Source organism: Euphorbia lathyris, chromosome 5, assembly GCF_963576675.1.
Source record: "Euphorbia lathyris chromosome 5, ddEupLath1.1, whole genome shotgun sequence".
In the NCBI taxonomy this organism is placed as follows: domain Eukaryota; kingdom Viridiplantae; phylum Streptophyta; class Magnoliopsida; order Malpighiales; family Euphorbiaceae; genus Euphorbia; species Euphorbia lathyris.
The window spans coordinates 83,545,971-83,618,059 of NC_088914.1; the positions used below are offsets into that span (position 1 = coordinate 83,545,971).

Consider the following 72,089-nt stretch of genomic DNA (forward strand, 5'->3'; position numbering starts at 1 on the left):
TGACTAAGCCAGTATTTTGCTATTTACTCAGCGCCGCTGTTAAAACCTTTTTCCTTAGAAAAAGAAGTCTACCCTAATTGCGAAAAAGTTTAAATAGTTTCTAACCCCCCCTTGGAACTATACTTGCAACCTTACAAGGGACCAACAAGTGGTATCAGAGCTTAAAAGCTCACTGTAAAAGGTCTAACAACCTTGAGCTGATCCCTACCATGGGCGAAAACAGCACTCGGTTTCTCCCTAGAAACCAAACAACTCAGATACTGTCTGAGGGGCTGTCCATTACTAGGCCTCCCCTATTCTTCGGGTCAAACTATACCTTCTGGAAGAATAGGATGAAAAATTTCATTCAGGCTATAAACATGAGTGTCTGGCTATCTATAGTCCAAGGCCCATTTGTACCTGTCGAAGTTGTGGATGGCCAAACAGTTGTAAAAGCTGAGGCCAAATGGACAGAGGATGATCTTAAGAAGCTTCAAAATCATGCTTCGGCTATCAATATGCTTCACTGTGCGCTCGATGCTGCAGAATATAATAAAATCTCAGGTTGTGAGTCGGCACAAGAGATCTGGAAAAAGTTGGAAGTCACCTACGAGGGAACAAATAAAGTAAAGGAGTCCAAGGTGAATCAGCAGATGAGACTGTACGAGCTGTTCGAGATGAACAATGATTAGGGCATTTCAGACATGAATGCAAGGTTTACCAACATCATTAATGAGCTCAAGAGACTTGGAAAAATCTTCACTGAGGAAGAACAAGTTAAAAAGATACTCATGAGTCTTCCTAAAGATTGGCAAGCAAAGAAGACAGCAGTTAAGGAAGCTCAGGCTTTAACCACCTACAAATATGACGAACTCATCGGTTCATTGCTGACCCATGAGATATCTATGAAGAACTTCGAGGTAAAGGAAAAATCTGAAGACAAGAAGCAGAAATCCCTTGTCATAAAAGCTGACTCCACTGACGGGAGCTCAACTGATGATGAGGAGATGGCTATGTTCACAAGGAAGATGAAAAGGCTATTCAGGAAAAATGACAAATACTCTAAGAAGCCTTACAGAAAGTTTGATAAGTATAAAGCTGACTCAAACGACAGCAAATACAAAAAGGACAGCTTAAAGCCCATTACATGCTTTGAGTGCCATTAAACCGGCCATATTAAGTCAAGCTGCCCCCACACTGAGGAAAGACAAGAAGAGTGGCAAAAATGCAATGGTGGCTACATGGAGTGACAGTGATGAGTCTTCATCCACAGAAACTGAGGCCACCGAGTCAGCGAAGATATGCTTCATGGCTGATGAACTTGCTGAGCCATGTATCTCTGAGCATGCTGACCTATCCATCACATCAGATGACGAGGAGCAATCAAATGAGGTATTTTCTCTTCCCCAGCTCAGAAACGATATGGTTAATGCCCTGAGTGATCTCTACACACTTGTCAAGAAGTGTAATAAGAAAGTTAGAGCACTGAGCAGGCGTTGTGACGAAGTGGAAGAGGTCAAACTGAGTGACCTCAGATTCCTTCTTCAGGACAATTCAACTCTGCATGATAACATGAAGATCATACATGAGTCTGTCTCTGAAGTCCAATCAGTTTCATTGGAACTGAGAAAGGACGTCACAACTATCCAGAACCAACTAAAGGTTCCAAATAAAAGAAATATCCCTCTGAGAACTCAGTACCAAGGTACTCAGCAGAGATGGAATCCCCAGCGAAAAGTCTAGTGTGACTTTTGTGGGAAGAAAGGACACACCACTAAGGTGTGCTGGCACGCTCAGCACTGGGGTGCTGACAAGTCAGTGAAATATCCTAAACAGAAGGTCAGCTGTGACTTCTGTGGAAAGAATGGCCATACTGTCCAAGTATGTCGCCATAAAATAAAATATGATGCTTTACCTGTTGCACCTAACAAGCAAGGACCCAAAAAGAATTGGGTACCTAAAAGTAACTAGTTACAATGCAGGTAAGCCTGAGATGTGCCGAGAAGTCAAAGATGTGGTATATTGACAGCGCATGCTCAAGGCATATGACTGGTGATGAAACTCAGTTCATCACGTTTGAGCGTAAACGAGGAGGAAGTGTAACTTTTGGAGACAACAAGAAGGGTAAGATAGTAGGGTCAAGAACCATCGGAGGTAATCCTACTATTGAATCTGTCTCCCTAGTCAGCGGACTCAAATATAACTTACTCAGCGTAGCTCAGCTATGTGACAATGGGAGAAAAGTTATATTTGATGCTACTGGATGTAAAATATACGAGGGTAAAACGAATGAGTTAATTTTAACTGCCCCTCGCATAGAAAATGTCTTTATGCTAGACTTAGAGAAAAAGTTTTCAAAAACTGTGTGCTTAGTATCAAAGGAAGAGAATTCCTGGCTATGGCACAGGAGACTTGGTCATGTAAGCATGGACCTCCTGGCCAAACTAGCAAGAAAGCAATTGGTTGAGGGACTGCCTGAACTTAAATTTGAAAAAGATCAATTATGCCACGCTTGCCAAGCTGGAAAACAAACCAAACAATCTTTTCACAGCAAAAATATTGTCTCAACTAAGCGTCCGTTAGAGTTACTACACTTGGATCTCTTTGGTCCAGTCCAGCCGCTGAGTCTGGGTGGAAGAAGATTTTCCTTGGTCATTGTAGATGACTTCTCTTGGTACACGTGGGTTATCTTGCTGACCAGCAAGGATGAGACCTTTGAGACATTTTCAAATTTGGTTAGAAAAATTGAAAATGATAAAGACCTAAAATTAGCTCACATCCGTAGCGATAATGGTGGAGAATTCAAAAACCAAAAGTTTGTTGAATTCTGTGAAGCCAGCGGCATTGACCACAATCTTTCTGCTCCTCGAACACCTCAGCAAAATGGGGTTGTAGAAAGGAAGAACAGAACTCTGGTTGAAATAGCCAGGACAATGCTGGATGAGCATAGGCTTCCAAAGTATTTTTGGGGAGAGGCTGTTAACACAGCGTGCTATATTCTTAATAGGGCTCTAGTTAGACCTATACTCAAGAAAACCCCCTATGAACTTTGGAAAGGACGAAAGCCCAATATTGGATACTTTCGTGCCTTTGGCTGTAAATGTTTTATTTTAAATACCAAAAATAGCTTAGCAAAGTTTGATTCAAAAGCTGATGAGGCTATCTTTTTGGGCTACTCAACAAACAACAAAGCATACAGGGTTTTTAATAAGCGAACTCAAGTTTTAGAAGAGTCAGTACATGTAGAGTTCGACGAAACTAACCCTGCAGGTAGATACCAGCCGCTGACCGAAGATGATCCACACTCAGTAACCACCGCTGACCAAGAACCAGCTACTAAGTCATTCACGAAAAGGCTGACCAAGAGTAAGAGTGAAACTAAGATTACTTTTTCTGACCCATCTACTTCTGCAGAGATTGTTGAAACACAGACAGCACAAGACATAAATCTACCTAAAGAGATAAGGATTCCAAGAGGGCACTCAGAAAGTGCAATCCTTGATTCTGCTGGGAATACCCTGATGACGAGGAATCAACTCAGGAAGTACCTCAGCAATGTTGCTTTCGTCTAAGTTCAAGAACCGAAGAATCTCGCTGAAGCTGAGTACGATGAATTCTGGATGAACGTAATGCAAGAGGAGCTCAATCAATTCAGAAGAAACGATGTATGGGAGCTAGTGCCTCATCCAAAAAGTCAAAAGGCCATTGGAACAAGATGGGTCTTCAGGAACAAGATGGATGAACAAGGGAATGTAGTCAGGAACAAAGCAAGGCTTATAGCTCAGGGCTACAGTCAGCAAGAAGGTATTGACTATGGTGAGACCTTTGCCCCAGTGGCAAGGCTAGAGGCAATTAGAATTCTATGTGCATATGCATCTTACATGAACTTTAAATTATTCCAAATGGATGTCAAAAGTGCATTTCTTAATGGAGTTATAAACGAGGAGGTTTATGTTAATCAACCTCCAGGTTTTGAGGACCATAAGTTCCCTAACCACGTTTATAAACTCAAAAAGGCTCTGTACGGCCTCAAGCAAGCACCACGTGCTTGGTATGAGAGGCTGACCAGTTTCCTGCTGACTAGAAATTACGTCAGGGGCAAAGTTGATACAACCTTATTCATTAAGAGAAAGGGTAAAGATACCCTGCTGGCCCAAATTTATGTTGATGATATAATATTTGGTGCAACTAACGAATCAATGTGCAAGGAGTTTAGCAAACAAATGCAGACTGAGTTTGAAATGTCCATGATGGGAGAACTCAACTTCTTCCTCGGTCTTCAAATTAAACAAGGAAAGAATGGCATCTTCATCAGTCAAGCCAAATATGCCAAGGAGATATTAAAGAAATATGACTTGGAGAATTGCAAGCCAATGTCCACTCCTATGGGCACTGACACTGTCCTCTGCGCTGACGAGAATGGGAAGTCAGTAGACAGCAAATTGTATCGAGGTATGATAGGCTCTCTACTTTACTTAACAGCCAGTAGACCGGACATTCAGTTTTCAGTATGCTACTGTGCTAGATATCAATCTAACCCTAAGGAATCTCATTACATTGCTGTAAAAAGAATCCTTAGATATTTGCAAAGCTCAGTGAACGCAGGTTTGTGGTATCCAAATACTCATGATTTTACACTCATTGGATACACTGACGCTGACTATGGACGGGATAAGCTAGAACGTAAAAGCACCTCTAGAGGATGTCACTTCTTAGGAAGCTGTCTTGTATCCTAGTTCAGCAAGAAGCAGGCGTCAGTAGCCTTGTCCACCACTGAGGCTGAGTACATTGCTGCTGGTCATTGTGTTGCCCAAGTCCTATGGATTAAGCAACAACTCAAAGACTATGGTGTTCAAACAAAGACAATTGAAGTCAAATGTGACAACAAGAGTGCAATTGATCTTTCAAATAACCCAATTCAACACAGCAGAATGAAGCATGTCAGCATCAGACATCACTTCATTAGAGACCATGTACTCAAAGGTGAGATCAAGCTGACCTTTGTCCCAACGGACGAACAGCTTGCGGATATCTTCACGAAGCCACTGGCTCGTGAGCAGTTCAGCATACTGAGAGAAGTTATTGGTATGTTTAATCCTCTTCAGTAAATTTCTGAACTAAATGAATATGCATGCTGAGTGAATTACTATGCTGAATGATTGTTTTTGCTATGTACTCATTGAAATTAATTAAACAGCAAATACTGAGTAAACTTGCATACTGAGTAAGTTAGTTTTAAACTTAGAAATCATCCGTTTAATGCAATACTGACCACTCAGAATATCAAACGCTTAGTATTCTAAACGCTGAGTGTTAGATCCGTTAGAATAAATGCAATAGCACGCGTATAGCCCTAGGATGACGTATACGCCGTATGTGTCATAAATGCCAGGATCTTTGTCGGTTCACAATCCCAAGGCAAAACTGACACATGGATTCGATTAAGATCTATACCACACCTTACCTCTATAAATAATGGGTAATTCCCCATTTTTATTCTTTACGCTTATCGAATACTCTGGCTATGAAATTCTTTCTCTCTAAAAATCCCTCTAAGCCTTCCCATCCTCAACAATGACTAAGGTTTCCTACAACATCTCCGGTGCTGGCCACTCTAAGCCCAGCTCCGATGACACTTCCAGGAAAACCTATGTGCCGGAACCCACCAAAGTCACCTTGCCGAGCAAAGGAAAAGCTGGCCAAACCTTTGGTCAGGGAAAGCCTGTAAAAGTCAGGACCTACTCTAAGGTCTTTGAAAACGTACGCGAATGGAAAGTTGAGCCCTTGAGATGGGTATCAGAAAACTTCGTACAAAACGAACAACCCTTCTGCAAGTGGATTTCACAAAATGGCTGGACGGAGCTGTTTTTGGTTAGGGATGACACCTATCCTGACCTGGTAAGGGAATTTTACCACAACCTCCGAGTTGCAAATGACAACACTGACTACCTGTGCATAGTGGTGAAAAAGAAAACTATCTTCATCAACCCTCTCTACTTAGGAAATCTGCTCAAATTGAAAACTGAGGGAGCATGGCTGAGAAGATCTGGAGATCAGGATGGCACTGGGTATGCACACAACTTCTGCAAACCTGAGGGCCACTCAGGAGAAGTCTCAGCTTCATCGATGGGTCAGCACCAGAAGATGGCTCATTACTTGCTGACCTACTTCATCTATCCGAAGATCAACTGCACTACATCAGCAACTAACTTCGAGCAATGCTTTATATGGCATATGCTGATGTACACTCCAATCAACATGCCAGTTTTTCTCGTAGCTGGCTTCCTACGCAGCTCTGGTACGTTGAGGCTAGGATCGCTCATCACCAGAATCCTACTTGACCACAAGGTTGATCTCGAAGGTGAGGAGAAGACTCGAGGATCTGAGATCACAGCGGCCTCGCTGAGAGCTCTAAAATTCGGACAACCTTTGAAGAAAGGTAAAGCTGCTGCTGCTGCTGAACAAGCTAAGGGAACTGCTGAGCCAAAGAAAGGGAGAAGGACTAAGGCCCCAGCTTCATGCAAAAGAAAAACTGTTGAGACTCCTTCCAAAAATGTTGAGTCTCCAACAAAAAGACAGAAGTCAGCTGAGAAACGAAGCAGGCAAGGTGAGCCTGGAACTGAGGAAACTGCTGAGCAACCTTAGAAGAAGAAGAAACCTTCTACATTGACTCCCCTCAATGCCATACATACTGATTTTGTTGTACCGGGTGACTCTCACTTCACCCAGTGTCAAGGTACAATAGCTGAGTCCGAAGAACATGAGGTACAACTGGATGATCATTTCATCTCACAAGTTGAGGAAGAACTTGATGGTGATAGTACAGAAGAAGAAGAAGAAGAGGCCAGCGGTCAGGATGACGCTGAGGACTCTGAGGAGACAGCCAGTGAACATGAGACTGAGCAAGCCAATACTGGGTTTGCTACTGGAGATAAGCAAGTACTTGATCAACACAATGTTGATCCAGTCCAAGAACAAGCTGACCAGCCTCATGATGAGCAACACGAATCTTCTCCTTCTCACTGAGGAGATCCTAGTCAAACTGACACTCCACCTCGTAGAAGAAGAAAGTTGGTAAAGGCCAGTGAGAAGCCTGTCAGTGAAGATCTTGTACCACCACCAACTCTTCCTGACTTTGTCATATCAAAGACAACCAAGGACCCCTCCTCAGTAAAGCTTAAATTTTTCAAACGCCAACCAACCTCCACTACATCGGCGCCATTAGAAAAGCAAGCCTCTGTTTCTTCTCAATAGGAACATGCCGACCAAAATGCTTCCGCCACCTCAACCAGTCAGGTTGAGCCGATTACTGTGCATGCTATCTCTTCAAGCATGGTGCTGACTCCACACACTTCTGCCGTCAGCACAGACAGTATTCGGATTACCACTTCTCCAACTCAACTCTCTGCCGATCAATCAACTATCCCTAAAACTCAAGTGCAGAGTGAAAATGCTATTCCAGTCACTGACCAGGTGACTCCTTTCACTCCTCTTCCTTCCGGTCACACTGATGTCCCTGAAGGCTCACAAAGCTATCTGAATGCCACTGAGTCCGGCAAAAAGATCATTGACTCAGTGCAAGCATTAATCAGAGACCTTTAAAAATCTACTCCTCCTGCTGCTGGGTCTTCAATTCTTGAAAATACTCAGCTTTCCCAGGTCACTCAACTTCTCAACGAAGTTAAGGGACTCAAGGACTTGCTGAATATAATCATTACCTTCCAAGCACAGCAAGCTAAGCAGGATTCAATCGCCAAACTGGCTGAGATCCAGGTGACAACCGTGCAACACTTGAACTCTTTACACCAACAAGTTCAGAACTTGTCAGCTGTGCATCCCGACTATGCCACTTCATCTGAAATCAAGATGCTCTTTGCTCAGCTTCACACCGAGCAACTCAAGACCAACGAGCAAATGGTTTCGTACAATCAGTGCTCAGTAGAGCAAATTGGTGAGGCTATTCGCTTGCTTAATCTGAATAAGCAAGAGATGGATACTGACGCAATGAAGCAGAATGAGATGCAGTCTCTCATACAACAAACCTTCAACCACATTCATCATAACAATATTCAACGTCAGTATTACGACACAGCCCTCTTAAAAACCTTTCACCAAATCTTTGCTGGTCTTACTGAAGCTCTTATCTGGCAAGGCAAAGCTCAAGCGTTTAGCGTCAATATGCTCAGTGCTGCTGAACTCAACGTACCCGAAGAGGTATCAGCTGATGGAGTTGCGATCTTTGATGGCGTAAATGAAAGCGCTGAGAAACTTAAGGAGCTGTCTCAAGAACTGACTCGAGCTGCCTTAACTGATGCATTCAGACTTCCTCCTCATGATGCTGACAAAACGGGGGAGAAAGAACAAGCGTCTAGAGCTCAGCATGAGCGAAGTCAGTCACAACACAAGAAAAAGAAATAGATAGGCTAGCTCAGTATAGACTAAGTCAGATGTAATCTATATGCCTTATCTATAAGTTTTGTTGTGTAAACACTGACTACTATCAATATATCATATCTGCATCTTTTATTCCTATTCCTGAGTTATGATATATGTTAATATATGTTACTGTGTACTGAGTCATTACGTATCTTCAATTAAATCAGCTATGTTTTACACTTATAAATCTTATTGACTGAATCAAATGCTGATAACATGTTTGACATTGACCTATGTGTTTATAAAAACATTGTCTGTTAAGAACTCATTGAACAACAAATTACTCAGTGCACTCTATATGATTAAACCTTCCACTTAATACTGAGTAAATAGAATACGTTGAATTAGCTGACCTATATCTGAAAACTGACCTTAGACTTACTCGATCAAATCCTTAAATGTTTTTGAGTAAAACTAAGTCAGTAGCTCAACCCTTACGGGGGAGTTTGCCAAGTTATACTAGGTCAACTATCATGGGGGAGCTCATACTGAGTTCCTCGCTGAATAGTTTTGCCAACATCAAAATGGGGGAGTTTGTTGAAACACCTTTCCACATAAATTTTGATTTGACAAAATTGTTTAAGTATAATTAAAATACATATTCTAAACACACTAAGTTTAAATGCTTTGATTTATTCTACTAATGTGTTTGTTCAATGTTGAGTTAAATTGTTTATGAGACACAAGAATTAAAAGGCCCAAGCCCAATACAAGTGTCAAAGCCCAAGTCAAACAACTCAGTACAACTCGGCCCGCGTTTGATGAAACGTTGCCGTTTTGGACAAAACGCAACTCAGCAAAAGAAGGATCTAGAAGACCTTCGGGAACAACTTCAAGATGAAGCTGCTGAGTAGATTCGACAAACGTACAAAGACAGCAGCTGGCTTAAGAAAACTTCCAGACAAAGTATTTCTACTTTGGGTAAAGTTTAGACGACACAGTATGCTGTCCAGTTGACTTTACCATAAAAGGAGAGACAGTCTGCTGAGCTGACCGAGGACAGAAGATACACAAATCTGATTGGCCGAGAGCTTTGAGCAAGTCAGGATGACAATGACAGGAAGCCGTTTCCCTCCAACGGTTATTTCGAAATTCGAAATGACCGATGCCCAGACGTCTCTATAAATAGTGCCATCAGAAGCTTCATTCATAATAGAACTTGATCAAGCCATTACGCTGACCAAATTTCTACACAAGTTCTGCAAGCAAAGAAGCAAAGCAAATCTTACACTACAATTCATACATTTGTGTAAAAGTCTAGAGTGATTATTTCAATCGTCTAAAGTGTCTTAGCAAATCTTTGTATAGGACAAACACTTATCATTTCTAGAGATTAGAAAGGAGAGGCTGAGTACTCGGTTATAGTACTCAGCGAGAGATTAGGATTGAGGAGAGGTATAGAGGAAGATACTCTTGTTATACTCAGTTGCTAAGATTGTAAAAGGTTTGAGGCTCTACCTTTAAAGAGCTCAGTAGAGGATTCGAAATCTCACAACGTGTTCCGGGGACAGGACGTAGGCTTAGAAGAAGCCGAACCTGGATAAATCTGCTGAGTAAAGTATTTCTTACCTTTAACTCCTTATATATATTGCTTGCTTAAAATAACCAAAAACTGACCAAGTAAAGAGGTCAAGTTGAGTTGTGCGCGTTAAACATCTGAGCTCAGGAATAGACTCTAAGTGCTATCTCTTGACTCAAGCTAAGAAACTGACCTAGTCACCAGTTGACTAAGCCAGTATCTTGCTGTTTACTCAGCGCCGCTGTTAAAACCTTTTTCCTTAGAAAAAGAAGTCTGCCCTAATTGCGAAAAAGTTTAAATAGTTCCTAACCCCCCCTGGGAACTATACTTGCAACCTTACAAGGGACCAACACCATATTCTTCTCGCAGTTGAATCCTTCAGCAGTGCATTGAACAGTAAAAATTCATAATGAATCAGAAGGAGTTGAAGAAGAAATTCTCGAGATCGAGAACGCTAATGAAGTAGAGGCACCTAAAGCTCCTTGAAGCAGCATGAGAATTGAGGATTGCATTTTTAGTCTTTTGCTTTTATCTTTCTTTTTTTATTCAACAATACATTATGGATTGCTTGTTCTTTAAATTTAATAAAATTTTGTTTTTATGCGATATTGATAACTTTGTACATTCTCATCCACACCACATATCAGCATTTGACATTCACTCTTTTGAAACACTTATATCTAATTTTGGCACGGATGAAAGTCCCAAAAATATACTTGTTGCTTAGAACTTAACCACTGAAGAGAGAAAATCAATGGAGTGAATAAACTAAATCATGAGAAGGGTTTCCTTAGCCCTACGCCGATAAGCCAGACCTAAATTCATCAAGCGAAGAGTTCTAACCTAGTTACACACAAAGAAGGTCAAGCAACATTTGGTCGAGTTTAATAAAGAAAAGGAGAAAAAGTGGGTAGCAAGTCCAAAATTATGCTAGTGTCAAACACCAAGAGTCCAACAAGAGGGTCACCTCCAAAAGGGACACAGTACCTGGGTACACCATTCAAATTGAAGCATAAAGAGGCAACCAATCCATAGATGACAAATGACCCAATTCCATGAGCAACAACAAGATCCAAATCCATGATGTGATAATCCAAAATATAAAGAATTCCAGAAAAGGGCAGGAGCAAAGTCTAGCAATAAGAAATGAAGATGAAGTCATCCAAAGCCATCTTAGAAGAAAATTCTTTAGATTCAAATGAGATTAAAAGCTAACGCAATCAACTAAGTGGCTTCAAGGTGAAAAAAAGTGATAAATAGTGCTCCACAGGTGACTAATCAAGCCTTCAAGGGAAGCTCACTTTAGTCAAAGAAGAAAATCTGGATCAATCATGCTCTCAGAAGTTCATATCCAACATGGAAATTCCAAATCAAGATCAAGAGTGCAGTTAAAAGAAGACAAGGATGACAACAAGTCTATGAAGACATCACCACCAATGAAGCCAAGAAATCCTTCTCAATAAAAAAATACAAAAAAAATGAAAAATGAAAAAAAATCCTGATAGATTGAAAATCCGCAAAGGACGACCTATGCAACAATAAGGGACTTCCCAATGAGTGAAGACCCGCAAAGGGCATTCACTTGAAAATTCTGGGAACAAAAAGTGAGAAAATCAAATAGCTGGAATGTGAAAACCTGAAAAGGCACGCTTCAGTAACAGTGGATATGAATCTAAGCAATAAATAATTCAATGTGTAGTTGCCAAGGGTTTTGTTTGAGTCGAACAGTTAGAAGCTGCATATACGATGAAACGTTTGAATCAATAAATACCACACCTTAAGTGAAAAAAAGAGGAAAAAACTGAAATAAATAAGATCGAAGTAAAAAAGGACTACTCCTCTCTCTATATGCTCCCTAAAGCTTGGTCTCTCTGCTCCTCTGTTCTCCTCTCAAGAGTCAGCTTTGACTGAAGCACCTTACCTTCATAATCATCAAGAGTAGAAAACTTGAGTCTAAATTGGGGAATGTATTGAGTTCTTCTCTCCTCATCAATATACACAAACTAGCCAGCATAATGTGTAACAAGGGTTCGCCTCCAACGGTGGTGTCCCACAATATAAATGCAAATGAGGCCTCACCTCAAGTTTTTCAGGGGTATCCACCCAAATGAACCGCTGGTTAGCAGTCAAATCGTAATCTCCATCAGGGGCACATCCATATAATATAATCATCTGCCATCCCATTCAGAAGGCTTCTCCACTGGCCAAAAGACTGAGAACCACTCACCTTTGATGCTGAGTATGGGAATCAACAAAGATGGATATTAGAACTATGCACTTCAAAATATCCAATTTCTCTTGCATCCATGAAAATAAAGAAAAAAAATGTTGGATTAAAAACCTCAAAAGAGGCGATCCAAAAAAAGGAGAGATAGAGAAAAAGTTGTGAGATGTTAAAAAAGCTGAATTGAAAACCCCTAGGGGAAGTTCAGGCAAAATGAGAGATATAGAATACTAGAGAGATCCCGCTGAGTTGAAAACCCGAAAAAGGCAGTTCAGGCAAAAATTAGGGAAAAATGAACATGTCAACACTTTGTGAAAAAAAGATATGAGCCTCATCAAGCTGAAACCGTGCCCCTAGAGCTTCTCATCCTCATCATTTGCAGACAGTATGAGCTCTCACAAACTGGGCATGTCGCTTAAAACATCATTCCTTAATCCTAAAGGCATCACATCTCTCGAGTCTAAGAAGAGAATCTATGAAATCATTTCATCCATTCATGCATAATCTTCACACATTTAACAATGTATCGACACAAAGTAAAATGCACGTGTAGCACACACATTCATTCACACACATATACTTCCATGCATACATGCATACATTAGGCTACATATGCATCACTACACATTTGTCATTTGATTTGATGACGATTCTACGAGAAAATAGGCATCTTGCTTTTTACAGGGAATACCTTAAACTCTAGGAATCGTCACCAAAACAACATCTTCTGAAGCAAGAGAATCCAAGGGCATTGAATGAGAAAATTTAGTCCTAAGCAAAACAACAAAATTGTCAACAGACAGAAAAAATTTCTTAATAGAGGCATGAAGAAAATCTAGCCCACAAGAAGAAGTCCAATCAACTCAACAAAGCCAGATGGCTCCTGAAGGAGAGTGGGGTTTTGTCTTTTGCAGATCAGATGGCTTCCGAAGGAAGAGTTGGGTCACAAAAAAAATTATCATCAATTATTCAACAAAACTAGATGGCTCCCGAAGGGAGAGTGGGGATTTGTAGCCCACAAGTGGATTATTTGACAATAGTGATCAACTTTTGGAACAGGCCTCTGAAGAGACCTACAATCTAGGATCGTTGAAGAGATCCACCATAACAGTTTGTTGAAGAAATCTACAATCCATGATCGTTTAAGAGATCCACAACTACAGGTCGTTGAAGAGACTTATAATCTAAGATCACTGAAGAGATCAGCCATAAAAGGTCGCTGAAAAGACCTACAATCTAGGATTGTAAAGAGATCCACAACTACAGGTCATTGAAGAGACCTATAATCTGAGATCGCTGAAGAGATCAACCACAACAGGTCGTTGAAGCGACCTACAATCTGAGATCGATGAAGAGATCAACCACAACATGTCGTTGAAGAGACCTACAATCTGATATTGCTTAAGAGAACAATCACAACAGGTCACTGAAGAGACCTACAATCTGGGATCATTGAAGAGATTCACAACTATATGTCATCGAAGAGACCTACAATCTAAGATTGCTGAAGAGATCAATCACAACAGGTCGCTGAAGAGACCTACAATCTATGATCATTGAAGAGATCCACAACTACAAGTCGATGAAGAGACCATAATCAGAGATCGTTCAAGAGATCCACAACCATGGGTCGCTGAAGAGGCCTACAGATCAGAGATCGTTTAAGAGATCCACAACAACAAGTCGTTGAAGAGATCAATAATCAAATGTCTATCTGTTCCTAGACATTTAAGAGATTGGATTTGAGAATCAATCACAACATCCTCCAACTAGATATGAGTATTTACTTTATCATACTTTGTTACATTACGCACATTTTATTTCTACCTCTTCCAAGTAGGGGCAAAAACTGTTTTTTTTAAACATCTACTTTGAATTCAGTTTTCTGAAAAAAAAATGCAGACAACTCACAACGTATGATAAAGTAGGGGAAACTGTAGACACTAGAGTCAGAACCCTATGCTGATATCCAACAAAGAGGGGATCAATGGAAGTGTTTTGGAATACATTTGAATGAAAGTCAGAAAAGTCATAGAAAAGGTCAAACTGTCCAAGGTAAAAAGTCAACATTTTTATTGGAGTCAAGTTAGGTCCCAAATATCAAAGAATATCATTGTGCTTTTTATGAGCTTTCCAACGCCGTGTGGCACGTCTAAATCAGAGGTCTAATGGGAAAGTTATGACCTACATAAGTTTTTGTCAAACTCAAGGTTTGATCCAAAGGTTGAATTTTTATACGGTTAGAATCAGCTCTAGAGGTCTCATAAAGTAATGTTCGCCTGGTCTTAAGGGTTTCAACGCAATTAACCGTGTATGATTCCGATGTCAATCGAGAAAGTTATAACCTAGCAAAGATCTCTAGTGGCTCGGGTCCTATCGGGACTGCATCCTGCCGTGGCAGGGTATGTTCTGGTGGGAACCTTGCCGTGGCAGGGTAGGCGCAATTTTGATAAAATTCGAAATCTAAATTCCTCACTTATCTTAAGCTTATCTAATTAGCTTTCTGATAAGAAAATCAAGGAAAATCAATCTATATTTGGTTATGGATTGATTTTAGGAGTTTTAATATGATTTAACTTCATTCAATTGGATTTAAATGACTTTTATTCTCCTAGAAATAGATGAGAACGAATTAGGGTTGAGGGTAACTACAATTAAACACCTCCTAGCCTTCTTCTTTCTAGGTCAAAATTTCTTTAAGTGAGAAACACAAAAGTTAAGAGGGAATTACGGTTCTAAAGTGAGAAATCTTAGGTTGAGTGACCAAAATCTAGTCTTCAGGTTGGTTTAATATTTCGATTGTGTCCACACACTTCCATTGAGAATCCTCGGTTCTAAAAAAGGTAAATTCTGAGGGTAATTTACGATTGTATAATCAATTCTTTACGTTTTCAGCATCTCAGAGACACACTTTGCCACGGTAGGGTGCCCCTGTGGGCACACCTTGCCACGCTAGAGTGCACCCTGCCACGGTAGAGTGCACCCTGCCACGGCAGGGTCCATATCCAGGGGCACCCTTCCACGGCAGGGTGCTGCATAGATTGGGCTGAATCCTCTATTTTTTGCCCGTTCTGTAATTTTTCACCGTGCGTTTTTCATTCTACTGACTTTTTAATGTTCCTTGAGTGTTTTAAAACATTTATAATATATTAAATATCATGTTTGTGAACTTTAGCGGATAAAACCACTCTTAAATACTGTTTCTTCGTGTTTCAATGGTCTTTGAGTATTAATCTAAATATGTTTAGCCGTTTGATTCATTATCATTGCTTTTATGCTGGAAGTTTACTAACATATTTATTTTGGATAAGTTAAGGACGGATCAGAGATTGGGGTACGTAGCCTTGCTCATAGACCAGACCCTACCACGACAGGGTGTGCCCCGAGAGGCACCTGATACGTCCCAAATATATAGTGTTTTCAACGTAGTTTAACCCTATTTTATATGCATGTTTAACCTCTATTGCTCAGTTTATGGTACGTTTTGGTACGTTTCATCTAATTGTCGTCTAACAAGTGTTTTGAGTTATTTCAGGGGTAAATGCACAAGAAACGGAGCAAAACAGAGGCAGTCGTGATATTCTACCACCTGCTCGGTGAGCACCATAGGCAATCAGGATATTCCACCACCTGCTCGGTGAGCAGGCAATGGGGTGCTCGGCGAGCACCATGGGCAGTCATGATATCACCTCGATAGGCACTCCTGCTCGGCGAGCAAAGGCATTCCTACTCGGCAAGCAGCGACTCGAGATGCACTTGGGCCAGAATTTATGGGCCGGAATCCCGACCCGAATCAACTTTTAACACTCCAACTCGGCGTGAATACCTAAACTGACCAGGAGGCGACCTTGAGCACTATAAATAGAGGCGAAAAAATATTTTGATAAAATCAATCCTTCAGGATGTAGTCTTTTGAGTAGCTCAGTTTTAGATTAGGTTTTAATATTGTTTTTCCAGTTTCTTAGATCTTCATCTTTTAATTTATAATCGGAATCGGCATAATGGGTTTTGGATTTCTATCTCTTCGCCTCATTATCTTTTGCTTTTATAAATTGTCGTAGATATTTTCCATTAATCTAACATGCCTATTGCTTGGATTGGTTTGTCTATGAACCGATCCCCATCCAGTTCAGGATGGGGATGAAATTGATTATATGAATGTGTATGATTAGAGAACTAGAGCCTTTGATTGAACAGATTATGCATGCTTAATGCCTAGATGATGTTAGGAACATGATTTATGCTAGAATGAACATTGATAATGATCAACTAGCTTGTTTATGTATATAATTTTCTTAATGCCTATAACCCTGACGTTAAATAGGATTATAGATAGACGAGAACCTGACCACAGAATTGTCTATACTGAACCTGTGTAAATCTGACCTCACTATAGACCACTAGGAGTGCGGCTTTGTGGCTGGGCTACGGCTTTAGCCTTAGTTGCCAAAGAACCTAATTCTTTGCATGACCTAGGGTATATGCCTAATCAAGCCGTCACCTGAATGCATGTGAATAGGTTAGACAAATCCCGTACAAATTTATCTATCTCATTAGGGCAATTACCGTCAAATCACTGGTAACACATAAATCCTAATTCCCTAAACCATACATAGGATTTAATCAAGGAATTCCTCGACCTAGATTGTGCCATCCGTTAACTCACCTTCTCCATGTTAATTGTTCGCTTTATTTTATTAGATTACTGCTTTCAATTCGTCTAGTTAGTTACCCAAAAACCCAAATTATTATTCAACCCTCTAAATAGTTAGACCAACCTATGTAGATTCACTAGTTATAACAAATAGTCTTTGTGGTTCGATCTCGTGCTTAGCACAATATTACTTGTTGCGATAGGATACACTTGTCTTATTAAATGCTATATACTTTACGAGCATCAAGTTTTTGGCGCCGTTGCCGGTGACTATTTTGATTATAATTAGATTAAATTTGCTTGGAACTATTTTATTTATAATTAGATTATATTTCGAAATACCCGACAACAACACCATCAAGTTTTTGGCGCCGTTTTCGGGGACTATTTCGATTATAATTAATGTAAATTGAATAGGTTGAAATAATTATTTAGATTTGTCTATATTTTTCGTTTCTTTTTATTTTTCGTATTTCAATAAGCTGATTCTGTTGCTTCTCCCATCATTTTTCAGGATATAAAAGCTCCCGACACGCAAAAATCATCCAAGCGCAAAAATACACGTGCTCACCGAGCATATTTTACGTTGCTCGACGAGCTGATCTCCTAGTTCGGTACCCGATAGCGAAACGACAGCGTAATGAAAGCCCCCAGCCGAAATCAACATTGTGCTCGACGAGCAACCCTATCTCTGCTCGCCGAGCACCTTCAGATAAAAAGGGAAAATTTTGCAATTTAGCGCGCTGCTCGGCGAGCAACCCATTTTTTGTTCACCGAGCAGTAGCAGTTAAAAAGCAATTTCGAGATTTCCAGCAGATAAATCGTTCCAACCCTCTAACTCCTAAACCTCCCAAAAACCATTCCCCTTCAAATTCCACTCGAAAATTCGTCACTCTTCCATAAATAGACTTCAATTCATCCTCACTCTACCATTCCCACATCAATTTGAAGCTCTAGGGTTAGGTTTTCCCCAAATTCCAAAAATCCCCAAATCCCCTAACTTAAGAAAACCTAAATCACAATGTCCGAGGGAGATGATTATGAACAGGCAGCGGGAAGGGGAGGAAGGAGGAAGCATGCCCCGGCCGTGAATCCCATGAGGCGCGCACAACGGGTAGCTCCACCCGTGTTCCTCACGACACATCCGTGTGCTCTGTCAGTTAAGTATCACTGCCCATTCCTCTTGCAATCCAAGGCAGAAGTTAAGCAGTTCGAAATACTATCCGGTAAGATTGTCTCTACTACCCGATACTTTGAATTTTATTTGTTGGAGAAACTAGGCTTACTTGATAGTATTTAAGAGATAGCTGTAACTGTTGGGTGGTTTGATTTGCTGAATTTAGAACTAGATACATACCCGTTGCTAGTCCTAGAATTCTTTACTTCTTTTACTTACATTGTTGATGAGGGAGTCAGTTCTATTAAATTCTGTTTGTTTGACAATACACACACTGTCACGGAAGATTTATTTTGTGAATTGTTCGGACTTTACGGTGAGGAAATTAGTGGTTGGTTGGAAAATGTGTCTGAAAAGTCCTTCTGCTTTGAGATGTCCTGTAGCGTTGAGGCAGGGTCTAAAAGTTATAAAAATATATTCATTAAAGACCCTGTCCTCCGTTTGATGCATAAATTCATTTGCTATTCTATTACTGGCAAAGATGACAGTGACAAAATAGCAAATATCGAGTTGTTACTTCTTTATTGCTTCCGGGAAGGGATTTATGTAAACCTGCCTAGGGTCGTTTTTTCCACCATGAATGAGGTGGTGGCTAAACAACGATCCACTATGGGATTCGGTCACTTAGTGACTCGTTTTGCCCAACATTTTGGCTATACGTCTAGGCTAACCGGTCTCATTTCTAATGTTTTTTTTAACTATGGATTATAACTTTATGGTTAAATCTAACATTATTAGCAAAGACTGGATACTCTATACAGAAAGTGCAGATCCTCCAGAAGTAAATAGGCAAAGGGTAGCAGCAAGAAGAGGAGAGTCAGACGTCGGTCCTTCTTCCTCAACCGCACCTCAAGGAATAAGCACGGCTTAGTTCGAGGCACTCATGGCTTCCAATGCCCGAATTGAGGCGTCAAATGCTAGGATTGAGGAGCAGAACGCAATGATTGAAACAGGACTCACTCATGCCACCTCCCTTCATCAGCGAAACAGTGAACAGATAGCGAGTCTTTCTCATGACTTGCAAGGTATGCATGTAGAGGCTTTAGAGCAAAGACAAAGGATGGATCACTTCATTGACTATTTCGCCCGTACACACGGGTGGGATTGGCGCGAGTGAGGGAGTAATTCTATCCTTATCTCTTGTCATTTATTTACACTTTGCTTTCATGTATTTTTGGAAGTAAATACATGTTTAAAGTGTGGGAGGGATACAGATAGAAACAAGCTTTTTATATCCTGCAGTTTTAATTTTCTAGTTAAGTTTTCTTTTCCAATTTACTATTTTATTGCCTAGTTTTTCTTGCTTTTGTGTGTTTGTTAGTCTTGAGCTACTTGCCTCCACTTTTGAACCTATAGCTTCGTCTCTGAAATTGTTGAAAGATTGAAGTGATTTTGAATTGATGCTTTGAGTTATTGGTGATAGTTGATAGGGTGAAATTTCATTAATTGACAGTCTGCTATTCGAATAAGTGCTTAGCAAACAAAAGGTCGAACATTTAGGAACTTTGAACAGGGACTTATTGGCTTTAAGAAGTATAATTTGTATGCATTGTCAGTATTGATCAATTTGATTGTTGGGAATCACTAGTGAACAAAATGCCATATATTGTGAGAATTGTTTGAGCCTTACATTAGAGCACCAAAAACAGAAAATATTTGCTCAATTCGTTCTTTCTGAGAGTCATACTTGCATTGTGATATTAATTGTCTTGTTCCACACTTGAATCAAAGCCACAAGCGTCTAATTAGGAGATAAAATGATAAAAGGCATCTAGGTCTAGCCACTTGTGTTACATGCCGTTTCTTTGTTTTGGCCAAAAACCCTCTTTACATTGCGTTTAGTGTAGCCCCTTTGAAGCCACTCATTCATCCGTTTCTTTCATTTAGCCACATTACAAGCCTTTAGCCTTCATAAATACCCTTGACACCCATGGAATTATTCTACCATTTGTGCACAAAACAATATCCTAGTGTGTGAATTACCCAGTGTATCTGCCCAGAAAAGAAAAAAATTATTGTTGATACAGCAGCTGCTCGGCGAGCAACCCCATTTTTGCTCGCCGAGCACTGCTTGTTAAAAGGGAGAAATTCGCAGTTTTACATCCTACTCGGCGAGCAAACACATTTCTGCTCGCCGAGCACTATCAGCAGGATAAAACATAAGCAGGAAAAACAGCGAAAAGAGCTAGTAAAGCAAACAAAAGAAATAAAGTTAGAAAGCCAAAAAGAAACAGAAAGAAATTGCTAACTCTTCACCCGAATCAAAGCTCACATGAGCCATCTACCGAAAAGAAAGAAAAGCAAAAGAGAAAATATCAACTCTTTTCACTATCGCTCAAAACAAACTAGTTGTCCCAAAAATTGTGCATAGGATTAGAATAAATTCCATTTTAGCCCATTACTCCCCATCCATACCTTTCCTCAACCTACATTACAACCCTTGTAAAGACCTTTTTGATTAAATCCTCAATTAGATTAGCAAGTGGTGGCGATTTACGGAACTAAATGACATCTCTCAATTTTATTGCAATATTTGTATGCGTGTGTAAACACTTTAACCTTGAGTGAAAAGATAAAGGTTATACAAAAACAGAAAATCGAAAGCCTTGAGAGATCACCTTGTGAGGTTCTGAAGTGGTTCCGACTTTCATTATTAGGATTTATTGTACAGTGCAATACTCTTTGAGAAAATTGGAGCCTAAAGACCAAGTTCGACCACGTCCTAAATAGTCGATCATTTTTTGCTTTGCACGAATAAGGATGGAAGAATGTCAAGTGAAATTAATCCTGTCATTTAATCACAGTAGCTTAATTGTCGGATATTTGATTTTGTCTTGATCCGGACACTTGCTTGAGGACAAGCAAGGTTTTAAGTGGGGGGGAGTTGATACGTCCCAAATATATAGTGTTTTCAACGTAGTTTAACCCCATTTTATATGCGTGTTTAACCTCTATTGCTCAGTTTATGGTACGTTTTGGTACGTTTCATCTAATTTTCGTCTAACAAGTGTTTTGAGTTGTTTCAGGGGTAAATGCACAAGAAACGAAGCAAAACAGAGGCAGCCGTGATATTCTACCACCTGCTCGACGAGCAGGCAATGGGGTGCTCGGCGAGCACCATAGGCAATCAAGATATTCCACCACCTGCTCGGTGAGCAGGCAATGGGGTGCTCGGTGAGCACCATGGGCAGTCGTGATATCACCTCGACAGGCACTCCTGCTCGGCGAGCAGCGACTCGAGATGCACTTGGGCCAGAATTCATGGACCGGAATCCCGACCCGAATCAACTTTTAACACTCCAACTTGATGCTCGTAAAGTATATAGCATTTAATAGGACAAGTGTATCCTATCGCAACAAGTAATATTGTGCTAAGCACGAGAGCGAACCACAAAGACTATTTGTTATAACTAGTGATTCGGATCGAACCACATCAAGGACCTCCTGGTCAGTTTAGGTATTCACGTCGAGTTGGAGTGTTAAAATTTGATTCGGGTCGGGATTCCGGCCCATGAATTCTGGCCCAAGTGCATCTCGAGTCGCTGCTCGCCGAGCAGAAGTGCCTATCGAGGTGATATCACGACTGCCCATGGTGCTCACCGAGCACCCCATTGCCTGCTCACCGAACAAGTGGTGGAATATCCTGATTGTTAATGGTGCTCGCCGAGGTGGTAGAATATCACGACTACCTCTGTTTTGCTCCGTTTCTTGTGCATTTACCCCTGAAACAACTCAAAACACTTGTTAGATGAGAATTAGATGAAACGTACCAAAACGTACCATAAACAGAGCAATAGAGGTTAAACACGCATATAAAATGGGGTTAAACTACGTTGAAAACACTATATATTTGGGACGTATCAGCACCCTGCCACGATAGAGTATGACCAGAATGTGGAATTTTGCTTTATTTTTCCGAGTTTAGTATTGTTAATGGTTTTCATGTGCAGCCAAGTCTACTTCAACAATGTCAAAAGGGAAAGAAGGCTCGGGAATGCTCGAGTTTGTTTGTAAATGTTAATTTAATTTCGTTTTGGTAGTTGTTTGTATTAATTTCCCTTTTTTACTTGTTTCATCTGCTTTCGTTGGTAATCTCTAATTAAAATGGATTTGCAAAGTTTGTAAAAACTTACACATATCACACATCTCACGAATTTAAAAAAAGCTTAAAAGAGTTATTAATAGCCCGATTGTATTTATAAATACTAAATAGGAGGCCGGTGGGTTCACCGGGCGTTTTTGGAGGTGCTTAATATTGCCTTTCGAGGGGATATTAATCTTCCCCAGACGTACCTAACTTCCCGAACCCACTTGCTTCCCGCAAGGAATCTCAGTAACATTCTCGGACCTAAAATCCGAGTGGCGACTCTTTCTCCAACATCGGCCCTGCCAAGCTAGTCGTTTTCTCTAGTAGACCTCGAGTCCAAACAGCACCGTAGTAGTCATGACGGACCTCCCGCGGGTGAAAGCTTGTCGAGGTAGGCTTCGTCTACAGCACCAGCAGCCGATGCTCGTAAATCCATCCATTTGCACATATAATCATCTCAAAACGGGTTTTCATAACCTTAACCCTAAATTTGCAGTCAAATCATATAACTATACAACAATGTACCGTATGAAGAGCAATGAGGAAAATTATTTACCTTTCTTTTGCTGCGATCTTCGTTTTTCCTCCTACCGTCTTCGTTTTTCTTCCTACCCATGAGAATGACACTGTAAATTACTTATTTTTCGTAGAGAAAAGTGGTTGGAGGTTGAAAGCGCATGCTGCTGCTTCGTTATTTTCACTGTTTCATTTTCCCACTGCTGCTCTCTATCGCGTGTTTGAAGAGTAAAGTGAGAATGAGAAAGGTGATTGTATTTTTGTCCAAATGAAGTTAAAATGTCTAGATATGTAAGAAATGAGAGAACTAGGTTAAATATATAAATAAACTTTTAAATTGGTACATATTTATAATTTTTCTTGTCATTGTACTATTTGCTCTTTAAAACAAAGTATGAATAACTATAAGGGACACCTATAAAATTAAAAATTGAATATTAATTCTATTTATTTATCTAATAACTAGATTAAATTAAATGCAAGACACGTAGATATATTTTTTTAAAGAGACACGTAGATATTGTTCACTATGCTCCCAGTTTTCTGTTATTTTGCTGTTTCTCCAAGGCGGGAAATATCAAATACTCCCAGTTTTCTTCAAAGCTTTCCCAGTAATCTCTCATGGCTCCCCAAACTAACAACAATGCTAGCGGCAGTGGCACCTCAAAAGAGGAGCCGACGGTGAAGGTGCCGTCTAAGGACCCAAAGAAGAAGGACGACAATAAGAACGCGGATTTGGTGAGTTAATTTTCACAATACGAGGATTCTTTCGGGTTAGGGAGAACGGTTAGGAAATTGAATTCTCGTGAAGTATATTGGGGTTTTGTGTTTTGTACATTATACCTATGTGCTCTTTCATCTGCAGTCAGATGAGGACATCGCATTGAAGCAGCAGTTGGAGTTGTACGTGGAAAGGATTCAGGATCCTGATCCTGGATTGCAGAAGGTTGCTCTAGAGAGTATGAGGTAATTCAAACATGTAAAGTTTAAGCATCTCATTGTTCTAAAATCTTCCATTTAATCTGTTTTGTGCTTTGTGAATCATTGATCCCTGTGGAAGTTTGTAGTCACCTATGGTTGTCTATTTTTTATTCCTTCTTGAATCCAATTAGTAATAATTTTCATAACCAAAGAGGAATAAAAACGCAAAGATTTGAATTATCCTTCTCCTTGTTGTTTCCAAAGTAATTAAATGAATTAAGAGATTAACATATATGGGTGTCCTTTTTTTTTTGTATGGTTAGAAACCGGCCTGACATGAAAATGACCATTTTGAAAACAATGATCTGTCAATTGTGAAGCTATACTTCTGACACTACTCCTGATATTTATGTATGACTATAATAGCGACTTGCACATATTTTTCATCTCTCATTGCTCCTAAATGGTGGGAGAAAATGCAAAATTCCAACTGTTAGGGTATATTGAACGACTGCGGATTTATGATATTACAGCAAGGTTTCATGGTGATTCTTTTTGTAGGCAGGAAATCCGAAGTGCTACAAGCTCAATGACAGTTCCAAAGCCGTTGAAATTTCTTCGGCCACATTATGGAACTCTAAAGGCATATTATGATACAATGGTCGAATCAGAACAGAAGGTATATATCGTGCAGGTAAGTGTTGCCATTTATCATGTCATTTTATTGTGGCTAACCAAGTTTTTCTTTTTAAATTGCAGAAATACTTGGCGGATATACTGTCTGTTTTGGCATTAATCATGTCTGCTGAGGGAAAAAGGGTATGCTCCATTATTTAGGAATTTTAAGTTGATACTATTTTCCCTTTTGAGTGATTGGGCTTAGCAAGCATGCCTATACATGGTGTTGTCAAACTTTGTGTCCCATAACCATTTTCCTTTTTCATTGGCATGTTTTCTCATGAATATTGTATTGGGTAGAAAGGATTTCTAAATATTCTATTTTCTCTGTGTATATGTGAATCTCAAGCTCTTTTATGTATATAACAATATCTAACGGTAATCACTTCCTTGTTTGACGAGTCTTTCAGGAGAGTTTGAAGTACCGACTACTAGGCTCTGAAACTGAAGGTGGCATTGGATCCTGGGGCCACGAATATGTCAGGTTGGCTTTAACATATGCAGAGCATTTTATTTAATGGTCCGAGTAATTATATTGAACAATGATTTACAGGCTGGTTAGGCAGTTCCATTATTTCTACATCTGGGCTTGTTTTTTAGTCCTCTTTTATGCTCTCTTGTATCACCTTGGAACTTTATTGCTTGAGTTGTATCACTCATGTAGTTTACGTGATTTTTTTTGTTCTCATGATGCTTTCCACAATTTGCCTGTGTATAGTAGCATCTATATAATATGTCCACTTTTAGGATTCTTATATTCAGTTTTTAAAGTTGATGATACATCACACCCAATTCCGGTTTTAGTTTTTAGTAATATGACCTAATTGATGTCAGGAACTTGGCTGGAGAATGTGCCCAGGAGTATGCAGAACGACAGGTTAGAAAACTATCTTTTATAGATGATCTCAAATTACATTGTAAATGTTGTTGGTAATTCTTACAGTGATTATGACATGTTTAATTGTGGAATGATGGAAGCAGTTTCCTCCTAATTTTCCATTCGCAACTTGTTACAATAATAATTAGATGTAGTTAGTAGCTGGCATTTAAGGAAGTAGTTGGGAATTAAATGCTTGATTTGTATATAAATACTTGTAATACCTTTGAGTTAATATAAGATAATACACTTTCAAATAACCCTTGTGTGGTTACATGGTATCAGAGCCAAGAATTTTGGCTTAGTAAATTAATTCTGTGAGTTTGAACTGGTTAACGGTGGTCCGGGTTGGAAGTCGATTTTTTCAACATCTCTTTTTATCTCACCGCCCCCTCCATCGGATTCCTCTGTCGCCAATCTGTCAATTCGCACAACTCCGGCAACCAGAAGAGCCGCGCGTTGGGCTCACGCGCCGCCTCTTCTTCCGATGCGCCGCCCACTCGCCGGGGCGTGAGGGCGCGTGGCTGCTCCGTTCGCCGCCGTTCTTCTTCTCCCAGCCTCGCCTCTGTATCTCTGGCCCATCTGTGTGATCAGTTTCTCGTTGTAGTAATTCCGGTCAGTCTCCTTCTTTGTGGTAACTCCGGCTTGTGTTCGGTTAGACCCATATTTCTAATCTGATTTCTCTTTTCAATTGAGGTTGTCAATATTTGCTCTACTTTATCTTCATCTTGGTTGTTTTGTTAAAAATAACAGTAGTGCATTTCCTGTTCATTGAATTTTTGTGGTAATTGTCATTTGCTTGGATTGACAATGACTGAGGAAAGGGATAAGAAAGTCATGACTGAAATTACTGTTGGTACCACTCGAATTACGGACAGAAAATTGACTGGAGTTAAGGATTACACTCAGTGAAAACGTACTATTACTCGGTACATTAATAGTGTTGAATTGGGGGATCATTTGAGTAATAATCCTCCACCTAGAGATGAGCAGGGAAGTAGGAAGAAATGGATGATGGTAGACTATAAACTTTTTAATCTGATTCAGAATACTTTGGACTCTACTATTGATGACATTGTGAGTCATTGTGATACTGTCAAAGAAATGTGGGAATACTTAGAGTCTATGTATGCTAGTAAACAAGACTTGACTCATATTCATAACTTGTTGTCTTCATATTATCGCCCTCAGAGAAAAGGTCGCACCTTCTTTCAGTATTATAATGAATGTAAGCAGATTTGTGAGGAGAAGCGAACTCGATTTCCTATGACAGCCGATGTTAAGAAGATGCAAGAGGATGATGATCGTATATTTGTTCTTGGATTTCTGGAGGGTCTTGGTCCTGAATTTGAGATAGCACGCAGCCAGATATTGACCAGTGGGACACTTCCCTCCTTCGCTGACCTCTATGGTCGACTTCTTCCCGTGTGTAAGGATATTGAAAAGACGTCTGATATGGTGTCTCAAGAGACAATGGCTCTGGTGAGCAATGCGACACATGGAGTTCGAAGTGGTCCTCAACTATGCCATCATTGCGGTAAAGAAGGACACATTAAGAAGAACTGTTGGAAGCTACATGGTCGACCTCAGAAAAGTAACCATCGGATGTTTGCTTACATTGCTGCTGGTGATGGTATCCTACCATCCCCTCAATATTCGTCTTCTACTCCTACGGTCACTATTTTTGTTGATGAATATGCTCGACTTCAGCAGCTGTCTCTTGATCATGGTGCCTCCGAGTCTGCTACTACTGCTTTGGCTGATACAGGTAATCGGGCTGCTTGTCTCTCCACCTCATCCCGTAGTTGGGTTATTGATTCTGGTGCTACCGATCACATGACTGGTAACACAGGTATTCTTTCTTCTTTTGATACTAATGTCAATCTACCATCTGTTACTTTAGCTAATGGAGCCATCGCTCATGTAAATGGTCATGGAACTGCTCATCCTACCTCCAAAATCTCTTTATCCTCTGTTTTATGTTTTTCTCAATTCCCTTTTAATCTGTTATCTGTTAGTCAACTCAGCAAAACCCTTAATTGTTGTGTTGTTTTCTTTCCAAATTATTGCCTTTTTCGGGATCTTGGGACGAAACAGAATATTGGTAGAGGGAAACTGGTGAATGGGTTGTATGTTCTTGACTCCACTGAAGTGGTGCCAAGACCAATTGCCTGTATAAGCTCCTCTCTGTTGCAGCTTCATTGTGAGTTTGGTCATCCATCTCTTCTTGTCTTGCTGAAAATGTGTCCGAGTCTTCCAAGAAACTCTAATTTGGAGTGTGAAGCATGTCAGTTTGCTAAACACCATCGAGTCCCATATTCTCCTCGAATAAATAAACGTGTTGAGTCTGTCTTTGATATAGTTCACACTGATGTGTGGGGTCCTTGTCCTATTGTTTCTAAACTTGGTTATCGTTATTTTGTGACTTTTGTGGATGATTTTTCTCGAGTTACATGGCTTTATCATTTGAAGCACCGTTCAGATTTATTTACTGATTTTTGTGCTTTTCATGCTGAGATTAAAACTCAATTTAATAAAAATATATGTATTTTGCGAAGTGACAATACCAAAGAATACTTATCCAGTACTTTTCAGTCGTACCTTTTACAACATGGTATTATTCATCAAACGTCATGTGTTGTTACACCACAACAGAATGGTGTAGCTGAAAGGAAGAATCGCCATTTACTTGAAGTCACTCGGGCTATCATGTTCCAAATGCAAGTCCCGAAAGTTTTTTGGGCAGATGCTGTTTCCACTACCTGTTACCTCATCAATCGTATGCCTTCCGATGTTCTTCAGGGTCAGATTCCATACTCTATCTTGTTTCCTTCTCAATCTTTATTTTCTCTTGCCCCTCGTATTTTTGGGTGTACTTGTTTTGTACACGATATTCGTCCTCAAGTCTCCAACCTTGACCCCAAATCTCTCAAGTGTGTCTTTTTGGGATATTCTCGAAGTCAGAAAGGGTACCGTTGTTACTCTCCATCCTTGGGACGCTATCTTGTGTCGGCCGATGTCACGTTCTTTGAGAATACGTCTTTCTTCCGTCCATCTTCCCCTTCACCCTCTTTTCCTGCTGATACATCTGATGATGATTTTTTGATCTATACTGTAAGTGAACAGGTTGTCCCTCGTACTCCTATTCGTCACGTTTATTCTAGGCATGTGCAGCCTACGGTTACGGCACCTGCTACAGGACCAGACACCAACGATACCTCATTTGTTTAAGCTCCAAATCCTCCACCTTCATCTGCACCCAGTCTTGATCTCCCTATTGTCCTTCGGAAAGGTACAAGGTCTTGCACTTACCCTATCTCCTCCTTTGTTTCTTATAATGCCTTATCACCCCCTTCCAAGTGTTTTGTAACTACCTTAGATTCCATTGTGGTTCCAAAATCCATTTCAGAGGCTATGGATCATCCTGATTGGCTAGAGGCAATGAAAGAAGAACTGAAGGCACTCGAACAAAATCACACTTGGGACCTTGTGGACTTACCAAAAGATAGGAAGAAAATTGGTGTTCGGTGGATCTCGACTGTTAAGATGAATCTCGATGGTACTGTTGCTCGGGTGAAGGCTCGCTTGGTTGCTAAAGGCTATGCTCAGACTTATGGTCTTGATTATTTCGATACTTTCTCTCCTGTTGCCAAACTCACTTCTGTCCGTCTGTTCATTTCTTTAGTTGCCACTTACAATTGGGAGCTTAATCAACTGGATGTTAAAAATGATTTCTTGCACGGTGACCTGAATAAAGAGGTTTATATGGAACAACCTCCTGGTTTTGTTGCTCAAGGGGAGTCTAGAAAGGTGTGCAGATTAAGAAAGTCTTTGTATGGTTTGAAGCAATCTCCTCGTGCATGGTTTGGTAAATTCAGTGCCGCAGTAATGGAATTCGGCTTACATAGAAGTGCATATGATCCCTCTGTTTTCTACTTCAGTTCTAGCTCTGGATGCATTCTACTGGTTGTGTATGTTGATGATATCATAATTACAGGAAGTGTTGTTGCTCGGATTAAGGAGTTGAAGGAGTTCCTTGGTACTTGCTTCCAGACAAAGGATCTTGGTCCTTTGAAATACTTCTTGGGAATAGAGGTATCTCGCAGTAGGAAAGGAATTTGTTTAAATCAGAGAAAATATTGTTTAGATATGTTGAAAGATGCAGGTCTAATTGAGGGAAAGACTTGTGATGCTCCAATGGTGCCTAATGTGAAGTTGAAGTCTGATGATGGTGACTTACTCAAAGAATCTGAGAAATACAGGAGAATTGTTGGCAAATTGAATTATCTCACAATTACTCATCCTGACATTTCATTTCCTGTGAGTGTGGTAAGTCAATTCATGTCCTCACCTAGGACAATGCATTGGGATGCAGTTACTCACATCCTGAGGTATCTAAAAGGAGCTCCTGGACGAGGCTTGTTATATCAAAATCATGGACATCACATCGCAGAAGGCTTCAGATCTGTCAGACAGACGCTCTACTACTGGGTACTGTGTATTTGTTGGGGGAAATATTGTTTCATGGAAGAGTAAGAAGCAAAGTGTAGTTTCTAGATCCAGTGCAGAATCTGAATACCGAGCTATGACACAGGCTACGTGTGAACTTGTGTGGTTACGTCGTCTACTTGGCGAAATTGGGTTTAACCAGATAAACCCAATGAAGTTATATTGTGATAATAAAGCAACTATCTATATTGCAAATAACTACATGTTTAATGAAAGAACAAAGCATACAGAAGTTGACTGTCATTTTACTCGAGAGAAGTTGGAGGATGGTACAATCACAACTCCACATGTCAGAACCAGAAGTCAATTAGCAGATGTGTTCACCAAGGCTTTACCAGGAACTCGAGTCAATTATATTTGTAGCAAGCTGGGCATGATAAATATCTACGCTCCAGCTTGAGGGGGAGTATTACAGTAATAATTAGATGTAGTTGGTAGTTGGCATTTAAGGAATTAGTTGGGAATAAAGTAGTTGAGAATTAAATGCTTGGTTTGTATATTGTAATAGACCATGAAGATACAAAGAAATCCATGGGATACCATGTAGAGTAAGATGCTACATTGATATATTAAACTTAAGATGAAGACATATATTTATACAAGGTTTTCCCTACAATAAAGAAAACATAGTGGCCCTACTAGCAGCCTATAGCTGTCACAGCAGCCTAAGCATGCTATACATTTATTACATTGACTTTCTGTAACACTCCCCCTCAAGCTGAAGCATGGATTTTAATCATGCTCAGCTTGCTACAAATACAGATAACATAGTCCTAAAAACAATACACTCAAGATACTTTAGAATATAAAATATAATCCGGGGCACGCGGCCTAGAAGAACAAATCAGCGGAAGAACATCAAGCTTTGTTCCGAAACAGAGAAGAAAAACTCAGTTGTAGCCACATGCAAGAGGCTGCCAGCAACATCAGTGCACAAAAGAAGATTCACCGGAAAACTAACGAGACAGACAAATCGGAAACAAAGAGTCGACGATGGCGGAAGAAGAACCGAGAAATTCTGCTCACAAGGTAGACAACAATGCTGAAAGAAACAACCCAGAAATGTAAACCCAGAAATTCTGCTCATAAAGCCGAAGACAAATTCTGGAATCTCAATCCAGAAACCCAAAACAGAGACCAAACAAGGCTCTAATCCCATGTAAGGAGGACTTTTCTTACAGCGACGACGATACAGGGTGGCCGGAATGTGAGGAAATGCCGATCAGAGGCGGAGAGGATGAACGAGAGGGGTGGTGAGATAAAATGACGTCCCAATAGTGAGTATTCAAGAGACCCAAGCTCTTGACAGAAATGGAAACCTGGAAAATACTACCCAGAAAATATTGAACCCTAGGAAATACTATCCAGAAAATATTGAACCTTGCAGAAACACAATTCACAACTCTGGAAATACTACCAGAAAAAAGAATTAAAAAACCTTAGACCTTAGGCTCTGATACCATGTAACAGACCATGCAATACACTAGAATATATGGGATACCATGTAGAGTAAGATGCTACATTTATATATTAAACTTAAGATGAAGACATATATTTATACAAGGTTTTCCCTACAATAAAGAAAACATAGTGGCCCTACTAGCAGCCTATATCTGTCACAGCAGCCTAAGCATGCTATACATTTAATACATTGACTTTCTGCAACATATATAAATACATGTAATACCTTTGAGTTAATATAAGATAATACACTTTCAAATAACCCTTGTGTGGTTACACAGATTAAATGATGTGCTGTTTTCTTTTTTTTAATCTGGGCAAGTTACCCAAACTTTTTGATGCCTTCCTTGGCTCTAAACAGTCTCATATGCACATCTTTTATTATTGTACAAAAGAAGGCTACTTTTTACTTGATGATTCCATATATACTTGTATTTTAGTCCATGATGCTCAATCTTCTCCTGTACTTGTTTGGAAAGTAAATGTATAATACTATACAAATTTTGATGGTGTTTGCTGCCTATGATGTTGCAGAATGAGGAAACTGAAATTGATGATCTACTGGACCTTGTCAAGGACATTGTTGCATTTCATATGCAGGTAAATTAAATTTAGGCATCAGCATGTCTCTACTTGTAATGAGAATCGGCACTTTGATTCTGATGTAAAGCAGAAATTCTTGTTTTTTCTGTGATAAAATCTCCAAATGCTATGCAGAATATACAACCATTTCAAGTCACTGTCAAAAAACATATTGGTTTGTGTATAATGGTTTGTGTTTTTGCAGCATAACGCTGAACCTGAAGCTGTTGACCTTTCATTGGAGGTAATATGCAGTAGTATTTACTTTATATTTTCATCTATTGAAGTTTTATTTGCTTTTATCTTTTTCTTCGCTCTTATTAAGCTTAGAGGTCTTTGACTCCAGGTGGATGAGCTTGAGCGTTTGACTGATTATGTTGACAAGACAAATTTTAGGAGGACCTGCCTATACCTCATGAGTGCTGCAAGGTAGCTGAAATTGGCTTACTGTTGGCGAACAGACTAAAAAACATTCATCTTTGTGCACTTAGAATGCTATAACTGGCATTTCTAAAGTGTTTTTCCCATTTTACCTGTTTATACTAATTAAAATGAAGTTGGCATGTATTTATTTCAATATTCGAAATATGCAGAAAGCTCAACTTTAAAGTGTATGGCTGTGGAATCAAGTAATATTCTTATAATCTAATTCACTTAATGGGCCTTTTGGTGCTTGATAAAAGGCACGTTTGATTGACTGCTTGAAAAAAGTAATGATGGATTATCTTTTTTTTTTTTTAAATTATGTTATTCTATCAAGGATTCAAGATCAATGTGCATTTGTTATCTGTATTACTGATATTGACATTTTATGTTGTGATTGAATGCAGATATCTTCCTGGCACAGCAGATGATACGCTAATGCTTGATATTGCGTACACGATATATCTGAAATATGAAGAATATTCAAATGCCCTTCAGATTGCACTGTTCCTTGAAAACATGCAGGTTGGATCATTGTTGGAAACTCTTAATTTTAGCATGTCAACTTCAAAGAGAGCCAGATACATCATTACTTGTTAAATTTGATCTGAATTTCGTTGGTTTTTAATGATATAGACTTCTGGCATTGTTCGACTTCTGAATGATTGATTCAAATAACACTAACCTTAAAAATGTAATTGTTTTTTTGCTTACTGTTTCTAACAATTCAAATTTATTTGTTGCCAGCATGTGAGGCAAGTTTTTACAGTTTGTGATGACTTGCTGCGAAAGAAGCAGTTCTGTTACATGGTTGCTCGACATGTAAGTTATGAATTTTTTAAAATGCATGTGTGAGTTTTATGGCAGCACATGTTATTAAGTTATCTTTTTCGCTGAAGACTTCCACTCATGCAGGGTATTAGGTTATCTTTTAAGCTTGAAGAGGATGAGGATGAGGATATCATCAACAACTCAAAGTTAAGTGAAGGTTATCTAACCCTTGCTCGGGATATTGAAGTCATGGAGCCCAAATCTCCTGAAGATATCTATAAGGTTTGAATATTAATGACGCAATTTATACTGGAAGCATATTTAATTGCGATCTCTTCAAGGTTCTTTATGCAACATCCGCTGATGTAGTTCAATGACACTTCTGTTAGCTTTGCCATTTTCATGAATTTCCTGCTTAATTTTGTGCAGGCACATCTTCTTGAAGGTCGGGCTAGTGCTGGTGCTAGTGTTGATTCTGCTAGACAAAATTTGGCTGCTACATTTGTCAATGCATTTGTAAATGCTGGATTTGGTCAGGTAGAATATTATCAACGTCGCAAGTGCCTTCACTAGTTTGTAGTTTATGTTGATATTGATTGTTGCATACATCACAGGATAAGTTGATGACCGTTCCATCAGACTCTTCTAGTGCTGGTTCTTCAGGAAATTGGGTTTCTAAGAACGAAGAACATGGAAAGGCCAGCGCTGCTGCAAGTCTGGTTTGTATTCATTTAACTTTTAAATCACTCATCTAAGGTGGTTCGCAGATTTCTCACATCTGTTATTCATGACAGGGTATGATCTTACTGTGGGATGTGGACTCTGGACTTGCTCAAATTGATAAATATTTAAATAGCAATGACAACCATGTTAAAGCTGGTGCCCTACTAGGAGTTGGAATTGTCAACTGTAGTATAAAAACTGATTATGATCGGGTGAGTTATTCTGCTTTCTGTGGAATGAGAATATAACATATAGCTACTTTAATGTATCTTTATAACATACATTTCTTTTTTCCAGGCACTTGCTCTTCTGGGTGATTACGTATATAATGAAGACTCATCCATCCGAATTGGGGCAATAATGGGTCTTGGAATTGCATATGCGGATTCTCAGGATGAGGAGGTATTTTTGCTTCTCCTTTTGTTAGACAGCTGAGCTGGTATCTAAAATTGGAAGTAAGTGTATTTTTTCCTGTGCTTTCGTCTGATGCCTGATTACCAAAATTCGTTAGTGTATAGCTGAAATGCCTTTCTTGTATATAGAAGAAAGGTGGGTGGTTTGTATTTTCTTAAATATGTTTTTTTCCCACGTGAAGTGAATTTGTTGACATGATGTACAGATATACAGCATGTTGTCTCCTATACTCGATGATGAAAAAGCCCCCCTTGATGTAATTGCATTCACAGCAATCTCTTTGGGCCTGATTTATGTGGGATCCTGCAACGAAGAAGTAACAGAGGATATTATATCTGCAATAATGAACCGAAGCCAGTCAGAATTGCAGGAGCCTCTTACTCGATTCTTGCCTCTTGGCTTGGGTCTTCTATACCTTGGGAAACAGGTATATTTGATCTGCTTGAATCTTAATGAATGTTTTGTTCACTCATTTATTTATTTATTTATTTTGCTTCACTTTTCTCTGTATCAAGAGATACCATGCTAATATGGAATCTGTTTTTTGTTTAACAGGAAACACCAGGAGTTTCAAAAGGATTCAATGAGAAAATAAGAAAGTATTGTGATATGACACTGCTGTCATGTGCCTATGCAGGGACTGGAATTGTTCTCGAGGTCTGCAATCAATGTCTATCAGTTTTAAACAAATGGTCACAAACTTTTTTTTTTTTGGTTGTCATTGTTCAAAGTTACTGATTCTAGTGTAATATAGGTTCAAAATCTTCTTGGTCATTGCGCTCAACATCTTCAGAAAGGTGAAACACATCAAGGACCAGCTGTGCTTGGAATTGCAATGGTGGCAATGGCTGAGGACTTGGGGGTTGAAATGGCAATTCGTTCATTGGGACATCTTTTACAGTATGGGGAACAGAATATCCGTCGTGCGGTTCCTTTAGCTCTTGGTCTCCTCTGCATATCGAATCCAAAGGTACAAATCTTATTGTAGCTATCCAACGTCTGCCCGTTCTACCTAATAAACAATTCAATGGGCAGTTGCAATTTAGTTATGTGCTGGATGAGCAAAGAAATTATATTATTTTAAAGCTTTGGCAATGAAATTAAGAACTCTGGTCTCTTATCTTCTTACTTCCTACTTTTGCTTTTAATCTCTAGTCCTATTTCCAAATTTAACCAGGTTTACTAAAGTGCATTCCAAATTGTGTCAGAGGATTGCAATATCATCCCATGACATTGCTTTAAGGATAAGTGATAGGGAATTTGTTGTTTGGTGATACATCATTAAATTGTTTGCTTACTGAACTCTCTCCATCTACCAGGTGAATGTTATGGACACGTTGAACAGACTTAGCCACGATAGAGATGCCGAAGTTGTAATGGTAAATGAGATTTGCTAGACTAATAACTTTATCATCCTAAAAAGTTGTAACTGTTGCTCTCTAAAGGTTGCCAAATTTGTGTGAATACTACAGGCTGCAATTATGTCCTTAGGTTTGATAGGTGCAGGAACCAATAATGCTCGAATCGCTCGAATGCTTCGGAACCTTTCAAGCTATTACTACAAATATCCCCGCCTTCTTTTCTGTGTAATGCTTCTCATATGTTTATTTCTTGTGTATTTGCAATCATGCTTTGAGGTTTTACTTGAGCTTGATTTGATATGTCCTTCTCAGGTGCGAATTGCTCAAGGTCTTCTATATTTGGGGAAAGGCTTGTTAACTCTTAATCCATATCATTCTGATCGTTTCTTGCTATCACCGTAAGTACTTTCTTCCAGTCTCTGCAATCGTAATTGTCAATCGAGTCGTGAATCGAACTCACCTTTTGGTAAGTCGTGACTCATGAATTGAATCGAATCTAATTGTAAGATTCGGTTCATATTCATATGCTATAAAAAAAAAATGTGTATCACAGTCTACCAATTTCATATTACATATGTAATTTTTTATGGAATATGTATCACCATCTGCGCCGAAACTCTCCAGATTCCATCATTGATATTTAATACGATAACACAATATTTCTATTCCTCCGGTATTTTCATCTGTGTCGAGATTCCAGATTTCGCCATCAATTGTGTCATAATGTCTTGAATTAGTATAATACACTACTACAGGAAGCAACCGGTCTAGCTGGGTTTCATATTCGGATTAGTATTGGCTTTGGGTTTTCTACTTGGAAGCGATATCGTGGAGAAATAGTGGGTTCCAAGTCGGTTTAGGTTAGATTGAATACTATAAATACTCTATTATATAAATCTAATTTGTAATCTGATTTCTGCCTCCATTAATAAAAGATATTCTCCTTCTACTCGTGGACTAGCCAACACAAGGTTGGTGAACCTCCTAAAATCTGTGTTTTGATTCTCGTTTTTTTATCTTTTGCTAAATCCGCATAACAAATTGTCTTGTGTTATCGTAGTAAATGTAATGGCGGAATTTTCACCTTTTCCAAGACTCGGTAGACTCGCCCGATACTCCTAGTAGAGATGGCTCGACACCCAGATGAGTCGACTTGTACGAGTTTGATAACAGCGTCTGAAATATTAACGTTCTTGTGGTCTATATCTTTTCTTCCCTTGTAGGACGGCTCTTGCTGGTCTGGTAATTATGCTTCATGCATGTCTTGATATGAAAGGTATCATCTTGGGGAAATATCATTTTGTTCTCTACTTCCTAGTCTTAGCAATGCAGGTATGTTCCAGACTGGAAACTCGGTTCTGTTTTATGTGCAACCTTGTTTTGTTTATAGATGCACTAATTTTCTCCTGTCTGTCGTTCTATTTTTTGGGGTTACAGCCAAGGATGTTGTTGACTGTGGATGAGAATCTTAAACCTTTACCGATACCAGTTCGTGTCGGAAAAGCTGTTGATGTAGTCGGTCAGGCAGGTCGACCCAAGACTATCACTGGTTTTCAGACCCACTTAACACCAGTAATTTTGGGTGCTGGTGAACGAGCCGAGCTGGCTACAGAGAAGTGCGAACTTCCCCCTTGAAGTGCTGTTAGGACCTTAGTTTTCTTTTTGTCTGTACACATTTAGACAGTCGTGTTTCTGGTGCAGGTACATTCCTCTTTCGCCCATTCTTGAAGGCTTTGTCATCTTGAGAGACAATCCAGATTACAGAGAAGATAATTAGTGTTTGAATGCGGCTCAAAAGTGGGACTTATCCGGTTTCTGATAGGTCATCAATGCCTAATATCACAGGAAATCAAAATTTTGTACAGGATTTTCAGCAAGGTTATACGCGGAAACAGGCTGTAAATAAAATGCAAGAGGTTGAAGACATGAAAGCTGATAAATTGTAGTTTTTGTAAATAAGATGTAAGAGGTTGAAGACATTAAATTTGATAAATCCTAGTTCTATAAATGAAATGTAAGAGGTCGAAGAAGATGATAAATTGTAGTTCTGTAATGAAATGTAAATATCAGATATGATGACTGTTACTTTTAGTTAACCATTGAGAAAACATGGGTGAAAACCGTTACGCTAAAAATTTAATTTCCATCTTTGCAGGCAGTACCAGAGGCTTGGGTACTCTTTTGGTTTGCTCAGGTTTGTATACAACCGACTGGGCGTGAAAAGAAAATGACATTAGGTTCTTATCAAAAAAAAAAAAAAAAAAGACATTAGGTTGACGGGTGACAGAAATACATTTCTCAATCCATTTCCATTTTTGGCAGGGATGGTTTTGGGGAATCCCGATTTAATGTTTCGGGGATTTTTTCGTACCCATCTCCTCCCCATATGGTTTCAATAAGGTTTCAGAGAATCCCTATGCCCAAAATAATATTTACATTAAATAAAAAAAATATCAATTTGATTACAAATTAATCCTATAAGTGCTTTTCAATTATATTAATGGTTTTTTTTTATAAACCAATTATATTAAATATTGAATCCGTTGAACATATAAAAAAAAAATGGCCTAATATACAAATAACCCCTGAACTTGTCCAAATGTTGCAACTGTCCCCTCAAACTTTCAATTGTAACAACTTACCCCTCAAACTTGTCCAATTATAACAACTTACCCCTTAAACTTGTCCAATTGTAAAACACAACCCCAAATTGCTGACATGGACTGCAATTGAAGAAACACGTGAAATACAAAATCTGCAACGCTTTTGGAGTATGATAATCAGATCTTTGGCGTGATATGAATACGAGAAATTTTTTTTACGGTTGCTTCAAATACGGGGTAAAAAAATTCTCAATTTGGGGTTATGTTGTACAATTGGACAAGTTTAAGGGGTAAGTTGTTACAATTGAAAGTTGAAGGGGTAGTTGCAACATTTGGACAAGTTCAGGGGGTTATTTGTATATTAACAAACCAAATGATGCAACTGAACTTTCTAAAGTACAACCAACAATAGAATATTAACAATAGAATATTGATCAATGGTACAGGTGGATGAATGCTGGTTCAATCCTGAACACTTTTATAGTTTTTTTAGAAACTGGAACCTAATTAGTATTTTTTTTTTTATGGGAATGAGAAAGTAAAAGAAAACAAAGAGCCAGAAAGCCTAGCCAGAGATTAGCATAGGGAAGCTAACCCCCACCACATATTCTCTAAGAAAAGAATTAAGATAAACAGGAGGATAAGAAAGGGTAGTGACGTCCATCATGCAATTATGCCCAGCAGTCGCCAAACGATCTGCAACCCTGTTCTGCTCTCTGAAGATATGACTGAAGATAATAAAATCAAAGGAAGAGCAAAGCCTACTCATTCCTTTGATAAGGTTATGGCTATTTAGACAAATAGCATTTTTTCTAGAAATCATTTCAATAGCCTCAAGGTTATCAAATTCAACAATCAGATTTTTCAAACCCAGACTCAAGGCGAGTTTAAGGCCAGAAAAGATCCCCCAAAGTTCCGCCAAAAAGGATGAATCTAAACCAATATTCTGAGTAAACCCAGATATCCAGGCACCCCCATCATCCCTCAAAACACCTCCTGCAGCAATCTTACCATCCTTCAGACAAGATCCATCTGTATTCAATTTCATCACTCCTTCCCTAGGCCTGCACCAACCAAGGAGATGAACAACCTTTTTCTGGGTAGACCTTGCAAGAGAATCTCCTTTGAAGCTATCAGTAATATTGACCATTTTTTCCGAGAAGAACTCAATTAAGTTAGGAATAGAAATAATTTTCTTCTCAAAGATCTCTTCATTCCTCCATTTCCAAATCTGGTAACAAACAATAGCAAAGAAAATATCACCATGCTCAAGGATACCCAACAACTTCCCACTAACTCCATCAATAAACCAATCCTAATCGGAGCGAGCTAAGAAAGTGGGAAGCAGGTTGTGAGGGAGAACTTTCCTCCACACCTCTTTACTCCTAGCACAGTCCCTAAGAGCATGGCAAATAGTTTCCTCATGCCCTCTGCATCTGCTGCAAGCACCTGAGTCCACCAGATGCCGTCTATTTCTATCTGAGTTAGTGAGCAGCCTGTTTTTAACAGCAAGCCACAGGAAGCTCCTCATACGGTAAGGAATTTTTAAAGCCCAAATGATTTTCCATACTTCAGAATGAGGACCCGACCCATTAAGGTTGAAAGCCTCAAAGGCAGACTTGCAGGAATACGCCCCATTGTTAGACAAAGCCCAGCAATGACTATCCCTATCTTCCTCCTTATTACTTATCTTAACCCCTCTAATTCTTAGGAGAGTATCCAGGTTCAAAAATGATTCAAATTTGGCCCAAATCCAATCCCCTTCAGAATCGACCACATCAGAGATCTTCTAATTTCGAGTATTACTAGGCGGAGGGGATCTACACACCTCTAATAAGGATTTGCCTCAAATCCAGATATCATTCCAGAAGCTGATGGACTTCCCATTCCCTACCTCCCAACCTATCCCAGAGCAAAACTCTGAAAACACATAACTGAGGCTTTTCCAAAGAAAAGAACAATTGACCACTCTCTCATTGGGACCCCCAAAAATCTTGTCTTTTCTATATTTGCCACAAAGGAGACAAACCCAAAGAGAATAGGGGGATTGCCACATTCTCCACAGAAGCTTCATTAATAAAACTTTGTTATTGTCCTTGGCTTGTCTAATCCCAAGGCCTCCCATGATTTTAGGCTGGCAAACCTCCTTCCAAGGAACAAGGTGGATCTTTTTTCCCTTTGCCGAGTTCCCCCAAAGGAAACGCCGATTGATCTTATTAAGATCATTGAGGACCGGCTCCGGCAATCTATAAGCTTGCATAATATGATTGGGAGCCGCACTATTGACAGATTGAATCAAAGTAAGACGGCCAGCAAGATACAGAGTATTAGCTTTCCAAATGGCACAATTCCCACTAGATTTGTCAATAATATCTTTAAAGGAAGCTTTAGAAACTCTGTCACTATGAAGAGGGACCCCCAGATACTTACCCAAAGAGTTAGTCAAAGGGATACCAGAAATATCACTCAGCCTTTTGCAGACACTCTTACTCATGTTATTAGAACACAACATCCTGGATTTTTGAATATTGATCTTTTGACCAGAAGCATCGCAGAAACAGTTAAGGATGTCCATAACCACACCAATCTGCTCCTCGTTCCCTTCCACGAAGATCATCGAAAAACAAATGGGTAATTGAAGGGCAGAATCTATTGATGGAAACATGGTGGAAATTACCATTACCCACAGCCTCTTGGATCAGATGGGACAATCTTTCCATAGCTATAACAAATAAGAAAGGGCTCATAGGGTCCCCTTGACGGATACCCCGAGAGGGACTAAACTCCTCAGACATATCACCGTTGATCAGAACCTAAAAGACAGGAGAGGAAATGCAGATCTCGATCAAATTCCTACAGTTATCCGGAATACCAGCTTTCTTCAGACTATCCAGAAGAAAAATCCAGTTTAAACGGTCATAAGCTTTCTCCAGATCCAGCTTAAGAGCCACAATACCTTTCCTACCTTTCTTGATTTTCATGGAGTGAACCATCTCATGGGCAATAACTACATTATCCATCATTTGTCTACCAGGAACAAAACTCCCTTGATTTTGGCTGATAATATCAGGAAGAATACCCCGGATCCTATTAGCCACAATTTTTGTAATAGCTTTGTACAACACATTGCATAGACTAATAGGCCTCATCTGTAAGAAGGAAGAAGGTTTTTCAACTTTCGGAATCAAGACTAGAAGATTTTTATTCACAAGCTTAATATCTTCAGTACCACTGAAAACTCCTTTAATAAAACTATAAATATCTTCCTTCACGGTATCCCAATGTTTGTGGTAAAAACAGGCAGGAATACCATCAATCCCATGAGCTTTGTGATGGAGCGCGTGATCTAGGTAGAGTTTTCTAATGACTAAATGTGTATTGCGGTGAATGTCTATGAATATGGATGTGATCTTTTAAATGTTCTAACTCCACTAGACACTACGACTACTTAGGGGCAAGTGTACCCCATCGTATCAAGTAATAATCCGGTTAAGATCGGGTATCGAATCCATGGGATTTATAATTACAAGTATTAGACGACTCGGTTTCGTATGTTATTTAAGCGGTGATTACTTTGGGGTGAAGTAAGACGCAACTACACACTATTCCTAACTATTGGCGACACAGATTTATGTAGCTAAAACCTTATGAAGTATGATGAATAACGATAAGTTATAACCACGATAAATAACGACTCTAAATGTATACGGATAATAATTTACTCTTGTAAAGATGACTAAGTGTAGTAGGACCGACCCGTGAAGCACTTAGACTACGTGATTCCTAGTCAAGGCGTGTCTAATGCGGGGGAATTAGAAAATAGGGCCCGTAAATTCTGTGGCTTGTCAATTCCTACGGCTTCCGGTTTGTCACTTCCAGTAAGGCAACACCTATATAACTCCCTAAGGATAACCCGAATGGCGGCGGAAATCGCGTTCTCCTACACAATAATCAATTACGAATATCAAAACAAGTAATAAACATTAACACGTAAAGGGAAATAGAGATTATGAATCATAAATTATAAATATGGAAAGTGAATAGATGAAATACAACCAAGCCTAGTACATAGGAAGAGTACAAGCTAATTAGCAGGTAAAAAGGGAGAATCCGCCCTTGGAACTAGCTAACCGGACTCAAAGCCGTCTCCTAGGTCGTGGAAGTGGAACTCTCGAGCTTGGTGACGAGTGGTGGAACGGAACTTCGATGGAACACCGGAACAACCGAACAAGCTCTCGAAGGGGAGAGTTTAACTACAAAATCTGAATCTAAATAATCAAAAGAGTATAGTTTTGCTCTCTAGTGTGTAATTGGTTTCAAATGAAGTTCAAGAGCTTCCTATTTATAAACATCAAGTAAGGGTAATGTTGTAACTTCACAAAGCACAAGTATGGAGCAACATTATTTGGTGCAGAAATCCCATGATACGCCCCGCGTAAGGTGGTCTACTCCCCGCGTAAGTGCCCATTTCGTCAAAAATCTCCTGCATGTGGACCAATTCCATGTCTTGTTGTCTCAAGCACGCCCTGCGTAGCTGAAGTACGCCCCGCATGTTTGAGTCTCTGAAGTTTTATTGCTTGAATTGGAGCTTTTACGCCGTGCGTAGCTGAAGCACGCCCCGTGTAAATGAGTCTCTGAGCTTTTATCATTGAGGAATTGCCTGGTACGCCTCGCGTACGAAGAGTTGACTCAAGGAGACAGTGCAGTCTGACTTTCAGGATTAGGCCAATTATTTCTGACATGTGTCATACGCCCCGCGTAGGGTGGCATACGCCCCGCGTATGCTGAGTCAATTCCACATGGCGTCTGCGGATAAGGCAATTATTGCTGACACCATGTTTCACGCCCCGCGTAAAGGATGATATGCCCCGCGTATTTGAGTAGATTTTTGCTCCTTGCTTGTACCTGAAATACAAATCTTGCGAGCCGAGTTAGCTTGACGTTTTTATTTCCTAAACTAATCAAAAACACGGAAAATTAACTGAAAGTACAGAATTTATTTTTATTTCTTTATTTTATCAAAACACTTTATTTTTGTAATTAAACTTATTTATTTTATCCAAAATCAACCCGTAAATCACGCTAAAAGATAGGGGTAAAATACCCCTATCACTTTGGTGGCACCAATACTAGAGAAGGCCAAATCAATCTCTTTCTGGTCAATAGGATGGAATGCTTCCCGAATTGTTCCCTCATCCAAACTAGGAAAGGAAGTCCCAGAACGAGCTTTATCCAGATCCACACTCTCCTCCTGGAATAAGTCTTTATAAAAATTAAGGGTCAAGCGACGAATATCCTCATCCTCATAGACCCAGTCACCATTTGAATTTTTGATAGCATCAATCTGATTCCTCTGCCTTCTAATAACTGTAGAAAGGTGGAAAAATCTAGTATTGTGATCTCCATCTTTGATCCAAGTCTTCCTTGATTTCTGAAACCAAAGAAGATCTTCCTGCCTTAGCATGGCTTCTAATTCGTTCTGAAGAGATCTAAGAAGGCAATTCAAACCATGATCAAATCTAGCCTCCAAATTTCGTTGAATGCCTTCAATTATTCTCAAAAGCTTATTCTTTCTGCTGATAATATGGCAAAAGACATTTCTATTCCAACCCACCATATTCCTTCTAAACCCCTCAGCAGCAAGGAGAACATTGGAGTGGGGCTGCCAATTCTCCTGAATAAAGTTCTTAAACTCAGGATGAGATTCCCATGCCACCTGGTACCTGAAAGGTCTATCCCCTTTAGGTCGATGGCTTCTAATCAAATTAACAAGAATAGGACAGTGATCAGAATGACAGAAAGGAAGATTTAACACTTTAACTTCAGGGAAACTACATATAGCCGCCATATTCGCATAAACTTTATCCAACCGAACAAAAACATTATTGCGTTTCCAAGTAAACTTATGGCCAGCAGCTCCCAGATCAGAAAGCCCACATAAATCCATATTCTGCTTATGGTTAAGACATCTATTAACATAGTGGTTCCCACACCCTCTTTGATCGCTCATCAGTCCAATGTCATTAAAATCCCCTGCCACAAACCACACATCCAAAATACTAGTGCTCATAGTATACATCACCTCCCACAACCTTTTACGATTGGCCAAGATAGGATCAGCATAAACAAGGGTGATAAATAAGAGTTTGTTTCCAGGATAGTTGACCTTACAGTGAATAAATTGTTTATCCATACTGATAATATCAAACAGAACTCGATCCGGCTTCCAGAAAAGCCAGATCCCCCCAGCCCTGCCAGTAGCCTCCGATCTGATACAATTCCAGTTTCTAAACTTTCTAACCACCTCATCTGCTTTGCTACCACTGATCTTGGTTTCCAGCAAAGCAAAACAAGAAGGATTAAATTGTTTAATTAAATCTTTAACATGGATACGGGTAGCCTTACTAGCCGCACCTCTAACATTCCAAACAAAAAAATCCATCAAAAAGGCAGACTACTGACCAAAGGCCCACAACCTAAACAATGTATTTACTTGGGGCTTGATGCTCGTAAAATATATAGCAGTTAATAGGACAAGTGTATCCTATCGCAACAAGTAATACAGTGCTAAGCACAGGATCGAACCACAAGGACTATTTGTCACAACTAGTCGGCCCAAGGTAGGAACACAATTGTTCGGAAGGTTAAATATGTGGTGGAGTGATTAAAGAGACAAATTTTCTAAAATAAAAGATAAAAACGTTTGACAGGGAAGAATTCGAATTAATTGATGACACAATCTAAGATGGGGATTCCCTTAATTGGATCCCATGTATGATTCACTGGGATTTAGTTTCATATCATAATGATAATTGACGGTAACCACCTAATTAACCACGTGGAGATTGTCAATCTCCTGTAGTCTATTCACATACATTTGGTTTACGGCTTGATTAGGCATATAACCTAGGGCATGCAAAGCGTTAGGGTCTGTGGTGATTAAGGCTAAAGCCGTAGCCCAGCCACTAGCCCGCACTCCTAGTGGTCTCTAGCGAGGTCAGATTATGCTAATTCGAATTAGGTAGTTCCTTGGTCAAGTATCTACCTATCTGAAATCCTAAATTTGTCAGACTCAAGGCATTAGGTTCTGCTATGTCAGGCTAGTTGATCATCATCGAATCTCATTCTAGCAAACATCCTATCTCTGACAAATCTAGACATTAAGCTCACATAATCTAATTAATTGGAAACAATCCAGTAAACTAAATCCCTAATCATACATGGTTACGCAATCAATTCATCCCCATCCTAGATTGGATAGGGATTAGTTCATAATTGAACTGATCAAATCATTAAAGCACATATTATCAACAGGAATCATCATTAATTAAATAAATAAAAAGTAAGAGACAGATTGAGGAATTTAGAGATCTAAAACCCGGCTTTGTCTGATTCTGATTACAAAAAGGATAGAGCTTTCCTTCCCAGTCTTCAAATAAATTAAAAAGCAATTACAATAGAAAGATCGAGAGGAAGAGAAGCCAAAAAAAAGAAAAAAAAAGGTCTTTCACAAAAGAGGCATAATGTTCTATTTATAATGCTAGGTGTGTTAGGGGGTATTTTGGACATTTTCCTGGCCAAAATTCGCGCCCTGGAGGTGATAAGACGCTGGGAAATTGCTTCCCAGCGTCTCATCTCGTCGAGACAGGATGTGTCTCATCGAGATAGGATGTGTCTCGTCGAAACAAATGGGTGTCTCGACGAGACACTGGGTGTCTCGTCGAGACACCACGTGATGGTTCCCTTTGGGAACCATCGGCTCGCCTCGTCTCGGCGAGACAGGATGTGTCTCGACGAGACGAGGGCCTGTCTCGGTGAGACAGGCACTGTCTCGGCGAGACAGGTGCTGAGAAAAGGCAGTTCTCTCCGGAAGTTATCTATTTTGGTCCTTGTGCTTCCGGCATTTGCTCTAGTGGTCCCTGAACTGTCCGGAAATGCTCAAACCGTCCTAAAAACACCTGAAAATACAGAAAATGCCATAAATAACGGAAATTACTAATTCTAACTAAAAGACAACAAAACGATAATAAAACTGAAAGGAAATAAAGCAAAATGAAGCTAAAAGGGGCCTAAAAACCCTATACAAATGGGAGCTATCAACCCCCCCACACTTGAATCTTGCTTGTCCGCAAGCAAGAAAGAATCAAAGGCAACGAAAACTCAACAAATAGCTCCCGTACACAGACAAAGATCCACTGCACTTTTATCATCTATACGGTCTCAGACTACTCAAGTTACAATTAAAAACAAAGTGAACCTCAGATAAATCTCCAAAACTGATTAATTAGTTTTATCAACCAACACTTTGCGAAAATGAAAAGGCGAGGACTACGGTTGCTAGCTCACAGGTGGTCGCTCCTGCACTCAAGTGTTTGGGTGAAATATGAATTTGGCAAACGCTCTACAGTCTATTGCACAAAATGGTCACGTTGGAATTGCATCATCTATCCAGTCGAAATTACGCATCACAATCAAACAAGATTATAGGTCTTCAAAGGGTTGTAACATAGGCTAAGGTTTGGGGGTAGGAAAAAGGGAATTTAGGCAAAAAGTTAATGACTCAACTAGCTGGAATATTTTTTTGCAAAAATTGGCACTTTTCCCGCTATATGCGAGGTAGGAGCTCAAGGTTGATTTATTTCAGTTTGGGAAGTAATTAAAGAATACCTTTTATAATTTCCTCTATAATTTATTCGGTTCAATTTTGAACCATATATATTTCTTTTCTTTTCTTTTCTTTTGAGATAGAGGGGACAAAGGGTCAATTTGAATTGGTTACTTCTTCTATTTAGAATTACAACCTTTCAATGGTAGCTAATGGAAATTTGAAGGATGTGTGCCTAAGGATTTTCTAACCGAAATTGAGTCAATTAACTTGGGTGAGAAAGGGTATTTAGGAAGGCTAAGGGCTTGTAGCAAGGTTGATCAAAGAAAAGGGGTAAATGAGGCTCAAAGGGGTTCATCTAGTGGAATTGGTAAGGGATTTTATCTAATCAAAGAATAGGCTAAGTTTACAAAGGGCTAAACCTAGATTGCCTAATCATTTCAAGTTCAATTATAACACAATATTCAACCAGTATTGGATGCAATTCCTATGAGCATAATGACAATAACTGTAATCCCACACCTAAGAGATTGATTGTTCCTAAAAATGAGTCTAAAATATCGACCTTTAGGCTCTAGCTCACAATTTAGGGGTTATTTCCAACAATCCTAGCCTCACCTAACGAAACGTTCCATGTCAATCTTAGTTAAATAACACTTTTTGGAGACTCAAATGTTGTTCACAAGTTTTTGCATGCATCGATTTCGACTGAGCTTTCAGACTTTCAAAGCACAATTTCAACTGTAATGTCAGATTGCTAGATGCATCAAAAATCAACTGCCTAAGATTCTTTTTATTTCTAACTACTGAAAGCGAAATATTGAAAGCAAAAGCTAAACATGCCACAGAACACAAATACAAATAGTGGCATAAAACATGCAATTGGTACATGTACAAAATGTCCTATCCTATTGCCTCCTCCCCCACACTAAATCATGCATTTAATTCCAAAAGATGCATATTTATGAAATTGAACAGTAAGTGAAAGAAAAGAGATAGGATAGGAAAAACTCCCTCAGTGGGCCTCTATGTAACGCAGTGTTTCCACTACGCCCAAGTTATCTTCATAAATTTTTAGACGCTGCCTGTTGACCTTGAAAGGGGCATTGTGGCCGTCTGAGATCTCGACTGCTCCGGAGGAGAATAACTGGGTGACCTCAAACGGTCCATACCACCTCGACTTCAGCTTACCAGGGAATAATCGCTGCCTGGAGTTGTACAGTAAAACCTTATCCCCTACCTCAAAGTGGCGTTTGATTAGTCTCTTGTCATGCCATCTTTTCATCCTCTCCTTGTAGATCCGTGAATTCTCATAGGCACTGAGCCTGAACTCTTCCAGGGCATCAAGCTGCAATAACCGTTTCTCACCTGCAACTCGTGTATCAAAGTTTAGAAAACGGGTAGCCCAGTAAGCTTTATGTTCGAGTTCTACAGGGAGATGACATGCCTTACCGTAAACTAGCCTGAATGGGGACATGCCAATTGGTGTTTTGAACACCGTCCTATATGCCCACAAGGCATCATCTAATTTGAGTGACCAATTATGCCTAGAGGAATTTATTGTTTTTTCAAGAATGGTTTTGATCTCTCTATTTGACACTTCAACTTGACCACTGGTCTGGGGATGATACGGGGTAGCCACTTTATGAGTGACCCCATATTTATGCAGGACCTGTTTAAAAGCTTGGTTACAAAAATGAGACCCGCCATCGCTAATAATGGTGCGGGGGGTGCCAAACCGTGTGAAGATATTCTTTTGCAAGAATCGGATGACAGACCGCGCATCATTACTAGGCAGGGCTACAGCCTCCACCCATTTAGAAACGTAGTCCACGGCTACAAGGATGTACTCGTTATTGAACGACTTCGGGAAAGGTCCCATAAAGTCTATCCCCCAAACATCAAAGATTTCACAGACTAGAATTGGTTTCATAGGCATGGCATGTCTCTGTGAAATGTTACCAGTTCGTTGACACTTATCACAGTTTTTAACAAAATTAAAAGCATCATGGAAGATTGTGGGCCAATAGAACCCACTCTGGAGTACCTTAGCTGCAGTTCTATCCGCGCCATGGTGGCCACCTACCTCTTTAGTATGACAGAATGCAAGGACGGAAGCTACCTCCTCCTCAGGAATGCACCGACGGATGATGTTGTCGCCACAAACCTTGAATAGGTAGGGATCATCCCAGAGGTACTGCTTCACGTCATGCAGGAACTTCCTCCTCTGTTGGTAAGAAAGGTCTGGAGGGATCAGCTTTCCTACAAGGAAATTAGCAAAATCGGCAAACCAAGGGACATGTCTAATTGACAGTAAGTGCTCGTCGGGAAATGTCTCCTGGATGTCTGCATCGGTGTCTGTATCCACCTCCTCTTGTTCCAATCTAGAAAGATGATCAGCAACCACATTTTCAACTCCCTTCTTATCTCGTATCTCCAGATCAAACTCCTGCAGTAATAGAATCCACCTAAGGAGTCTAGGTTTGGCATCCTGTTTTGAAAACAAATACCTCAATGCAGCATGGTCAGTGTAAACAATAACTTTTGAAAGCACCAAATATGAACGAAACTTGTCAAGTGCAAAAATCACAGCTAATAACTCTTTTTCTGTGGTGGTATAATTTAATTGAGCGTCATTCAGAGTTTTACTAGCATATGAAATCGGTCGGCAAATTTTATCCACTTTCTGACCTAAGCATGCACCTACAGCTGTGTCACTGGCATCACACATTAGCTCGAATGGTAAATCCCAGTTGGGACTAACCATTATGGGAGCTTTAATCAATTTGTCTTTTAAAGTGTTAAAAGATTCAAGACATTCAGGTGTGAAAACAAAATTGGCATCCTTCAGCAACAATTGGGTCATAGGCCTGGCAATTTTAGAAAAATCCTTAATAAAGCGCCTATAAAAACCAACGTGGCCTAAAAAACTCCTAACTGCTTTGACATTGGAAGGGGGAGGTAGTTTTTCAATGACCTCAACTTTAGCAGGTGTAGACACCGAGTCGGAGGACCTGTGACGAAAACCTGAAAACAAGACGGTTAAAGCGATTGATTCCGGAAGTTTCGAAAAAATAAAATAAATAGTTACAGTGGGTCGCTGCTGTGATGTGCGTAGTGCGAGTGCTTAGCGGCGGCCGACGCGTGTTCGACGACAGTCGGACACCCGCTCGACGATGCAAAGCGCGCGCTCGACGCTCGGCGGTCACAACGCGTGGACGCCCGACGGTGCAGAACGCGAGCCCGACGGTCACGACACGTGGACGCCCGACGGCGCGGAACATGAGCTCGACGGCTGCGGGACATGCACGTCCGACGGTGCGAGACGCGCCCCGGCGGCCCTTGGGCGAGCGCCCAACCGCGTCGGGCGGACGCCCAACGACGGTTGGGCGCACGCGCCCAACCTCGCGTTGGGCGCTCGCCCAACGCTGTTGGGCGACCGCCCAACAATCGTTGGGCGATCGCCCAACAATCGTTGGGCGGCCGCCCAACAATGTTGGGCGGTAGCCCAACGCGAGGTTGGGCGGCCGCCCAACATGCTTTGGGCGGCCGCCCAACCCTTTGGGCGACGTCCGATTTTACTCGGGCGTCGCCCATTGGTCCGGGGACCCGTTTGCCTATAAAAGGCACGGATCCCCATGCATTTTGGGAGAGGAAGAATTTTTGGAGCTTTCTCACTCTAAACATTTTTAGAGAGAGAAAGTCAATTTTTTGGATAAAATATTTTTTTCCCAAAAAAATCCAAATTTTCCAAAGTTAAATTTTTACTAAAAAAACCGGAAAATCACGACTCGTGGAATCAATCGGCTTCGACTGTCAGATACCGAATTTCAGGTATTATCCGAGGACTAGACTCTTTTATTTTATTTAATTCATTCCTTTCCTTTATTTATTTTTTACGTTATAGTTCTTTATTTATTTATTCTTTTATTTTATCACGTTTTATTTAATTTGGCATATTTATTTAATTTTCATCTCGTGTTGAATAAAATTCGGTTTTGCCTTAAAATAGAAAACCTCGTTTTGATATCCCAATACGAACCGTGATCCGATAAAAAGGTAGTTCGGGTATTGAAAACGTTGTAATTATAAGTTTTAATTCAAAGAACTTCCAAATAACGTTTTAAAATAAAAACGTCGTTTTAGAAATTTCCGTTATTGACTATGATCCATTTTTGGTAGTTCGGAAATCCAAAACGATTGAATTAGATTTAATTTAAAGCTTTTGAATAAATCTGGAAATAATTGGAGTGCTGCTGTAATTTACCGTTTCTGTCACTAATTTCTGTTTACCGATGGATTTTCCGTCGGTAAATCTGCCAGAATGTAAAAAATGCCATTTTAGTCCATTTTTCTTAACTTTCAAGCTTTTAATCCTTTATACATATATGTATAGTTATGTAATATATGTTTTCAAATTATTTTAGACATTTAGTATGTATAATTATTTAGGATATTTTTTATATCACTTTTCATTCTATTTTTAATTATAAGTATATGTATATATATATTTTCTCTTTTTCATTCATTTGAGTTATATTAGATTTTATTTTAAATGTTATTTACTTGGGCATTTTGGGGGATAATTAGTAGATATTGGGTGAATATATATTATTTTTTACATTTAAAACTATATTAGTTATGTATATATATAGTTTTGGGATATTTTGGGCTATATCAATTATTATTAAGAAAAACTATTTTGGGGATAAATGTTATTTTCTTATTTAAGAGTTTTAGTTACTATTTTCAAATGTTTAAAGTATAAATGTGTTATGTTTAGTATTTTCATATATGTATAATATAATCTTTTTCCATTAACTTTTATTTTCATATTCTCTTTTTGATTTGAATGTATATATATATGCTTAAATTATTTTCTTTATTCTTTTGGACCATTTATGGGTCCATGTTTCAAATGGGCTTTATTTGGGAGTGAATCTTGGTTTAAATGGGTTTATTATTGTAATTATAATAGGTAAAGAGTCCATTAAATAAAAGGAGAAAATAAATCACAAAAAGAGAGTTTTCAATTTAATTATTTAAACTAATGAATTTTTAGAGGTTCCTAATGTAAATAAATATAGTTGTTTTGTTAATATTGCAAATCGTTTTCAAAACACCACGTTTTAAAACCTTAATCCGTTCCAAAGGCGGATTAAGTGAACCTTGTAATTAAAATCATTTTCATTATGAATAATCGAATATTTTGAACCATTTTCTCAAAAGGATTTGTACAAAATAAAATGGACTTGTATGTTTAACCACGTTTTCTTACTAAAGGTTTTTATCTCAAACGTTTTCAAACACTTGAGTCGTTCCAACGGCGATTCGAGTAAACTTCACCAATCGGGGTTTTTAAACCCACCTAAATCATTCCAACGGCGATTAAGGTGCGAACCACGTAAATAAACTCGTTTTGGGGGGAAATAAGTTAGCATAGAATAAACACACAGCATGACATTTAAATAAAGTTGTAAATAAATCACTTCTTTCTTCTCCCTTCTCTGTGTATGTATAATATAAATGGGTGATTCTTTACTAATGTGGCTTTTCAATAATATATGCTCAAAACGGTTTCCAAAAAGAGAAAGAAAAGGTTTCAAATGAATTTTAAACTTAAAGAAGTATACGATTAGTCCGTTATCGCCTAACATGCTGAGTAGGAGGCCGGTGGTTCATAGCCGGGCGATGTCGGGGTGCCTAGTAGCATTTCTCCGGAAAGGAGCTAGCCTTCTCGGCTCGTACCTAAGTTTCCCGAACCCACACCGGTCTCCCGCAAGGGATCGGTGTTCATTTTCCCATTCGTGGGTGGCGACTCTTCCATATCTCCGAGCTCCGGTCCTGCCGAGCAGCTTGATTCCACGATTGATTGCTTTCGGCGCCAATCACCGCTTACGTCGCCATGAGGTGTCCACCCCCCGGTCCGCCCGGGAGATTAGGCCGCGGCACCTCATCTAACAGCAGGGTCTACCTCAATCCCTTTTCGTGATACCTTATGCCCTAAAACTATACACTCAGTGACCATAAACTGACACTTTTCCCAGTTTAGGACTAGGTCAGTTTCCTCACATCTTTGCAGCATTAATCCCAAGTTATGCAAACAGCTATCAAAAGTGGTACCAAAAACAGAAAAATCATCCATAAAGACCTCCATGAATTTTTCTATCATATCAGAAAATATAGATGTCATACACCTCTGAAACGTAGCAGGTGCATTGCATAACCCGAAGGGCATCCGTCTATATGCAAATGTCCCAAAAGGGCAAGTGAAAGTGGTCTTTTCCTGATCGTCAGGATCCACTGATATTTGCAAGTAGTCCGAATACCCATCCACACAACAGAAGAAAAACTTACCTGCCATGCGTTCAAGCATTTGATCAATGAACGGAAGAGGGAAATGATCCTTCCTGGTGGCGTCGTTCAATTTCCTGTAGTCCACGCACATTCGCCACCCGGTGGTTTTCCGCACCGGGATTAGTTCATTCTTCTCATTCAATGTCACTGTTGTGCCCCCCTTCTTCGGCACCATATGCACGGGACTCACCCACTGGCTGTCAGAGATTGGATAGATCATCCCTGCATCAAGCAACTTAATTACCTCAGCCTTCACTACTTCCTTCATTTTTGGGTTGAGTCTTCTCTGTGGTTGAGCAGTCGGCTTCACCTTATCCTCCATATATAGCCGGTGTTCACAAAGAGACGGGCTGATTCCCTTGATGTCGGACATTTGCCATCCAAACGCTCCCTTGTGCTTCCTCAGCACCTCCACCAAGCGATCTTCCTCGGGACCTGTAAGTTCAGCCGAAATAATCACAGGTAAGTGTAAAGGAGGTGCCAAGAACACGTATTTTAAATGGGCAGGTAAGGGTTTGAGGTCGAGGGTCGGCGGTTCTTCAATCGAGGTCTTAGGCCTTGTCTTTGTTTCTCTGTCCAGGAGTTCGTCGTGCTGGGCCCAATGACAACCCTCTTTACCTTCTACCTCGGTCTCCAAATCCAATGGCTCCTCATCTAGTTCAATACTCAGGTTCCGTTCTTCAGTTTCCTGGAAAACATTCTCAACCAACGAGTCAGTTATGCTCAGAAAATTACAACATTCATCGTCAACAGGAAATTTCATAGATTTTAGAATGTTGAATTCCACTTCCTCATTTTGAAGCCTGAGAATCAGTTTGCCTCCCTCAACATCAATCAGTGTTCGTCCAGTGGCGAGAAAAGGCCTCCCTAACAAGATCGGGACTTGATCATCTTCTTCAATGTCCATGATCACGAAGTCAGCTGGGAAGATGAACTGATCTACCTTGACCAAAAGGTCTTCTACCACTCCAACCGGACGCCTTATAGACCTATCGGCCAACTGAATTGTGACTGATGTAGGCTTTGGGTCTCCCATTCCTAATTTCCTGTAAACAGACAACAGCATAAGATTTATGCTTGCACCAAGATCACATAAAGCATGTTTAAAATGAACCTTGCCTATTGTACAGGGAATGCTAAAACTACCAGGATCTTTAGATTTTTTAGGTAACGGATTTGTTAGCATGGCAGAAAATTCCTGGCTTAGCATTACAGTCTCATGATCTCCTAGTTTTCTCTTTTTAGAGATCAGCTCTTTTAAAAATTTTCCATACACAGGCATATTTTCAAGAAGTTCAAGAAACGGGAGGTTAATCTCGATTTTCTTAAACACATTTAACATTTTGGAATAATCCTTGCCTAACTTAGCTCTCCTAGAAGTAGGATAAGGCAAGGTAACCTGTGTTGGTGGTACATCAGTTTCAGTAATCGGAGTTGGATCAGAAACACTTACCTGTGGAGCAGACGGGGTAGAGATATTACCAGGAATGGGGTCTGCCTTGTCTTGCTGAGGCACAAAGGCTGGTGCGCTTACCTGTGTTCCGCTCCTAAGCGTGATTGCTCGTGCTTCCTCTTCTACCAATTTACTGACCTGTGTTTGAAGCCTTTGGCAGAAAGCTTCATTGTGTGCCAATCTTCCTTCTATGGCACTCAGGCTCTCTCTCAGGACATCTATACTTCTCTCCCATTCAGTCTCAGAACTTGATCCTCGATGTCTGTCCTGCTGCCAATGCGTGCCATTTGACCCATAATGTTTTAGATAATGGATCTGTTCAAGTACAATCGGGCACTCCACGTTCTTGTGCCCTCCGCTGCACACCTCACAGCTTGCTACTAGTTCCGATGATTTCAGGTGAGTTTCCAGTAGATTTACTTTTTCCGTAAGCGCTGCTATCTGATGATTTGATTCTGAAAATATTCCAGGGAACTCTTTGGCTGTTGTGCCTCTTCTTGGAGCCGGCTTCTCAACTTGCCAACATGCGCTTCGTTCAGCTAATTCTTTCATCAGATTGTATGCTTGAACTGCAGTCTTGTTGAATAGATTTCCTCCCGCTGCTGCATCTAGAAAGGCACGGCTGACAGGAGATATTCCTGAGTAGAACATGTCAACAAGCTGGTACCGCTGGTAACCATGGTGGGGGCACCGTCTTAACAACTTCTGGAACCTCTCCCAGGCTAGATGCAAGTTCTCACTGTCGGACTGCCTAAACGAGGTGATGTCGCTTCTGAATTGTGCAGTCTTTGACGGAGGGAAGTACTTTGCTAGAAACGCTGATACTGTAGTGTCCCAGTCAGTGAGAGACCCTGGCTCAATGGATTGTAGCCATTCTGCAGCTTCTTCTTTCAAAGAAAATCTAAATAGCTTCTGGAAGATCTGTTCAGATGCGACGTCTTCACACTTGAAAGTGCTGCAGTATTCCATGAATTTGTCAAGTTGTGAGTTAGGATCTTCGTAGTAATCCCCTCCGAACTGTCCCGAGTTCTGGATCATCTGAACCATTGTTGGTCTGATTTCAAATGACATTGCTGTTATTGTCGGATCGAGGATGCCAGAGGTGCTTATAGGTCGTTTTGCCCTAAACAGCTCCATGACCGACGGATCTTCGGCCATTGTGTCACCCTTTTACGTCCTGCAAGAACAATATCAGCTTAAGAATCAAAATGCAATGATGAGTAATTCCCAGAACCTCGGTTCTTGGAATTCCAAACAATTATATAAACCTATCACCAAAAGTAAACTAGTTATAAACAAAATTAGTCCCCGGCAACGGCGCCAAAAACTTGATGCTCGTAAAATATATAGCGGTTAATAGGACAAGTGTATCCTATCGCAGTAAATAATACAGTGCTAAGCACAGGATCGAACCACAATGACTATTTATCACAACTAGTCGGCCCAAGGTAGGAACACAATTGTTCGGAAGGTTAAATATGTGGTGGAGTGATTAAAGAGACAAATTTTCTAAAATAAAAGATAAAAACGTTTGACAGGGAAGAATTCGAATTAATTGATGACACAATCTAAGATGGGGATTCCCTTAATTGGATCCCATGTATAATTCACTGGGATTTAGTTTCATATCATAATGATAATTGACGGTAACCACCTAATTAACCACGTGGAGATTGTCAATCTCCTGTAGTCTATTCACATACATTTGGTTGACGGCTTGATTAGGCATATAACCTAGGGCATGCAAAGCGTTAGGGTCTGTGGTGATTAAGGCTAAAGCCGTAGCCCAGCCACTAGCCCGCACTCCTAGTGGTCTCTAGCGAGGTCAGATTATGCTAATTCGAATTAGGTAGTTCCTTGGTCAAGTATCTACCTATCTGAAATCCTAAATTTGTTAGACTCAAGGCATTAGGTTCTGCTATGTCAGGCTAATTGATCATCATCGAATCTCATTCTAGCAAACATCCTATCTCTGACAAATCTAGACATTAAGCTCGCATAATCTAATCAATTGGAAACAATCCAGTAAACTAAATCCCTAATCATACATGGTTACGCAATCAATTCATCCCCATCCCAGATTAGATAGGGATTAGTTCATAATTAAACTGATCAAATCATTAAAGCACATATTATCAACAGGAATCATCATTAATTAAATAAATAAAAAGTAAAAGACAGATTGAGGAATTTAGAGATCTAAAACCCGGCTTTGTCTGATTCTGATTACAAAAAGGATAGAGCTTTCCTTCCCAGTCTTCAAATAAATTAAAAAGCAATTACAATAGAAAGATCGAGAGGAAGAGAAGCCAAAAAAAAGAAAAAAAAAGGTCTTTCACAAAAGAGGCATAATGTCCTATTTATAATGCTAGGTGTGTTAGGGGGTATTTTGGACATTTTCCTGGCCAAAATTCGCGCCCTGGAGGTGATAAGACGCTGGGAAATTGCTTCCCAGCGTCTCGTCTCATCGAGACAGGATGTGTCTCGTCGAGACGAATGGGTGTCTCGTCGAGACACCACGTGATGGTTCCCTTTGGGAACCATCGGCTCGCCTCGTCTCGGCGAGACAGGATGTGTCTCGACGAGACGAGGGCCTGTCTCGGCGAGACAGGCACTGTCTCGGCGAGACAGGTGCTGAGAAAAGGCAGTTCTCTCCGGAAGTTATCTGTTTTGGTCCTTGTGCTTCCGGTATTTGCTCTAGTGGTCCCCGAACTGTCCGGAAATGCTCAAACCGTCCTAAAAACACCTGAAAATACAGAAAATGCCATAAATAACGGAAATTACTAATTCTAACTAAAAGACAACAAAACGATAATAAAACTGAAAGGAAATAAAGCAAAATGAAGCTAAAAGCGGCCTAAAAACCCTATACAAATGGGAGCTATCAGGGCTCCTGAGAGCCTTGGCGAGGTACCAGCTGGCCCCCTTTTATCCCAAGCATCCAAAGAGCTATGGTTATTCTTCTGATTAACCTTAGGTTTTTTCATACTCATTTTATTAACCCCTATAGCCTTTCCATTAACATTATAAACATAGGTTTTCGGGATACTAACCTCATTATGCTGCTTTTTTCCAAATGTGGCATGACCCTGGGAACTTCCCAAGGTAACAATTTTGGATACAAACAGAGGGTTAACAGTCTCCACTTTCTTGGCTTCCGGCTCAGCAGATTCTAACCCTGGCATGCTCAACTCTATATGCTCATTTGAGTGATCAGATTCATGGGCTTCCTCAATAGATAAGACCCCAAATCTGGAACCAGAACCGAGGGCTGATTCTTTATCAAACCCAACTTTCTTATTGGGGGGCCTTCCTTTGATCTCAGGGTTAATCTGGAGAGAATTCATCTCCTTGCTAATGTCAGGAGGGCAGTTCTGAGCAACAGGTGCCCGAGTCCTTCTTCTAACCGGCCTCTTAGCTAACATCCAGGGGCCAAAGTTCCTCCCTTCACCTTGAATCCCCTCTTCTCTTCCTTTATCAGTCATCATAACCTCCTCGACCATCTTCTCTTTCTTTGGACACCCTTCAAAAGTATGGCCAAACATACCACACTCATAGCAAATATTATGAATGCCTTCATACTCAATATAGTAAACCGAATTCTGGACACAGAATTTAGACAAAAGAGACCTAGCTAGATCAATATCAATACAGACCCTGGAAAACTTGCCTCTCACTGCCCCAATGGTTGTTTTATCTACATGGTGAACTTTCCCAACAAGACCACCAATTTTGTTAAGAAAGCTCTCATTATAGTATTCAATAGGTAAACCTGGAAATCTTACCCAAGTAAGAATCCTATTAACTGAACAGTCATGGGGATTAAAATTAGGGACCCATGGCCTTAAAGCCAAAACATGATTAAAAATGATATAAGGACCACCATTAATGACAGCATTAAAGTCTTATGCCCTAGTAAATTTGATAACATAATAGTCATTCTCAAGGTCGGTTATGGTGACTTTCCTTTTCCTTGCCCACTGTCCTTGGATCCTCTAAGCAAAATAATTGGAGCTAATTCGTTTACCAAACACAGTCACAATTAAAGCCAGCTTCCATTTAGACCTAAGTGCACGTTTTTCCGCTGAGGATAGTTGAATCACAGGACATAGCGGATCATCCTGTTCTCCATCCTTCTTGTCAGAATCAGAACAGTCCTCCTCAAAGCCATCCTCAATGATCTCATCATCTAACACGGTATCCTCCTCGACTACCCCCATCACAGTATCTTTCCAAGATATTTTTCACACAAATTGCTCATTAGGTTTATTAATTTCCGCATTAACGGAAGCCTTAGAAACCACTTTTGAAGTGGAACTAGACTCAACGTTCCTTTTGACCCCCTCCTCCTAACTACCCCTAAACGACAGCCCCATGGCTATACTTGCTTGCACCAGTAATACCACCGTCGTTCAATATGTGGGCGCGCCCCTTCCATGCAAAAAAACCTCCGCTCCTGGCCTTCCTCTATCGATCCCCAAATTCCCACCCAGACTCGCGCTAACAGCCACCGTTTTACCACCTACACGGCCAGCCTTGCTCGCGCCCCTGCCCCGATCCAGGCGTTCCTCAGCCGCCTTAGATCCTCCTAATCCCAACCAAATCGCTCCCTCCTCATCCCTACCGCCCTCGCCTTCCACCCCATCTGACACAGCAAAACCGCATGGCCCCTTGCCCTCGAGCCGATCTGCCTCTGCCGCCCAAAACCGCCCGCTCAAGCCGCCGGTCGCCCTTCTTTCCAGTGATCTTTCCCTAACCCTATCTCGCTCCTTCTCCCGTTCTCGTCCTTTAGGCATCGTACTATCTTTTAGCCAACTTGATTTTTAATTAGTAGTAATAATTATACTGCTAATTTATGTTGACAATGTTATTATTATTTTTTTTAAATATTATTATTTTAAAAGTCAGGTAAAATTACTTTTTTTAATATTATTGTTTATTATATTGACTAATAACTAGATCTGGACATGGGTCAGGATGGGTCGGGCTCGGATCGAGTCTGTCGGGCTTTTAATAAAACAAGGCGATCCCAAGCCCAGCCCCTCCCGTAATAAATTGAGTCTGGTTCGGGCCCAAAATATGAATCCCAAATCCTTCCATCCAAGCCCATCTGCATATTATAAAAAATACAATTAAAATGTCACACCACCTTTTCTTGATAAAAAAAATAATACACACAAATTACAACATAGAAAATATAATTAATTTATATTTATATATATATATGAGATAAGGTGTGACATATTTCTTATTGTGTGACAATGACCAATTTTGTAATTAACCAAAAGGAAGTGGCAAATTTTTAAATAAAAGGAAAGAGAAAATTGTTTTATTTTTTTTCTTTAAAAATGCATTTTCCCAACTTTTCCAACCTTGTTTTTCAAAAAATTTTATACCGCTGGACTCGTATTAATTAGACAGTCATTTTAAGATCCCAGAAGCTCGGGTAAAATTTTTTCCGGTGAATGGAATCCGGCGATCTGTTTTTCTGTGAGAAAACAATGTCCAGAAAATTCTCAAAAAATTTCGGAAAATGTAAAACATTATTCTGAGAAACTTTAATTCTTGACTCAAAATGAGATTCCTTATGGTTTAGTCCCAAATCAACGGAATCCGGCGGTTAGATGGACGTTTTCCGATAAAAATCCCGAAATGCCCAGAAAATTCTCAAACAATTCTATAAAATGTAAAAAATTATTTGGAGAAACTTTAATTCTTGAGTCGAAGTAGGATTTCTTATGGTTTAGTCCCAATAAAACTTTTTCCTTAATTTTATCCATTTTACATCCTTCAACAATTTATTGGGTCAAAACCGTAAGAAATCTCACTTCGGTCGAAGAATTAAAGTTTCTTAGAATAATTTTTTACATTTTTTGAGAATTTCCTGGGTACTATTTTCTTATCAGAAAACGCCTACTCGGATTCCGTTCACCGGAATTTTTTTTACTTGATCTTTAGGGATCTTAAAATGACCGTCTAATTTAGACGAGTCTAATAGTATAAAAATTTTCGAAAAACGAGGTTAGAAATATCAGAAAAATGTATTTTAAAGAAAAGAAATAAAACATTTTTCTGTTGGAACAATATAAGTATTATGTTGGAACAAATGGTACACTGATTTGGAACAAATGGTACACTGATTTAGAACAATGTAAGTAGGACAAAAAAATGCCCGTAAATTATCAAAAAATTCCAAAACATGTAAAACATCATTTTAAGAAACTTTAATTCTTGGCTCAAAGTGAGATTCCTTATAGTTTTGACCCAATAAATTGTTGAAGCATGTAAAATTGATAAAATTAAGGAACAAGTTTTATTGGGATTAAACCGTAAGAAATCCCGCTTCGACTCAAGAATTAAAATTTCTTAGAATAATATTTTACATTTTCTGGAATTTTTTGAGAATTTTTTTGACACTTTTTTTCTTGCCAGAAAACGCTCACCCGGATTCCGTTCACCGGAATTTTTTTTACTTGAACTTCAGGGATCTTAAAATGACCGTCTAATTTAGACGAGTCTAATAGTATAAACTTTTTCGAAAAACGAGGTTAGAAATGTTGGAAAAATATATTTTAAAGAAAAGAAATAAAATAATTTTCTGTTGAACAATATAAGTATTATGTTGGAACAAATGGTACACTGATTTGGAACAATGTAAGTAGGAAAAAAAACGTGCCCAGAAAATTATCAAAAAATTTCAAAACATTTAAAACATGATTTTAAGAAACTTTAGTTCTTGGCTCAAAGTGAGATTCCTTACAGTTTTGACCCAACAAATTGTTAAAGCATGTAAAATAGATAAAATTAAGAAAAAATATTTATTGGGACTAAAACGTAAGAAATCCCGCTTCGACCCAAGAATTAAAGTTTCTTAGAATAATGTTTTACATTTTTTAGATTTTTTGAGAATTTTCTGGTCACTTTTTTTCTCGTCAGAAAACGTCCACCCGGATTCCGTTCACCGGAATTTTTTTTACTTGAGCTTCAGGGATCTTAAAATGACCGTCTATTTTAGACGAGTCTAATAGTATAAAAATTTTCGAAAAACGATGTTAGAGATATCGAGAAAATGTATTTTAAAGAAAAGAAATAAAATAATTTTCTCTATCATCTCTTTCATTTTATTTACAAATTTGTCACCTTGCCCTTTTTAATTATCATCAAAACTACGTAGTTTTGTTATGTCACACAATAAGCTCCGTGTCACACCCTAACCCCTTGTCACACTAGATCTCACCCCTATATATATATATATATATATATATATATATATATATATATATATATATATATATATATATATATATATATATATATATATATATATATATATATATATATATATATATATATATATATCAGGCTGGCATAATGGAAAATTCATATAGCCCAAGCCCGTCCAATTTCTGGCGGGCTTATACGGACTTGGGCCGGGTCGGGCCGGTCTAACACCAATTTCATGTGTCCAACCCAGCTAAATGGGTCTGGGCCTAGGCGGGCTCATCGGCCCATGCCTTGGTTTACTACTATATATATATATATATATGGGGTTGTTTTCAATGGTGAGTACTAAATTATCTCTATGGGTGGTGAGTGTTTAATATCCATTGGATCAAGATCTAATGGTCCATAATTTAAGTTGGCATTTAATATTAAAATGGGTTTTACCTGATGACATGTCAGTTGTAACTTGGAATATTGTGCTTTGAAAAAACGTTTTCTCTTTTCTCAAAATATAACCAACTTCCAAGAAATAATTTTTTCCGGGATGTTTTTATTTTACATAAGAAGACGTCTTCTTTTAAGTAAGTTTGTATCCATCTAATCAATGTTATATGCATTAAATCTTAATAAATTATTATTCATTGGGAACACGAAAAGCTTGATATTGAGAATGTACAACATTATTTATGATAACCAAATCCAACATTAATGATGTTCTAATTAATGGTGTTGTCCCCCTATTTATTACCTTAGAATTGTAAGCTCAATTTATAAATTTCTAAGATTGTAAGCTCAATTTGTAAATCCTTAAATTTTTTTATTTTTTTAAGCATTCATTTATTTATAAACAATCATTAAACTTACAATCTCTATGATTCATATATTCTAATGTCACACTAATGACAATAATAAATGTCTAATGTCATCTATTTAGATGTCGTATTAAATACTACTCCCTTCATGCAATTGATTTATATCATCACACAAACGTAATGTAACGTAACGTAAATATCACTGGATAGAAAACTTTACGGAACTAAAACCTCACTGAACAGAAATATTACTGAACTGAAACATTACTGAACTGAAATATTACTGAACTGAAAAATCAATGAACTGAAATATCACTGAACTGAAATATTACTGAACTGAAATATTACTGAAGTAAAACATCACTGAACTGAAACATTACTAAACTGAAACATCACTAAACTGAAATATTACTGAACTCAAATATCACCGAACTCAAACATCACTAAACTGAAACATTACTGAACTGAAACATTATTGAATTCAAACATTACTGAACTGAAACATTACTAAACTGAAACGTTACTAAACTGAAACATCGTTCAACTGAAACATTACTAAACTGAAACATCACTCAGCTAAAATATTACTGAACTGAAATATTAGTGAACTAAAACATCACTAAACTGAAATATTACTAAACTGAATATCACTGAACCGAAACATCACTGAACCGAAACATCACTTAACTGAAACATGACTGAACTGAAATATTACTAAACTGGAACCTTACTCAATTGAAACATTATTGAACTGAAACATAACTGAACTGAAACATTACCGAATTGAAACATCACTGAACTGAAACATTACTGAACTAAAATATTAATGAACTAAAACATCACTGAACTGAAATATTACTGAACTGAAACATCACTAAACTGAAATATCACTGAACTGAAGTATTACTAAATTGAAACATTACTCAACTGAAACATTACTGAACTAAAACATTACTAAATTGAAACATTGCTAAACTAAAACATTACTCAATTGAAACATTACTGAACTGAAATATTATTGAACTAAAACATCACTAAACTGAGATATTACTGAACTGAAATATTACTGAACTGAAATATCATTGAACTGAAACATCACTGAACTCAAAGATTACAAAACTGAAACATTACTAAACTGAAATATTACTGAACTGAAACATCACTGAACTGAAACATTACGGAACTCAAAGATGACTCAACTGAAACATTACTGAACTAAAACATTATTGAATTTAAACATTACTAAACTGAAACATTACTGAACTTAAACATCACTAAACTGAAACGTTACTGAACTTAAACATCACTAAACTGAAACATTACTAAACTGAAACATCGCTCAGCTAAAACATTACTGAACTGAAATATTACTGAACTGAAACATCACTCAACTAAAACATTACTGAACTGAAACATCACTAAACTGAAATATCACTAAACTGAAATATTACTAAACTGAATATCACTGAATCAAAACATCACTGAACTGAAACATCACTTAACTGAAACATGACTGAACTCAAATATTACTAAACCGAAACCTTACTCAATTAAAACATTATTGAACTGAAACATAACTGCACTGAAACATTACTGAATTGAAACATTACTAAACTGAAACATTATTGAACTGAAACATTACTGAACTAAAATATTAATGAACTAAAACATCACTGAACTGAAATATTACTGAACTAAGACATCACTAAACTGAAGTATTACAACTGAAATATTACTGAACTGAAACATTACTGAACTGAAACATTACTAAACTAAAACAATACTCAACTGAAACATTACTGAACTGAAATATTACGGAACTAAAACATCACTAAACTGAAATATTACTCAACTGAAACATAATTGAACTGAAATATTATTGAACTGAAATATCATTGAACTGAAACATCACTAAACTCAAAGATTACAAAACTAAATATTACTAAACTGAAATATTACTAAACTGAAACATCACTCAATTCAAATATCACTCAACTGAAACATCACTAAACTGAAACATCACTGAACTGAAATATCACTCAACTAAAACATTACTAAACTGAAATATCACTAAACTAAAACATCACTCAACTAAAACATTACTGAACTGAAACATCACTGAACTGAAATTTGACTAAACTGAAACATCACTGAACTGAAATATTATTAAACTGAATATCACTAAACCGAAACATCACTAAAATCAAAACATCACTTAACCAAAACATTATTGAACTGAAACATCACTAAACTGAAACATCACTAAATTGAAATATTACTAAACTGAATATCATTAAACCGAAACATCATTGAACTGAAACATCATTGAACTGAAATATTACTAAACTGAAACCTTACTCAATTGAAACATTACTGAACTAAAACATCCCTAAACTAAAACATTATCGAATTGAAACATTACTAAACTGAAATATTACTAAACTGAAACATTACTGAATTATTACTGAACTTAAACACCACTGAACTGAAATATACATCACTTAACTGAAACATCACTGAACTGAAATATTACTAAACTGGAACTTTACTCAACTGAAACATTACTAAATTGAAACATCACTAAACTGAAACATTACTGAACTCAAACATAACTGAACTCAAACATTACTGAACTTAAACATTACTGAACTTAAACATTACCAAACTGAATATTACTAAACTGAAACATTAGTAAACTTAAACATTACTAAACTGAAACATTAATGAACTGAAACATCACTGAACTGACACATCACTCAATTGAAACATCACTTATTGTAATGTAATGTAACTTATCGTAACATAAGTTAACTTAATGTAAAATAACGTAACGTAATAAAACATAACTTAACATAATGGTAACATAATGTAACATAACATAACGTAATGTAGCATAACGTAAAATAAAATAATGTAATATGATGTAACGTATCGTAACATAAAATAAAATTATGTAATATAATGTAACGTATCGTAACATAATGTAACGCAACGTAACGTAACTTACTGTAACTTATCATAATGTAACTTAATGTAACTTATTGTAACATAACTTAACATAACGTAAAATAACATAATGTAACTTAGTGAAACTTAATGAAAGCTAACTTAACGTAACGTGACGTGACGTGACGTAACATGATGTGATGTGACGTAATGTAACGTAACGTGACATAACATGACGCAACGTAACGTAACGTAATGTAACTTTACATGACGTAATGTGATTTAACGTAATGTGACATAACGTAATATAAGTACTCTAACGTAACGTGACGTAATATAACGTAACGTAATAATTATAAGCTCAATTTATAAATCCTTAGGATCATAAGCTCAATCTATAAATTCTTAGGATTGTAAGCTCAATTTAAAATCCTTAGCTTTTTTTACTTCTTTAAGTAACTTTACGTAACGTAACCTAACGTAATGTAACTTTACATGATGTAATGTAACGTAACATAATATGACATAACGTAACATAAGTAAGCTAACGTAACGTGACGTAATATAACGTAACGTAATAATTATAAGCTCAATTTATAAATCCTTAGGATCCTAAGCTCAATCTATAAATTCTTAGGATTGTAAGCTCAATTTAAAATCGTTAGCTTTTTTTACTTCTTTAAGCTTTCATTTATTTATAAACAGTCATTGAGCTTACAATCCCTAACATAACATAACGTAACGTAACATAGCGTAGCGTAACGTAACGTAACGTAACGTAACGTAGCGTAGCGTAACGTAACGTAACGTAACATAACGTAACGTAATCTCTAATTCTATTATTAAATCACAGAAAATATGATTTTTTTTGAAAATGAACCGATGCGCAATTGGTGTAGAATAAGGAACAAAATATACATGTTTTATGATTATTTCTCAAATTGATCCAATTTGACAACATTAAGAGTAAAGTTGCTCTTCATTGCCAACGTGAGGGATAAAATTGCATCATTTTAAATGTTGGGGGTAAAATTGCTCCTAGTTGTAAATGTTAGGAGTATTTTTTACAACTTATCTCTAATTACTATAGAGCTAAATTTATAACTTATTCTATTTATTTATGTTTATATGTAAAAAATAAATAAATTTGACTTCACTTTTTCTTATTAAATTTAAAAATTATAATAAAGTGTAACATATAAACATTCCAAATCAAAATTGTCAAAATTTTAAATGATAATCATTTAACGAAAAATTATCAAAAAAATCGAAGAAACTGTTGAAAATAATGTATTGAATAAAAATGAAAAAAGAAAGGAAAATCAAAGAAGTCTTTAATTAAGTGGAGGCGGGGGGCAGCAGCAAAAAGTTGGACTAGAAGCATTATGTATTTAAGGGAGAAAAATAAGGAAAGTTTACAAATATGAAGTTTATGTAAAACTTAATGGTAGTTTTTTTTTTTTTTTTTTTTGTTGAATTCAATGTATAACAATTAATGAGAGGGTGAATAAATAATTTGGAGGACTTTTTATTTAAAAATATTTATAAGGTCAAATCATTTATTATAGAGAGAGAAATATGCCTCTAGGTAACCTGATAACTTATTGGTAACCTGCTATAACAGGTCATTTAATTAGAATATATTAGTCTCCATGGATGAAGACTCACCATTGAGAACTCTACTATATATATATATATATATATATATAATTCATTTGGGTTTTTCAATAATTCCCATAAAGATTTATACGGGGACGGTGTGAGGTCTTCGCGGGACGGATATAGTAATTTCCATCTCTATCACAATTTCAATTTCGAAAATAAAATGTCTACCGCTCCCATCACCATCCCCACTTTTTTCGGTTATTCTCCGTTCTCATCGGCTCAAATACCCGCAGTTTTCGGATAATCCCTGACATGTTGCCATCCTGTTAAAGTCAGGATAATACTTTAGGAAAGTATGGAATTTATTCAAATAGCAAGGGTCTCGTCCATAAAATTTTAATTCTTAAATATTTATTTTCTAAGTATAAATTTTGTTTTATTATTATTGAAAACCTATTTTTTTTAGGGGCTCAACAAACGAAATGACTCAAATGCAAATGTTCAGAAGGGTCTAAATGATGAAGATTCGATTGCAGTTGTTTTTCTGTGGATTTGGGTTTCAATGAAGTATATGTTTTTTGTTGGTTTTGTACCTTTTATGGCTTTTTATGCTCTTTGTAGTCATTTTCGTCCCATTGTGAATTTTGTAAGGTTTTTTACCTTTCTCGTTTCTTGTTGTACTTGTTGTTTTCGTATTTAATGAAGATATATGCATTTTCATCCAAAAAAAAAAAAAAAACTTGAAATTATGATAAGTTTGTATGTGTTTTCATGGGTTAAATGCAACATTGGTCACTGAACTTACATGATTGTCTTAAAATGGTCACTCAATTTTAATTTGTCTCAATAAAATCACTCAACTTTGAGTTTTGTTTCAATTAGGCCACTTTGTCGATTTTAGTGATTAAAAAGCATCGAAATGATAACGCAAGTGACATGTCAGCATGAGTGAACTCAGAACTCTGACCGAAACGATATATGACATCCACGTGTCGGTTATTTTTATAAAAAAAACTAAATTTTGTTTTTTTTTCATAAAAATAACCGATATGTGATAGCGATGTGACACATACGTGGATGTCATGTTTCGTTTCGGTCAGAGATTTGAATTGACTCATGCAGACGTGTCACGTATGTCATCATTCTAATGTTTTTTAATCACTGAAATCGGCATAGTGACCTAATTGAAACAAAATTCAAAGTTAAATAATTTTATTGAGACAAATTGAAGTTGAATGACCATTTTAAGATAATTATGTAAGTTCAGTGACCAATGGTGTATTTAATCCGTATTAAATTAAGAATTTCTAATTAAAATGGAGGTACTAAATAGTTGACATAAAAAAATATCCCACTTGATAGGGTTTGGCAAAAAGAATCCGGTGATTAAACCAGAAATTGAAAAACCAAATCCAAAATCCATCATCAAATTGGAGGTTTTGGTTTAAATATAAAAAGTCTCCAATTTTGATTAACCGAACCGTTTATGTATATATTATAAAATAATTAATAATTTTGATTTTTTATATTAGAATGAAAACTTTATTAAATATAACCATATTCATTATTAAAGAGAGTACTCCATTAATAATGTTTTAAAACGACCACGTATCACGTTAGAAATAGAATAACTTTTGACTAAAAAAACTATTAGAAATAATGTAGCCCTAAGGATATTTTAGATGTTTATCTTCCTCTTCTGTTATTTCTCTTTGCAGTGTATATATTGATATATATATATATATATATATAATAAATAGAATCAAGCATTTTGCTTGTTGTTCATGGTTTCTTAACTGTGAATGGAAAAAGTTTTAAAAGAAATAAAAGGGACAAGTGAAATGTCTCTTTGGTATCGAGACGAGTGATTTTATAAGAGCATCTTCAGCAGAGATTACTATAAAAAGTGTCAAAACTTAACACATCATATTAAAATATAATATTTTATTAACTTAATCATCCACAACTCTCTTGGCAACTTTTGTTAAAAAATGAGAAACTTTTTATCATAATGGCCCCACAAATCTTTACTTTATATATAATTTATTTTAATTATAAATATTGTCAACCAATAGTGAAAGGAGAGAGAAACTTATAAAAAATGTGCATCAATAATAATCAAGTAAATCACTTTTTTTATATTAAAAAAATTTGGCAGCCTTAAAGCAAGGTTGCCAAAAAGTGGCAACAATGCTTGACACTCACCATCACTCCAATAGTAGGCACCATTTGAAAGTTGTCAAACTCAATACCACATCATTTGGCACTCGTTTAAGCATCCTCTGTTAGAGATGCTCTAATGAGGCCGCCAAAGCGAAGAATTCGAGGTCCGTTCCATGACTGACACATAAATAGGGAGGAGCTTGGAAAGAGCGACCCTTGGAGGAGTTTGAAATGACGTCTTACACAAAAAGGTAAACTACAAAAAGATCATATATGCTAAAAGAAATTGCAAAAATCCTGAAAGAATGTCTTGGCCATGGTTATCAAAACCGGACCGGTTAAAGAATCGGAAAAAACAAAGGGCCAAGAGTTAGAGGTTCAACCGATATTAAAAAATAATGTGAAAAATAATATTTTATCTACATTTTAACTTATAAAATTTATATAAATAAAATTAAAAATGTTAAATTTATAAATCCAATAATGAATTAAAAATAAGGTAAAACACCTATGGCCACTGAACTTCAATTCTTCACGGTATGACAATTGAACTTTACACTTTATTACATCGATGGCCACTATGACTATTGACCAGCATTTTTCAACCGTTGACTCCCCTTTTAACCGGCTGTTACTCTCCTTTCACATTTATAAAACCTAAAATTTTCATTTTACTCTTCATCTCTTTCTCTTTCTCTTTCTCTTTCTCTTTCTCTTTCTCTGTGAGCAAAGAACCATATCAATGGCTTCTGTATTCTCTTTTCGCTGGGTTCTCTCTCCATCTTGCTTTTTTAATCAATCTCTTCTCAATTTTCCACGGTCTGCCTTCTGAACTTTTCTTGCGGCAACTAGATCCTTAGCTTCCACTTCGTGTTTCTGTTTGTAAATAACAAATTATAAAATCATATGAATACAAATCTAAGCACTGAAGAAATCCAAATTCGTATTTCTCTAAGCGTAAATGCGAAATTTTTGCCAAATCATAAAATCAGACAACTGATAATGTGAGACAAACAAGTAAAACTATCAGGAAAAGAGAACCTGTTTTCAAGGATGGGATTGGAAGAAGGAAGAAAGTGGGAAGAAGCTAAATCAGCTGGTAAAGTTAAAGAGTGAGAAAAATCTCCAGTTGTCTCCCATTGATAGGTGAATTACAAAACTAGCACCTTTTAAGGTGTTAGTTTTCTTCTCTAACTCATTTTGAAAAACTCACCAAAACTAACACATTTCATTAACTAAATTCCAACCTTGCCCTCCTCTCTAACACTCTGCTCCCCGCTCTCTAACATTCGAACTTCCATCTCTCTAACCTAACACCCCGTTATCCATCTCTCTAACTTTCCGGCGATTCATTGCCCGATTTTATATATTTCATCCGGCGAATCTCTGTTACTTCGAGTGGACATGGCGAGAACACGAAGCTCAGACAACGAATCAAATTCAGAAGGAAGGACGAAAAAGAGGGTAAATAACTTGACTTTACATTTGCGATTCACTTTTGTATTGTATTTACATTTGCTGGGTTCTTGTATTGTATGTACATTTGTTGGGTTTGAGAAGGAATCTTTCGTTTCATTTACTTCTTCTGGTGTTAGGGTTTATCTGAGTTCATCTGGTGTTAGGAAATCGTTCGGTTTTGTCGAAATTCGTCGATATGTATGTTCTATAGACAACCTAATTGTAGATAATACATAGATATAGACAGCCTAATTGTTGATGGAACGCCTATTTGCCGATAGAACATAGATATCAATGATATATTTGCAGATAGAACATAGATATCGACTACCTAATTGTCGATAGAACTTATATCGACGACCTAATTGTCGATAGATCATATATATCGACGACCTAATTGTCGATAGATCATATATATCAATGACCTAATTGTCGATATCTCTCTTATTTTAGCCTATGTTAGCTCATTCTAGCTCAACTTTTTCATTAGCTTAATTGTATGTTAGCTGATGACATATCTATAATAAATTTCAGCATGATCGTGGACACAAGAGGAAGAGAGATGAGCATGGCTCTTCTTCCAAGAAAGCCAAGGAGGGCTCTGAATATAAATACAAAAAAGCATTTGGAACGGAAAGCGTCATCATAGTTAGGTGTAACCTAGAAGCAGCAAAACATATAAAGGAATGTTTAACACCAAACCAAGTAAATCTATTTAGGAAGAGTTGCTTCGGGCAGTATTGTGATATGACCAATACAATATTTGCAGGAGTCCTCTGTCATACCCTTTTAACAAGGGAGATCATATGTGAAGACCTCAAACCCAGGGAGCTTTGCTTCAAAGTTAGATGTGAAGACCTTCAGTCACCATTCATTGATCCTCGGATGAATTATCATTTTGCTGATGATGATGATCAGTATCCGATAGAACAACACGATGGTCGCGATCGTATAAAAGGACACCTCCTACAGGCCTATGATGACTGGAAGAAGAATACGCCCCGTGATCTGTTGAGGCAGTTAGGTGGAACCGAATGGGGACAGACTGTATCGTGGTTTGAAGATGCAGAGATAACTGGAAAGTACATAGATATCCAAGTAAGATACTGCTCACTTTGTATGTTTTGGTGTATATAATTCACTTGGATGCATCGATATACCATTCATATCGACGCATCATTCAATTGGATGCGTCGATATCCCATCCATATCGGCGCATTATAGCCATTTGGGTCCTTACTAATATGTGTCTCTACCTATTTTTGTCTGTGTACAACTCGTAAATGCATTTTTGTGGTTATTGAACGGAAAAAACGTCCATTAGAGTCCGGATTGGACTGCCATCGACTCAAATTTCTTTGGATTCATGGAGATGGCAAATATGACCAAGAATCATGACAAACCCGAAAAATAGGAACAAACCAAGTTGTTTGTAGATCGAATCAATGGGATGGAAGAGTTTCGAACTCGCCCTTGGTAGGAGGTTAAACATGTGCTAATTCCTATCAACTACAAAGGAGAACACTGGTTACTCGGGGTTGTTGAAACACC

General features: G+C 38.3%; 1 protein-coding gene and 1 non-coding gene across 2 annotated transcripts; both read left to right on the forward strand.

The window, feature by feature from the left end:
- Positions 1–31,823: 31,823 nt before the first annotated feature.
- Positions 31,824–37,370, forward strand: LOC136230538 (26S proteasome non-ATPase regulatory subunit 2 homolog A-like). The gene is made up of 17 exons (XM_066019619.1): positions 31,824–31,864; positions 31,967–32,568; positions 32,791–32,865; positions 32,959–33,096; positions 33,244–33,351; positions 33,429–33,533; positions 33,609–33,749; positions 33,835–33,939; positions 34,157–34,378; positions 34,507–34,608; positions 34,706–34,921; positions 35,271–35,330; positions 35,424–35,537; positions 35,625–35,710; positions 36,536–36,644; positions 36,750–36,928; positions 37,014–37,370. Exons 2-17 carry the CDS (start codon positions 32,365–32,367, stop codon positions 37,087–37,089), a joined length of 2,040 nt encoding a protein of 679 aa, XP_065875691.1. The 5' UTR covers positions 31,824–31,864; positions 31,967–32,364; the 3' UTR covers positions 37,090–37,370.
- A 17,633-nt stretch (positions 37,371–55,003) lies between these two features.
- LOC136231649 (small nucleolar RNA R71) lies at positions 55,004–55,110 on the forward strand. Its single transcript, XR_010690018.1, has one exon. It is a non-coding gene; the product is annotated as a small nucleolar RNA R71 (small nucleolar RNA).
- Positions 55,111–72,089: the final 16,979 nt, after the last annotated feature.

Bases quoted from the DNA above. Each gene is read 5' to 3' on its own strand.
- LOC136230538 (XM_066019619.1), top strand. From the start codon at position 32,365: ATGTTATTCTATCAAGGATTCAAGATCAATGTGCATTTGTTATCTGTA. The intron at 36,645-36,749 runs GTATGTTCCAGA...TTGGGGTTACAG, and splicing joins TCCTAGTCTTAGCAATGCAG to CCAAGGATGTTGTTGACTGT. The intron at 36,929-37,013 runs GTGCGAACTTCC...TTTCTGGTGCAG, and splicing joins GCCGAGCTGGCTACAGAGAA to GTACATTCCTCTTTCGCCCA.